This window comes from Rattus norvegicus, chromosome X (assembly GCF_021556685.1).
Source record: "Rattus norvegicus strain SHRSP/BbbUtx chromosome X, alternate assembly SHRSP_T2T, whole genome shotgun sequence".
In the NCBI taxonomy this organism is placed as follows: domain Eukaryota; kingdom Metazoa; phylum Chordata; class Mammalia; order Rodentia; family Muridae; genus Rattus; species Rattus norvegicus.
Genome location: NC_141554.1, coordinates 34600354 through 34672442, shown reverse-complemented (window position 1 = coordinate 34672442; position 72089 = coordinate 34600354). Strand labels below are relative to the sequence as shown.

The 72089-nt window shown below is 40.6% G+C and overlaps 1 long non-coding RNA gene across 5 annotated transcripts; it reads left to right on the top strand.

Moving 5' to 3' along the window:
• Nucleotides 1-14686: 14686 nt before the first annotated feature.
• On the top strand, nt 14687-48456 carry LOC120099363 (uncharacterized). 5 transcript variants are annotated; one of them, XR_015646957.1, is made up of 8 exons: nt 14687-14738; nt 22443-22519; nt 24040-24103; nt 30396-30690; nt 40804-40973; nt 44348-44463; nt 45591-45677; nt 46748-48456. It is a non-coding gene; the product is annotated as an uncharacterized LOC120099363 (long non-coding RNA). The 5 variants fall into 5 exon arrangements; XR_015646958.1 differs by lacking the exons at nt 24040-24103; nt 30396-30690; XR_015646956.1 differs by lacking the exons at nt 14687-14738; nt 24040-24103 and having other exon boundaries at nt 22442-22519.
• Nucleotides 48457-72089: the final 23633 nt, after the last annotated feature.

Below are 72089 nucleotides of genomic sequence, written 5' to 3'. Positions count from 1 at the left end.
CAGAAAACAGAGATAAAAAGATCACAGCAGGTTTGAGGCTAGCTAGCCAGGGCTTTAAAGTAAGATCCTGTCTCAAAACAAACAGCTATGGATAAACAAACATATATCCAAAAAAAAAAAAAAAGACAAAGCAAGTTCCTTAAGATACTCAATTCCTACATCCTGAAAGGGATTTGAGACCAAAATCTGAGGAGTCACTGGAATGGTTTTGTCCCCTATATTCAACCCCAATACTTCACCATAGTTGCTCTGCAATTTTGGTCATGTCTGCATCTATTTCTTCATCCAGAAGCCTATGGAGTAACAGTAAGAAGATCAGTGTTAGGGATTTAAGAGGATTCCTCAAGTAAAGGGCTTTAGATGCTATCTGGTGCGTGATCTGTGTTGAACGAGAACCACTCAGGAAGCTACTGCTGTCCACAAGGAACCCTGCTATTCTCTAGTGACACCAGGTTAATAAATTCACCACCCCAACCCTCAAAGGGTCCCACTAGGAATCCAGTGACCCAGAGAATCTGGTCATATTTCTGTGAACCTGTCTAGACAGACAGGACTCTCATCAAAGAAGCTTAAGAATCTCACTTCCCTGATGTATTGCTGCATCCTGCCTAGCATGGTCCTAGAAACAATGCTGAGGCAACTCAGGAATGGAGGGGGGAAAAGAAGAACTGAGGAAATCATATAGACACACTTATAGAAAAGCTGGTGGGCTGTGCTGGCTCTGATTGAGGACACCTGCTAAGTGACCTGGAGCTGCAGTGAGGCTATTCTGTACAACACAAGGAGGAGGAGTTAGCTGCTCTTAGTAGAAGGCTTCTGTAGAAGAGCAGTCTCACATTGCAGTCGCCTAGGAGATGGAATTTGTGGTTGCTAGTTTCTGCACACACTGTTCAATCATTCCTGGTACTTGGATCACAGGAAGGCTTTGCCAATTCTCTGCCTCTGATCTAGGGGGTCCTATGCCCTTCTCATGAAGCTGTGGTGTTTAGGTCCTTAGTATGGCTGTGCTCATGTTAGCAAGACACACCCCCTCTGGACTTCATCCACTCGTCACACATTTCACTCAGGGTTTCCCCACAGAGAATGATTGTTCGGAACTGACGTATTTGTCCGGAATGTTTACAGAACTTAGACTTACTTTGGGAGGACTGGCTAGGAGTCTGGGTACCAGAGACTCATTTTCTGACAACTTACTTAGGAAACAGCAAATATTTGCTGTGCTTTCGGCACTGTGCAAGGACAGAGGCACATCGAGATGACTTAGATATGGTCTGTACCTACAAGGACTTCTCACAATGGAGGAGACGCATCCTCATCATGGTCCTGCAGAGATTAAGAGAGATGGCAGAGCCATTGAATTCCTCTGACCATTCCTTATAAGAACAGAATCATAAAACTGGAAGTTAATTCAGGCTTCCTCCTCCAAGTTCCCAGCTCAAATGTTACTGACTCTCTCAATAAACCACCCTTAGCATTCAAAAGTTACTATTACTTTATGATTACTATACTATGGTAAGCAATAATGTCCCCACTGTGTTCAAGGAGAAACTAAGGATACACTGGCAAGCATAATCCTCACTTGGAGAATGGAAGTTCCAGAGAGACAGAGCTTGAGATCTCTTTCGAGTTCATGAGAACTGGGTTTTACAACAGGCAATGGATTTTACAGATTCCTATTTGAAATTTAAGTGTGTTTTGCTTTCTGAGTTAGAGTCTCATAGAGTAAGCCTGGCCTCAAACCTGTTTATGGACTGAGGATAGCTTGGAATTTCTGGTTCTCCTGCTTCCACCTCCCAAGTAAAGACATGTATCAGCCTGTTTATATAGTGCTAGGAACTAACTCCAGGGCTTTGTTCATGGCCATCAAGCACTCTATCAACTGAGATATACTCTTACTCATAATCATTTTTTGTTTGCTTGCTTGCTTGTTTGTTTGTTTGTTTGTTTGAGATAGTCTTTCTCTGTAGCCCAGGCTGGCCTTGAACTTACAGGTGCCTCCCAGGTACTAGGATCATTAGGTGTGACTCATCACACTCAACTGACATTTAAGTTTTAAATTCCCTTAGTTATTTCTAACAACTTCCCTGCCCTTAATTTCCACCTTTTGTCCTGTTCAGACGATATGCACATAGGCAAGCTAAATAAGAACAATGTTATTATGAATCCACACACCTATGGTCACTTGATTTTTGACAAAGGAGCCAAAACCATCCAATGGAAAAAAGATAGCATTTTCAGCAAATGGTGCTGGTTCAACTGGAGGGCAACATGTAGAAGAATGCAGATCGATCCATCCTTATCACCCTGTACAAAGCTTAAGTCCAAGTGGATCAAGGACCTCCACATCAAACCAGACACACTCAAACTAATAGAAGAAAAACTAGGGAAGCATCTGGAACACATGGGCACTGGAAAAAATTTCCTAAACAAAACACCAATGGCTTATGCTCTAAGATCAAGAATCGAGAAATGGGATCTCATAAAACTGCAAAGCTTCTGTAAGGCAAAGGACACTGTGGTTAGGACAAAACGGCAACCAACAGATTGGGAAAAGATCTTTACCAATCCTACAACAGATAGAGGCCTTATATCCAAAATATACAAAGAACTAAAGAAGTTAGACCGCAGGGAAACAAATAACCCTATTAAAAAATGGGGTTCAGAGCTAAACAAAGAATTCACAGCTGAGGAATGCCGAATGGCTGAGAAATACCTAAAGAAATGTTCAACATCTTTAGTCATAAGGGAAATGCAAATCAAAACAACCCTGAGATTTCACCTCACACCAGTGAGAATGGCTAAGATCAAAAACTCAGGTGACAGCAGATGCTGGCGAGGATGTGGAGAAAGAGGAACACTCCTCCATTGTTGGTGGGATTGCAGACTGGTAAAACCATTCTGGAAATCAGTCTGGAGGTTCCTCAGAAAATTGGACATTGAACTGCCTGAGGATCCAGCTATACCTCTCTTGGGCATATACCCAAAAGATGCCTCAACATATAAAAGAGACACGTGCTCCACTATGTTCATCGCAGCCTTATTTATAATAGCCAGAAGCTGGAAAGAACCCAGATGCCCTTCAACAGAGGAATGGATACAGAAAATGTGGTACATCTACACAATGGAATATTACTCAGCTATCAAAAACAACGACTTTATGAAATTTGTAGGCAAATGGTTGGAAGTGGAAAATATCATCCTGAGTGAGCTAACCCAATCACAGAAAGACATACATGGTATGCACTCATTGATAAGTGGCTATTAGCCCAAATGCTTGAATTACCCTAGATCCCTAGAACAAACGAAACTCAAGACGGATGATCAAAATGTGAATGCTTCACTCCTTCTTTAAATGAGGAAAAAGAATACCCTTGGCAGGGAAGGGAGAGGCAAAGATTAAAACAGAGACTGAAGGAACACCCATTCAGAGCGTGCCCCACATGTGGCCCATACATATACAGCCACCCAATTAGACAAGATGGATGGAGCAAAGAAGTGCAGGCCGACAGGAGCCGGATGTAGATCGCTCCTGAGAGACACAGCCAGAATACAGCAAATACAGAGGCGAATGCCAGCAGCAAACCACTGAACTGAGATTAGGTCCCCCGTTGAAGGAATCAGAAAAAGAACTGGAAGAGCTTGAAGGGGCTCGAGACCCCAAAAGTACAACAATGTCAAGCAACCAGAGCTTCCAGGAACTAAGCCACTACCTAAAGACTATACATGGACTGACCCTGGACTCTGACCCCATAGGTAGCAATGAATATCCTAGTAAGAGCACCAGTGGAAGGGGAAGCCCTGGGTCCTGCTAAGACTGAACCCCCAGTGAACTAGACTATGGGGGGAGGGCGGCAATGGGGGGAGGGTTGGGAGGGGAACACCCATAAGGAAGGGGAGGGGGGAGGGGGATGTTTGCCCGGAAACCGGGAAAGGGAATAACACTTGAAATGTAATTAAGAAATACTCAAGTTAATAAAAAAAAAGAACAATGTTATTGCTTTAATATTTCACTTTGTCAATAGTTAACATTTACTATTTTTTCTCTTTAATATAGCCTCAAGTGTGCATTTTGAATTTCAATTACTGTACGTGTGTGAAATGTCTCTCTGTGTGAGTGCAGGCTTGCAGATGGGAAGGTCAGAGGAGGACATTTCTCTCCTTCCACGGTGGGTTCCTGCGTTGGAACTCAGACGATCAGGCTTATTCAGCAAGTACTTTTACCCACTTAGGCATTCCGATGCCTTGGAACCTCAAATATCAAAGGGATACAATTAGGCATGGCTCTATCGAATTATATTTTAGAATTCGTATTTTACCTTCTCTACTTTCTGATGGCATTGCTAGAGTGATCTAAAATTAGGTGATATTTATAAAACTATGCCAGAGCATGGCTTTAGGTCTCGCACCCCCCACTGTGTGCAGAAAAACATCTGAGCTATCACTTATTCTTGTGTAGTGAACATTGATTCTAATTGCTTGAGTATTGGATTTTCAGCTTAAATGTCTACACTAGTGGGGAAGCATTTTGCTAATGCTTTGGTAATCAGCCAAAGCTAAAAGAAATCTAGGTCAATCAAATAGAAGCTGAATGTTGATTTTTAGGCTACTGCTTTCCCTTTACAAACAAAATCTATATATCACAAAGACTCTGACTATAAATTCAGAATTGAGTTTCAACCCCCAGGACATTGACTGACTCAAGTCCCTGACCCATGAAAAGCCTTTGTGCCTTTAATCATCCTCTGCTTCTCCATTCCAAACTAAGCAACATCATACTTCAATACCAACACTTACAGATATTTTTAAACACTAAATTATTCTAAAGATAAAATCTTGAAGTTGGACATATTCAATTTCTATATCTAGTTTGTTTCTTAGTTCTCTATAGTTTTTTTTAAAGACAAGACTGAGTTCCTAATCTTCTTGCCTACATCTTCCATGTGCTAGGATTCTAGGCATATGCCAGCAAGGTTGGCTCAGTTTTTATGTCTTTATTTCCCCACCTAACATATGTGTTATCGTCATGGAATGGTGAGCTATACAAAAACAAAATTTTCAAGATTCCGCACTCTGCCTTCTAAGGCCTCTATCTGTATCTACATTTCCCCTTATTCTTGCAAACTGCTTCTGGTCTGCAGCTTCCTCTTCTCCGAGGCCTGAGTAATCACATAATCTATGTTCTTGGAATGATTCATGAAATAAAAGCAATCAAGGTCAAAGTCTGGGGCAGTCCCAGTCTGCTTGGAGAATGTACAAAGTGTTTAATAATCATGTGTGAAGTCTCAAGAACAGATACCACATACCCAAAGAGATGAGCAAAGTAACGAGTCTGGCCATTCTGATATCAGCAAATCATCTGTATCATCCTGAAACTATTTATGCGTCCAAGAACATGGCTCATCTTAGTTGGGTCTGTCATTTCTCAGTTCAGACTGGATGACCTCTTCACCCTTTCCGTGGATGACTCAACCCATCTATGGGTCAGTCTGAGGCTTGACATAAAACCTGACAGCTTCATATGGAAACTGCTTTCTGTCCCCTTGCCTTAAAGCACATCGAAAGACCACACTCCTTCTCAGGAAAGCATACTTTGTAACCCCATACAGGAGGCAGTTTCAGAGTGGGCAAAATGAAGATGCTGATGAATTTGCTGGGGGAGCACACAGAAGACCCTGGGTGTAAGATAAGGCCACACTGCCCACACTTGAGTATGTGTTCAGAGAGAATGGAATGCGATTTCCTTGACACATCCCTTAAAATTCAGATTCAAGACAACCATGGTGGCTCATGCCTGAAGCCCTATCACTTGTAAGGTGGAAGCAGGAAGACTGTTATGAGTTCAGGATCAGTCTGGAATAAAGAGTAAGACTGGAGAGAGAGAGAGAGAGAGAGAGAGAGAGAGAGAGAGAGAGAGAGAGAGAGAGAGAGAGAGAGGAACAGAAAAAGGAAAAGGAAAAGGAAAAGAAAAAAATAGGCTAGGTGTAGCCCTGTTGGTAGAATGTTTGTCCAGCAAAACAAAACCATGTGTTTGGTCTCCAGCAGTTCATGTACTGGTTGTGGTGGTTATGCCTGTCCTAGGACTCTGGAAGTCAAGCAGGATGATTATGCTTTCACGGTCAACATCAGGCTCAAGTTTAGAGGCCAGCCAAAGATATGAGACCCTGTTTCCCCAGTAGAAAATCTCATTCAGAAGACCTAGACTTCATCCGAGAAATCTCACTTCAATTTACACCCAGGGGGATTGTGATGAGGAATTTCTGAGGGTGGATAATGCTTGGCCGAAATCAAATTTTAGAGAGATCAGAGAGTTCATAGGTTACACAGAGCAAATCTATCAAAAGCAGGCCCCTTCGGAAGGAGCAGGGAGGCCTCATTCAAATTCACAGTAGGATTTGTACAAAAGCCAGAGTATCTCACTGCAATGAATGAAAACCATCAATGGCAGAATAAGCAACATGTAAAATGGAATGTTGTAGTCTCTTGTAGCCTCACTTAACAAGAAAATTCTGAGAACAAAGCTAATCATCAGGTTAACTTCCGGACATGAAATAACACCACCCATATCATGCCAGACAAACCAAACTGTGTCTAGAAGAACAATTTGAGCATAAAGGAGGAGAGGCCACTTTCATTAAATTTAAAGTAGAGGATGGCATCTCAAAGGGACAGTGTGTGAGTCACAGAGTGCATCATGTTCTTCCTTTAATTGGGGTTTTGTTTTGCTTTTCTCCTTTTTTTGTTATATAGAAATAGAGACACCTTACTCAGAAAGGGAAAACACTCCTCAGAATAAGAGTGACTCAATTGCTGGGCATGGTGGCACATATCTCTAACGCCAGCACTCAAAGAGCAGATCTCTGAATTCAAGGCCAGCCTAATCTATATTTAGTAAGTTGCAGGCTAGCCAGAGCTACACAATAAGACTCTGTCTTCAAGTTTGGGGTTCGGGAGCAACAATAAACTGTAAAAAGGCATCCACCCACTCCAGAAGCTTTTGTTTTGTTTTGTTTTAGCTGGGATTACACACATGAGTCATCACATCCAGAGGTCGTTATAATATTTGCTTATTTATTTATTCTGTTTGTTTGTTTATTTATTTGAGACAGGGTTTCTCTGTGTAACAGCCATGACTGTAGTGGAACTCACTTTGTAGACCACAGAACTCACAGAGCTCTACTTGCATCTGTCACCTGAATGCTGGGATTAAAGTTGTGGGCCACCACAACCTGGCAATAATTCTTATTCTAGAGATATTTTTTCTTTCACTCATTTGCACTTTACTCACTCATTAGTTGTTTAGAAAGAACATCTTCCCTAATCTTCAGCTTTTAAACTTTACAATTGTTCCTAGTGCTTTTGAGCCGTCTCTTTATTGATGAAAAAAAAAAAAAAAAAAACCAAAGGCTTATTGAAGTACTTCACAAACATGGAGCAAAGCATTAAATAGTAATGGCTTATGCTTTAACTCTAACAATGGCTTTAAAGAAGTCATAATGACATTTATACTTCAAAACTAAGAAAATGTAAGGTGGGATGATTTGGGGAGAAGCAATTCAACAACAAACCCCACAGTTTTTTTTTTTTTTTTACATTTTTTTTTTATTAACTTGAGTATTTCTTATATACATTTTGAGTGTTACTCCCTTTCCCGGTATCCGGGCAAACATCCCCCTCCCCCCTCCCCTTCCTTATGGGTGTTCCCCTCCCAAACCTCCCCCCATTGCCGCCCTCCCCCCATAGTCTAGTTCACTGGGGGTTCAGTCTTAGCAGGACCCAGGGCTTCCCCTTCCACTGGTGCTCTTACTAGGATATTCATTGCTACCCATGAGGTCAGAGTCCAGGGTCAGTCCATGTATAGTCTTTAGGTAGTGGCTTAGTCCCTGGAAGCTCTGGTTGCTTGACATTGTTGTACATATGGGGTCTCGAGCCCCTTCAAGCTCTTCCAGGTCTTTCTCTGATTCCTTCAACGGGGGTCCTATTCTCAGTTCAGTGGTTTGCTACTGGCATTCGCCTCTGTATTTGCTCTGTATTCTGGCTGTGTCTCTCAGGAACGATCTACATCCGGCTCCTGTCGGTCTGCACTTCTTTGCTTCATCCATCTTGTCTAATTGGATGGCTGTATATGCATGGGCCACATGTGGGGCAGGCTCTGAATGGGTGTTCCTTCAGTCTCTGTTTTAATCTTTGCCTCTCTCTTCCCTGCCAAGGGTATTCTTGTTCCCCTTTTAAAGAAGGAGTGAAGCATTCACATCCGTCTTGAGTTTCATTTGTTCTAGGCATCTAGGTTAATTCAAGCATTTGGGCTAATAGCCACTTATCAATGAGTGCATACCATGTATGTCTTTCTGTGATTGGGTTAGCTCACTCAGGATGATATTTTCCACTTCCAACCATTTGCCTACAAATTTCATAAAGTCGTTGTTTTTGATAGCTGAGTAATATTCCATTGTGTAGATGTACCACATTTTCTGTATCCATTCCTCTGTTGAAGGGCATCTGGGTTCTTTCCAGCTTCTGGCTATTATAAATAAGGCTGCAATGAACATAGTGGAGCACGTGTCTTTTTTATATGTTGGGGCATCTTTTGGGTATATGCCCAAGAGAGGTATAGCTGGATCCTCAGGCAGTTCAATGTCCAATTTTCTGAGGATCCTCCAGACTGATTTCCAGAATGGTTTTGCCAGTCTGCAATCCCACCAACAATGGAGGAGTGTTCCTCTTTCTCCACATCCTCGCCAGCATCTGCTGTCACCTGAGTTTTTGATCTTAGCCATTCTCACTGGTGTGAGGTGAAATCTCAGGGTTGTTTTGATTTGCATTTCTCTTATGACTAAAGATGTTGAACATTTCTTTAGGTGTTTCTCAGCCATTCGGCATTCCTCAGCTGTGAATTCTTTGTTTAGCTCTGAACCCCATTTTTTAATAGGGTTATTTGTTTCCCTGTGGTCTAACTTCTTGAGTTCTTTGTATATTTTGGATATAAGGCCTCTATCTGTTGTAGGATTGGTAAAGATCTTTTCCCAATCTGTTGGTTGCCGTTTTGTCCTAACCACAGTGTCCTTTGCCTTACAGAAGCTTTGCAGTTCTATGAGATCCCATTTGTCAATTCTTGATCTTAGAGCGTAAGCCATTGGTGTTTTGTTTAGGAAATTTTTTCCAGTGCCCATGTGTTCCAGATGCTTCCCTAGTTTTTCTTCTATTAGTTTGAGTGTATCTGGTTTGATGTGGAGGTCCTTGATCCACTTGGACTTAAGCTTTGTACAGGGTGATAAGCATGGATCTATCTGCATTCTTCTACATGTTGCCCTCCAGTTGAACCAGCACCATTTACTGAAAACGCTATCTTTTTTTCCATTGGATGGTTTTGGCTCCTTTGTCAAAAATCAAGTGACCATAGGTGTGTGGGTTCATTTCTGGGTCTTCAATTCTATTCCATTGGTCTATCTGTCTGTCTCTGTACCAATACCATGCAGTTTTTATCACTATTGCTCTGTAATACTGCTTGAGTTCAGGGATAGTGATTCCCCCTGAAGTCCTTTTATTGTTGAGGATAGCTTTAGCTATCCTGGGTTTTTTGTTATTCCAGATGAATTTGCAAATTTTTCTGTCTAACTCTTTGAAGAATTGGATTGGTATTTTGATGGGGATTGCATTGAATCTGTAGATTGCTTTTGGTAAAATGGCCATTTTTACTATATTAGTCCTGCCAATCCATGAGCATGGGAGATCTTTCCATCTTCTGAGGTATTCTTCAATTTCCTTCTTCAGTGTCTTGAAGTTCTTATTGTACAGATCTTTTATTTGCTTTGTTAAAGTCACACCGAGGTACTTTATATTATTTGGGTCTATTATGAAGGGTGTCGTTTCCCTAATTTCTTTCTCAGCTTGTTTCTCTTTTGTATAGAGGAAGGCAACTGATTTATTTGAGTTAATTTTATACCCAGCCACTTTGCTGAAGTTGTTTATCAGCTTTAGTAGTTCTCTGGTGGAACTTTTGGGATCACTTAAATATACTATCATATCATCTGCAAATAGTGATATTTTGACTTCTTCTTTTCCGATCTGTATCCCCTTGACCTCCTTTTGTTGTCTGATTGTTCTGGCTAGAACTTCAAGAACTATATTGAATAAGTAGTGAGAGAGTGGGCAGCCTTGTCTAGTCCCTGATTTTAGTGGGATTGCTTCAAGTTTCTCTCCATTTAGTTTAATGTTAGCAACTGGTTTGCTGTATATGGCTTTTACTATGTTCAGGTATGGGCCTTGAATTCCTATTCTTTCCAGGACTTTTATCATGAAGGGGTGTTGAATTTTGTCAAATGCATTCTCAGCGGCTAATGAAATGATCATGTGGTTTTGTTCTTTCAGTTTGTTTATATAATGGATCACGTTGATGGTTTTCCGTATATTAAACCATCCCTGCATGCCTAGGATGAAGCCTACTTGGTCATGGTGGATGATTGTTTTGATGTGCTCTTGGATTCGGTTTGCCAGAATTTTGTTGACTATTTTTGCGTCGATATTCATAAGGGAAATTGGTCTGAAGTTCTCTTTCTTTGTTGTGTCTTTGTGTGGTTTAGATATAAGAGTAATTGTGGCTTTGTAGAAGGTATTCGGTAGTGATCCATCTGTTTCAACTTTGTGGAATAGTTTGGATAATATTGGTATGAGGTCTTCTATGAAGGTTTGATAGAATTCTGCACTAAACCCGTCTGGACCTGGGCTCTTTTTGGTTGGGAGAACTTTAATGACTGCTTCTATTTCCTTAGGAGTTATGGGGTTGTTTAACTGGTTTATCTGTTCCTGATTTAACTTCGGTACCTGGTATCTGTCTAGGAAATTGTCCATTTCCTGAAGATTTTCAAGTTTTGTTGAATATAGGTTTTTATAGTAAGATCTGATGATTTTTTGAATTTCCTCTGAATCTGTTGTTATGTCTCCCTTTTCATTTCTGATTTTGTTAATTTGGAAGCACTCTCTGTGTCCTCTCGTTAGTCTGGCTAAGGGTTTATCTATCTTGTTGATTTTCTCAAAGAACCAACTTTTGGTTCTGTTGATTCTTTCTATGGTCCTTTTTGTTTCTACTTGGTTGATTTCAGCTCTGAGTTTGATTATTTCCTGCCTTCTACTCCTCCTGGGTGTATTTGCTTCTTTTTGTTCTAGAGCTTTTAGGTGTGCTGTCAAGCTGCTGACATATGCTCTTTCCTGTTTCTTTCTGCAGGCACTCAGCGCTATGAGTTTTCCTCTTAGCACAGCTTTCATTGTGTCCCATAAGTTTGGGTAAGTTGTACCTTCATTTTCATTAAATTCTAAAAAGTTTTTAATTTCTTTCTTTATTGCTTCCTTGACCAGGTTATCATTGAGTAGAGCATTGTTCAATTTCCAAGTATATGTGGGCATTCTTCCTTGATTTTTATTGAAGACCAGTTTTAGGCCGTGGTGGTCCGATAGCACGCATGGGATTATTTCTATCTTTCTGTACCTGTTGAGGCCCGTTTTTTGACCAATTATATGGTCAATTTTGGAGAAAGTACCATGAGGAGCTGAAAAGAAGGTATATCCTTTTGCTTTAGGATAGAATGTTCTATAAATATCCGTTAAGTCCATTTGGCTCATGACTTCTCTTAGTCTGTCTACATCTCTGTTCAATTTCTGTTTCCATGATCTGTCCATTGATGAGAGTGGGGTGTTGAAATCTCCCACTATTATTGTGTGAGGTGCAATGTGTGTTTTGAGCTTTAGTAAGGTTTCTTTTACATATGTAGGTGCCCTTGTATTTGGGGCATAGATATTTAGGATTGAGAGTTCATCTTGGTGGATTTTCCTTTGATGAATATGAAGTATCCTTCCTTATCTTTTTTGATGACTTTTAGTTGGAAATTGATTTTATTTGATATTAGAATGGCTACTCCAGCTTGCTTCTTCTGACCATTTGCTTGGAAAGTTGTTTTCCAGCCTTTCACTCTGAGGTAGTGTCTGTCTTTGTCTCTGAGGTGTGTTTCCTGTAGGCAGCAGAATGCAGGGTCCTCGTTGCGTATCCAGTTTGTTATTCTATGTCTTTTTATTGGGGAGTTGAGGCCATTGATATTGAGAGATATTAAGGTATAGTGATTGTTGCTTCCCGTTATATTCATATTTGGATGTGAGGTTATGTTTGTGTGCTTTCATTCTCTTTGTTTTGTTGCCAAGACGATTAGTTTCTTGCTTCTTCTATGGTATAGCTTGCCTCCTTATGTTGGGCTTTACCATTTATTATCCTTTGTAGTGCTGGATTTGTAGAAAGATATTGTGTAAATTTGGTTTTGTCATGGAATATCTTGGTTTCTCCATCTATGTTAATTGAGAGTTTTGCAGGATACAGTAACCTGGGCTGGCATTTGTGTTCTCTTAGGGTCTGTATGACATCAGTCCAGGATCTTCTGGCCTTCATAGTTTCTGGCGAGAAGTCTGGTGTGATTCTGATAGGTCTGCCTTTATATGTTACTTGACCTTTTTCCCTTACTGCTTTTAATATTCTTTCTTTATTTTGTGCGTTTGGTGTTTTGACTATTATGTGACGGGAGGTGTTTCTTTTCTGGTCCAATCTATTTGGAGTTCTGTAGGCTTCTTGTATGCCTATGGGTATCTCTTTTTTTTAGGTTAGGGAAGTTTTCTTCTATGATTTTGTTGAAGATATTTACTCGTCCTTTGAGCTGGGAGTCTTCCCTGTCTTCTATACCTATTATCCTTAGGTTTGATCTTCTCATTGAGTCCTGGATTTCCTGTATGTTTTGGACCAGTAGCTTTTTCCGCTTTACATTATCTTTGACAGTTGAGTCAATGATTTCTATGGAATCTTCTGCTCCTGAGATTCTCTCTTCCATCTCTTGTATTCTGTTGGTGAAGCTTGTATCTACAGCTCCTTGTCTCTTCTTTTGGTTTTCTATGTCCAGGGTTGTTTCCATGTGTTCTTTCTTGATTGCTTCTATTTCTATTTTTAATTCCTTCAACTGTTTGATTGTGTTTTCCTGGAATTCTTTCAGGGATTTTTGTGTCTCCTCTCTATGGGCTTCTACTTGTTTATTTATGTTTTCCTGGAATTCTTTCAGGGATTTTTGTGTCTCCTCTCTATGGGCTTCTACTTGTTTATTTATGTTTTCCTGGAATTCTTTCAGGCATTTTTGTGATTCCTCTCTGTAGGCTTCTACTTGTTCTCTAAGGGAGTTCTTCACGTCTTTCTTGAAGTCCTCCAGCATCACGATCAAATATGATTTTGAAAGTAGATCTTGCGTTTCTGGTGTGTTTGGACATTCCATGTTTGTTTTGGTGGGAGAATTGGGCTCCGATGATGCCATGTAGTCTTGGTTTCTGTTGCTTGGGTTCCTGCGCTTGCCTCTCGCCATCAGATTATCTCTAGTGTTACTTTGTTCTGCTATTTCTGACAGTGGCTAGACTGTCACTATAAGCCTGTGTGTCAGGAGTGCTGTAGACCTGTTTTACTGTTTTCTTTCAGCCAGTTATGGGGACAGAGTTTTCTCCTTTCGTGTGTGTAGTTTTTCCTCTGTACAGGTCTTCAGCTGTTCCTGTGGGCCTGTGTCTTGAGTTCACCAGGCAGGTCACTTGCAGCATACAAGTTGGTCTTACCTGTGGTCCCAAGGCTCAAGTTCGCTCGCGGGGTGCTGCCCACGGGCTCTCTGCAGCGGCAGCAACCAGGAAGACCTGTGCCGCCCCTTCCGGGATCTTCAGTGCACCAGGGTTCCAGATGGCCTTTGGTGTTTTCCTCTGGTGTCCGAGATGTATGTACAGAGAGCAGTCTCTTCTGGTTTCCCAGGCTTGTCTGCCTCTCTGAAGGTTTAGCTCTCCCTCCCACGGGATTTGGGTGCAGAGAACTGTTTATCCGGTCTGTTTCCTTCAGGTTCCTGTGGTGTCTCAGGCAGGGGTCCTGCCGCTCCTGGTTCCTCCCCCATGGGAGCCCAGAGGCCTTATACACTTTCCTCTTGGGCCAGGGATGAAACCCCACATTTTTAAATTAGACTTCAAGAGAGCTAGTTATTTCTAAGAGTTTATACAAGTAAACATGCCCACAAGCCAACCTGATCTAGACAATCCATCACTGGACTCTCCCTCTAGGTGACTGTAGGATGTGTCAAGTTGACAATGAAAACTAATGATCACAAAAGTGTTTATACAAATAAGGAGGGGATCTGGGATGAATGTAACTATCAGGAAGCAACCCATGAAAATATTACAGATAAAATAGGATACTATACTACCATTAATTAAGGCAATATATTGGTAATAACACACATGGATGCTCACAATATTGTATTCGGCTAAAAAAAAAAGATAAAATGTGATGTTTAGTATGGTCCTATGAAGAAAGAAAGTAAAAGGAGCCAGTTATAGCAGCATACTCTTGTTATACTAAATCTTGGGGTGCTAAGGCAAGAGAATCACAAGTTGGAAGCCAGCCTGGGCTATACAGAAAGACCTTGTCTCATAAGGAAAACAAAAAACATAAACTAAAACTATACATCAGTTGGTATAAACTCCTACTCAGAGTGACTGGGGAAGAAAGCCAATGCCAGTGACATTTTGAATATACCAGAACGATTCTGAAAACTTATATCATGTTAACTTTGCTCTAAAAAATCAAACCAACAGTGTATAGACCATGATCTTCTGTCCTGAGTCCACATTATGTTTATTAGGAAAATGCTGTGACTGTAGGAAACCCTGCTGTAAGTCTGTGGACTACCTAGGTAAGTCTTCTGAATGAGTAAATATTGGTCATAATTGGAGTGGGATATAGATTATGCAGATTTTGAGCAACACCAATTTGCAAGGCATTATAATTTTGAACTTATGGGACTAAGTTATATCCTCTTGATTTTTATGATATTTTACAGTTATCTAGGTAATTGCTATGGTGAATGCTAATAGCTAAAGATCATGAATGTGTCTCAATTCCTTTTGTTGGCGAACTAAAATGGAATTAAAGTTCAAGTGAGAATGTGAATCCCAGTCCATTTGAAGTCTAAAGTGAGTGAACTGGTGATTCAGAGAGAGTTCAGTACTAAACACTGATAGAATATATTTGACTAGTAATCATTTATTTTAAATCATTAAACGAATAGATAATTTTTTCAATAGTCACCTCTAAAAATATTCTATATAATTATGCAAAAGCTTTCTAGACAGACAGAATGGTACCTCTCAGGAGGACTGAAAATGGAAGCCAAACTATACTATATAGCAAAGCCCTGTTTCGAACAAACAAAATATCCAATGACTTTAATGCAGACAAATCTTTTATTTTTTGTTTTTGTTGCTTTCGTTTGTTTGTATCAGGGTCTCATGTATTTCAGCTTGACTTCTCTCTGTACCTGAAGATGATTTTGAACTTCTGATCCCCCTGAGTTCTGGTATTACAAAGATATAAGTACCATTTCCACCTTACTTGGCACTGAAGTTCAAACTCAGGGCTTAAAGCATGCCACCAACTTAGCTACAACTGCAGACCTAGAAAATCTTACCTAAAACATCGTTGGAGGCCCGTTGGTGACTGCCTATATCCATACCTGGTTGATATATACTTTACAAAATATGAGTATAGTAATGACGGCAAATATATCATCTCCAGGTTTCAAAGTTAGCTAGCCCTCTCCTTGTAGTACTGAGATTGTATGCCTTCACCTGATGTCATTATGGACTTAAATTTCCCCTTTGAGGTCATTTGTGTGATGTCCTGGACAAAAGATCTGGTCTGTGAGGTTTACAGACCTTTCTATCCAACCTATCAGAGTAGACAACTACCTATACAAGAACAAAACAATCCCAGGAAAACATTTCCTTATATCAAAATCAGAGGACATAAATTACAGAACTGCCATTAGAAATTTCTTATTCTGTAGATACCTATTCTTGCATATCTTTCAAATTTAAAAAATCAGACAACATAGCTGATTTGGTTATATCCAATATGGTTCATAAAGGAACATTTTAAGGTTATCTGAGCCTAATGTCTCACATCCAAAAGAGATTTCCAAGAACTTTGTCTTCTTCAAGAATCTAATTGGAATGGCTACAGAGGTTGCCTGGTTGTTAAGAGCATAACATCCTTTCATAGAAGAATCTGGATTCAGTTCTCAGCACTCCTATGAATGTTCGCAACTATTTGAAACTCCAATTTCATGGGATCTGATGCCTTCTTCTGGCTTCCTCGGGCACTTTGCAGGCATGTAGTACATAGACATTTAGGAAAAACATTCATACATAAAAAATAAAATAAATCTATTTTTTCAAAGATCTAATTTAAATTGTGGCAGGAGACCAAACAATTCCTGTCTATAATGGCCACATGGGTCTTGGCTCAAAGCTCAATTTTTTCAGCTATTCTGTGAATGACCTTCCCAGAATTCTGTATTGAAGATGTAATACAGATAGACTGTAATCCTCTAACTTGGCACAGCAGGCCCAACTCCCCCCCCAAAAAAAAACTAATATTGTTGGATTTATTTGGAAGACTTACCAATCATATCAAAGTCAAAGTTGTGAACACATGTTGCAAAGACAGAGAAGTCTAAGTGCAGACTTAGCTTCAGAGTTGGACAATAGTAAGTAAATGCCATAATTTAAAAACAGTTTGGGTCAGGTTGAGGATGTAGCCCAGTTGGAAGAGTATTTGCTTAGTATGCAGGAAAATTTGAGTTTGATCCCCAGCATCACATAAAACTGGGCACGGTGATAAATTCCTGTAATCTTAGCACTTTGAAGATAGAAACAGGAGGATCAGAAATGTAAGTCCAGCCTCCACTAAATAGACTGTTCAAGACCAGTTTAGCCTACACGAGACTCTGTCTCAAATAAACAGAAAGAAGTAGGGGTGGGTGGGTGGACCGGAAAAATGTCTCAGTGGTTAGGAGTGCACACTGCTCTTACAAAGCGGTTGGGTTCTGTTTCCAGTACCTACAGTAGTTCATAATTGCTCATAACTCAAATTCTAGATGACCCATGAACTTATTGGACACCTGCATGAACTTATAGGCCCACACACACATACATTTACATATACATATGCATATACATACACATAAATAAAATAAAGAAAGAAGAAATTAAGGAAGAAAAGAGTGTAGGCTATGTTTATTGATGAAAAAGGGTAGGGCATGTGGGGAAGATTACAGCACCCTAAGAAGCACCATTTCATTTTCTTTTTTTTTTTTACCATTTCATTTTCTAATGAGGTAAATGAGAAGAATGTTGATATCACAATATAAAACTATGAATTGAAAAATCGGGATAGACAGTTACCTATCTTTTTACCAAACTGCTGCTCCGCTATGCTCATGTGTAGCTGGTTACAACTTTAAAAAATGTTCTAGTGTTACAAATCTTTCCTAATTTCTCCATAATGACTTACTTGGGCCAAGAAAGTCAAAATTAAGAATGCTTAATTGAATTTTCAGCAAGAATCTCAATAGCATAACAATAACAGCAAAGTAACAGCAGCAGGGAGCATGGAGAAGAATGTAGTGGAAAGGGTCCCTTGACCTTTCAGCATCACAATAAAGCAAGCAAAGGCATTTGGGGCTGCCCTGGCTCTGGCAAACAGCCGCAGTTTTGTCTTTGAAGCCCTCAGTGATATTATTGAAATACATCTTCAAAAACAGGAAACTGTAATTTTGATTCTCTGACAACCTCTCCCTTTCTTGTGAACTGCCAAGCTAACCATGAGCTATTAACTTTGATTCACTTTGATAAGACAAAGGCAGTCACAAAACTATTTCCTTTTCACTTAAAACTCCAGATTTTCTGCAGTCATGAAGTGATGTCCCTTCTGCTCGTTAATGTGCCCATAAACATCCCTGACACAAAAGCCTATACAAAAGACAGAAGAGGGTTCACTTTAGTTTAGTTTGCAGCTAGAGTGGCAAGAAACATTTATCTTGATGAGAACAGAGTTGACTGCCCCTGTATTAGAATAAATAGCCCTTCAAAACAGCAGTGAGAATGGGTCTATTAGCAGGCCCAGGAGGCACTTCTATTTTATCAGAACCGGAAAGCAAATGGCTAGAAAAATTAAATGAAGTATCAGGAGTTGTTTGGTTTGGCTAGGTATGGTTAGGTTTAGTTTGGTTTGGTTTTCTCCAAATGTCCAGAGAGAATTGACCTAGAAATTGATTAACTAAGTCTCCTTACAGGGTCTAAGAATCAACATTTTTTTACTTTGCTGTTGCTTTTACTCAACTCCCCTCTGTCTTTAAAGGTAGTCCCATAAAAATCTATCATCAAGTAAATATGACTGTGTGCCAATAAAATTTTATTTACAAATATGGGTGGAAATCCAGTTTTAGCCCCCGACCCCTTTGACTTTAAGAACATTATTTTAACATACAGAAGAGGAAAACAACAACAAAATCAGTGGCGTGTCCCTTCACTCTCTGATCACTATATTCTTTCCTTCAACTTCCACTCCAGGAAGTGCTGGCCCTCTAGAAAAGAAATCTGCCTTTGCTCTGCTGCTTGTTTGCCTTCTGTCTACAACATCCCAGTCTCCCCATACATACCACCTCAAAAGTAGTTCCACAAAGACCCCTGAAGACATCCTGGTTCTCAAAGCTCAGAGTGGATATCCTATGCTTAACTTCCTGATCTTCAGAAATCTTCCAATGTCCTAAGCATTCTCTAAGTATAGAAACTGTCACTTTTTCGAGTCTATAAACTCAGTTTACCAGTTTGTCTTCCCATGCATCTCAGTATGCTACAGGCTCCTTTACTTTCACTTTTCTCCAGGGTTAACTTGATCCTTTCCGGTTCTAATCTTTAGGAGGCCCATCAACCATTGTCTCTCACATTCTTTCCTTGGGGTGATCTAGATAATCATAACTTCATATTATATGATCTCTGAGCTAAAACCTTAATCATCTTTCACCCGTAGAAGCTTCAATGACTACTTTCTCTCCCTGCGTCAGTCCCCTGTCATCAAATAGATACAAAATACCCACAGATATCAGCTTCCCTCCAAATGCAGAGCCAGAGTTTAGATGATCACTAAACTCTCTTAAAAAAAAACAAAACTAAAATCCTGGGCTGGAAAGATGGTTCCATGTTTGAGAGCACTTGTTCTTTCAGAGTACCTGGGTTTGATTCCCAGCATCCACATGGCAGTTCACAATTATTCATAGCTCCAGCTCCAGGATGTATGCACTACACAGACATACCTGTGAGCAAAGCAGTCATATACATTGAAGAAAACAAAACAATCAAAAGAAGAAAAAAAGATCTCTCTCTCTCTCTCTCTCTCTCTCTCTCTCTCTGTGTGTGTGTGTGTGTGTGTGTGTGTGTGTGTGTGTGTGTGTTCAAGACCTGAAAGTTCAAGGCTTGAGACCTGGAAAGAAAAGGAAGTTAAGGAGAAAGAAAGAGGAGGGGAGGGAGGGAGGGAAGGATGGAGGAAGGAAGGAAGGAAGGAAGGAAGGAAGGAAGGAAGGAAGGAGAGAACAAAGTAATAAGAAAATGCAGAAAATGCAGCCCCAGAAGTTTTTTGGTGCCTTTCTCTCTATGGAGTCCCAACAAATGCAGATCAAGTACACAATGTAAGGTGGACTAATACATGCATGTTATCAGCGAAGAATCCTTCATCCTATGCCCTTCCATGTGTTTGTTTTAACAGAACATCCCTTTACCTGTGTCCACTTCAGCTAAACATCCCTTCCCATGTTTGACTCAGCAAAACACCAGCCATTCCACTTTCCAAAGAACCCTAAAGTTTCCACTTTAGAGGGAGGGGAATATTATGAGCCATCAGCTCTATGTATTAACAAAAAACTTTATCCTATACTTTCTTGCTGACAAAAAAACTGCTTTTAAAATTTTCTAAGCTAAGCATGGTGGCAAATGTCTTTAATCCTGCACTCTGGATGCAAAGGCAGGTGGATATATGTGAGTTTCAGGACAGCCAGGGCTACAAAGCAAATCCCTGTCTCAAGAAAAAGAATCTAATCATTAAATATTTTTATTTGAACTCTTATATTCTTTCTAGAAGAAAATGTAATATTTCCTCACAAGAAAAGAAATGCCAATGTGCATATGAAAACCATGCGTGGGCATGCCTCAATGATGAAATGAAAGGCAGCTGCAAACCTTTTCAGCTGCTGTTACAGAACCTATCAATTGCAAATGCAAACACTGGATTTGCCTTCTAAAGATCACGTCCATTCGTTGCATCTTGCTATGCTTCCTTTACTCCTTTGATCAGCCCTGTTTATCAAGCAACAAGCCTTATGCCAAGAACTGGGCTGGATCAACAACATTCTCTATCAGCACCTTCCTTTTTTAACTGCGACATTTAATTCTGTATTAATAGATCTGTCATTAGTCCTTTCCAGAGTTGCCATTCACACACAGGTGCTTCAGTTATGTATAACAACAAAGATATACCATGGTTCTTATATTATAAAGTAATTGATGCTTCTCCTTAGAAAGGATTTAATGGATTCTTGCTGAGCTGGGAAAAGAGAATCGGCATGATTTGTGAATGATCATGCTTGTAAGGGACATCAGTTTCACATTGAGAGAAGAAAAGATGGACTTCAGTTTCTCAAATGAGGGGGATATTACCAATTGCATGTTAAACAACACAAATTTATCAGGGATCTGAGGCAAACTGTCTTCAAAATAAAACTAAGGTCACCAAACCCAGTCACTATTGTTGATGCCAAGAAATGCTTGCTGACAGGAGCCTGATATGGATGTCTCCTGAGAGGCTCTGCCAGAGCCCTACTGATACAAATGAGGACGCTTGCAGCTAACCATCAAACTGAGCATGGAGACCCCTATGGAGGAGTTAGAGAAAGGACTGAAGGAGCTGAAGTGGTTTGCAACCCCACAGGAAGAAAACAATATCAACCGCCCAGACCCTCCAAAGCTCCTAGGGACTAAACCACTAACCAAAGAGTACATATGGAGGGACCCATGGCTCCAACTGCATATGTAGCAGAGGATGGCATTGTCTGGGATCCATAGGAGAAGTTCTCGGTTCTGTGAAGGCTCCTTTCCCCAGTGTAGGAGAATGCTAGGGTGTTGAGGTGGGAGTGGGAACATTTTCATAGAAGCAGGGGGAGGGGGCATGGGAAAGAGGGGAAAGGGGATAACATCTGAAATGTAAATACATAAAATATCCAATAGAAAAATTTCCTATTGGAAAAAACAAAACAAAACTAAGGCCTCAAACTCTTAATTAAACATGGAATCTATATAGTGAATACAGCTTTCAAGTTTAGAATCTCTAAGTTCTCCAGATTGTTATAAAGAACATTATTCCCTGTATATAAAATTCCTAGTGCAAAGAAAGCACCCGTTAAGTGTCATTTTCTGAAGTCAGTTCAACCTACAACAGTTGACTCACATGTACTCTGGAATACATATATAGCTGTTTATATGAGTTCTGAGCATATGTATCAAGTGTTTGGGGAAATTGAAACAAATGGGTTATTTTAATTAAGAAGCCGTAAACTCATCTTTGTCTGTTAGCATGTTTATGGAGGTGTTAGACAGCAAACCCAGTATGCTGTGCATGGTAGGCAAGAAGTCTACTACTAAATTTCATGTCCAGCCCTTAGAAAATCTAGGTAATCTGACAGCTATAATAGAATCAGGTGCCTCAATCTGAGCACTTTGGATACTTGAAGTTGGATTTCTTATTTATTTATTTATTTATTTATTTATTTATTTATTTATTGGTTTGTTTGTTTGTGTTTACATAGGGTCTCATGTATCCTAGGTTGGCTTTGGACTATGTTCTAGAGAATGACCTTTAACCTCTGAGTTCCTTTCCTCTAGCTTCCAAGTCCTAGAATTACAGGTGTGTACCTCTAGGCTTGTTTTATGCATTGCTTTGAGTCAGACCCAGGGCTTTGATCATACTAGGTAAGCACTTTACTAAATGAGTTACAACCTCAGGCATGGTCTGCCTTTGTGTGGGAAGATGGGCTTGTGGTGTTCTGTGTACTGTAGGATTTTAGGCATCATTTAGAATCCTTGACCTCAACCCACTGGGTGCCACTTCCAGGTGTGACAACCAAAAGTATTTCTAGGTATGTCAATTGTCTCCTGAGAGGCAAAAATAGCTGCCAGTAGAGAACAGACTTACATGATAATTTTGTGCACTGGAAATATAGTATATCAGTGGTTCTCAACCTGTGGGTCGTGCTCCTCTGCTTTGGAGTCAGAAATTTACATTATGACACAATAGTAGCAACATTGCAGTTATAAAGTCGCAACAAAAATAATTTTATGGTTGTGGGGGTTACCATAACATGAGGAACTATATTAAATGGTGGCAGCACTAGGTAAGTTGAGAACCCCTTTAGTAGATGGTCTTGAGAATCAAATGAAAGGCAAGTAGAAACAAAACTGAGGACGCGTAAAGTCTTAACTCAGGTGTTCTTGGTGTTTTTAATACCCAGGAGATTTTACCATCCTGCCACAAAACAATAGTCCATCAGGAGCTCAGTGAGGAGGAAAGGGGCATTGGAGACACTCGGTGAGTCCAGCAAATGCAATGTTAAAGAGAGGTTCCCGCTCTAAAGTGCCATTTCATCCTCAGTATTTGGTGCTTAACTTTGCCATATGCTGACGTGGGAAACCACAGAAGCCTTGAATTTGTAAAGAGTGAAGTCCTGAGGGAAGGTGGGTTGTTGACATGGCCACTGTCATGTCAAGGTCTAGCGCTTCAAACCCGTGGAAAAAGCCTTCCTTGGGTCTAAGTTCAAATGTTGACAGTGTGTGCAAGTACTGATGTTTATAAAAGATTGACCAATGTGTGCAAAAATCTAGCAACTGAAGCATCCATCTCCCCCTCCCCCTTTCAGGATGTTTCTAGCCTTAGAGGCTGGCCTACAGACACCTCCCACTGAGGGTAACTAACCCTGCCCTCATCCTGTTCATAATAAATGCACTGAGGGTCAGGGTTGTGAGGTAGTTGGTGCCATTCAATCAGAGCATGTGCAGTCTACCTGAACCCAGCTTTTCTGTTTATGTGTCTGTGTCACTGCCCTTCCTTCATTCCCTTGTTGCCTCTAGTCAGGTTTCCAAGCACTAAGCCATGTAGTGCAGTCTTGGAAATACTGTAGGCCCTGGACCTATGTCTCTACAAGTAAATACATCAAATCCATACTTAGACAAGGAAGCATTTTCCAAGTGGCTCACTGCATCCTGAATGACAAAATCAGCTAAGAATTTGCTCCTATGCTAAGGGTATTGTAATCTAGTCTGGGGGACTTCTCACAAGGACTCCTCCATAGGAAGAGTCCTGCTCCAGTTTCCACAGAAATCAGAGTAGTAAATCAGGGTAGTCTTTGCGAAAGACATAGAGTACTCTTCCTTTCTTTTTTCTGTCTTTGTATCCCAAGAGAGCCTTGAACTCACTGATCCTCCAGGCTTCACCTCTAGAGAGCTAAATTACAGGCAGGTACCATCCTGTCTGCTAACTGGTTTTTTTTTTCCTTAAGTAACCAGAGCTGCTATATTCCAGAGAAAAAATGGTTTACTTTTTATTTTTATGTTTTTCCCAGCTTAAAAAAAATTGCTAAAAAAGAACCTCAGGATTGTGGAGAACATCAAAATGTAAATGAGTGAAAAGCATTTAAGCATCTGGGAGATTATTGGCAGACACTTTATCACATGGACCATGGGCCACCTGCATAAACTCAGCGCCATGATTGGCTATTGAAGCTTAAGTCATTAATTCAAACAACTGGGTGTGACTTTTTTTGCCTCTGATTTTTTCTGACATTTTATTATTATAAATTGCAAACATTTATCAAAATCAAAAGACTTCTCTAGAGGATACTCAGGGTCTCCTATATTCTACCAGTAATATTTGGCTATGCAGGTTAAATGTCCTTTATGAAAAAATGATTGGAACCAAAAGTGGTTTAAGCTTGGGATCTTTTTCTTCTGATTTTGAAATGGTTGCATATATACAAGAGTATATCTTGGGGTTGAAACCTAAGTCTAAACATGAAATTTATTTCTGTTTCTTTTATGCCCATATACGTGGAGGCTGAAGACGGTTTTATACGGTAATTTAGTGTTCCTTCATTTTGACTGAGATGGATCCCATTAGGTGAGATGTGAATATTTGTGTGTGTGTGTGTGTGTGTGTGTGTGTGTGTGTGTGTGTGGTATCATAATAGTTCTCAAAAAATTCTTAGATTTTGAACAATCTCAGATGTTGAATTTTCAGATTAAGGATGATCAACATGTATTTACTTATTACATACTCATTCAACTTTCTGTCCCTCAGTCTTTTTGTAAATCAAAATAAACATGGAAAAATTAACTTAAAAATGGTCTCCCTCTTGCCCTTGTTGGTAGAAATCATTAATGTCAGTTGGTGAGTTTACATAGCAGGGTTGAGTTGGTTGTTGAGGATGTGAGTGGATCAGACTTACTGTTGTTAGCAACTGACTCTCTAGATTACTATACTGATCCTGGTCACTCTTAAGAAATAGCATTGAAATTTGCTAGAACATTTCCTGTGGGCTTTGTAGATAACCTCTAGTGAGAGAAAAAAAGAAAAACTTACAGAGCCCATGCTCACTCTGATCACTTTGGTTAGCTCGCAAAGCCCATGTGAAAAAAAAATGCATTTTCCAGTCTCTGTGCTTCCTCCCCCATAGTAACTTCAGCCAGACTTCCTCATTATTGGAGGCTTGAAGATTTGTATCTGGAAGGGCAAAGTTGCCTCTTTCTGAGAGAGCTGAAGAATTCTCCCCCTAGGAAAGGAGATCAGTTGCCTCATCTGAAAATTTAGAAAGTCTTGGATTGGGGTTAGGGGTGGGAGGCTATTGTAACTCAGTGTCTTGTTCCTACTGAACAATGCTGAATCCATTTCTTGCTGCTTACATCAAGGAAATCACTTTGCAATTCTCATTTCTCTCCACCTGACATCAAATCCCACTTTGATGGGGAATTGTTCCTTAGCGTGTCATTCATTCAGAGAGAGTGAGAGAAGTGGGGTGAGGGAGAGGGAGATAGAGACACAGAGACAGAGACAGATACACACAAAAAAAAAACAACAAAAAAGGCACCATTCACTTCTTAGCAGAATACCATTGAGTGTGTGTGTGTGTGTGTGTGTGTGTTTGTGTGTGTGTGTGTGTGTGTGTGTTTTCTGTTGCAGGCAGAGGCAGAGCCCGGAATGATAGTGGAATAATAAGCTGAAATCCTTGATGAAGCATTAGTAAATTGTATGAACCCAGATGGGGTATAAAGCAGCTAGAATCGCTGTACAGAGGCTTCAGCAAAATTTGCCCTTTTTTCTTAGCATATCTGAAGCTCAAAATAGAAGGAAATCTGAGGCAAGGATGGCTTCTAATTGCCCAAGATATTTCATTGGCTAACTTGAGTACCAAAAAGACTGTGGGGAAATGGGGACTGCTGCTGCTGCTGCTGCTTGTTGTAAGAAATTAAAAGATTTCCTGCTAGTTTCTGAGAAGGGGATGTGAGGGGTGCGGGGGTAGCTATAAAGTGCATTGCCTTATGAAGGGGTGAGAGTGCCCCCACCCACCCACCCACCCAGGGGAAAACCCTGATATCCAGCATCCTGGCTAATTTCACCAGTCTGTCATAGTTGCTTTAGTACAGAATGTTAGGGAGGGCAGCATGAAGAAAAGAGTGTGGATGAAGGAGCTAGTCACACTACACTCATGTATCAGAGACAGGATGCAGAGACACATATGAATGCTAGTGCTTGGCTTACTTCCTCCCTTGATGTAGTCTGAGGTCTTAGCTGAAGGACTCAGGCTGCCACCATTCAGCGTGGATATTCCCTCATAGACACACGCCAGGGTAAGAGTCTCCTAGGTGATTGTAAATCCTGTTGGGCTGGCAAATGAAAATGAACTCTCATGGATGCTAGGATTGAGTCGTAGCTTATGTAGTACTTTCCAAGGTAGAGCTGTGCATGTACCCGAGACAAGAACCAGTGTTGAAGTAGGAGGAGAATTGAGAAACACAGGGACTAAGACTGTCAAAGTAGCCCAAGTGGAAGAAGCAAGGAGAGAAACAGTTTGGTGTGACCCAGAAATGGAGAAAGAACTGTATGCATGATCATTTCTGTTCTCTGGAGCTAGGATGTACACACTTCTGAGCAAAACCCACTAGTCCTGTACATTTAAGGTCTGGGTTGTTTCAAATACCTTCTATTCTTTGATATTCTAGAAGGGAAAATAGGGGTTTTAAGCCATTTCCTAGCAGAGGAAAGGGCCTGTGTGCTTAGCTAAAAGGATTCTGGTTGCTTATTTTTCTCTTCATGGTATAAGCACCTGAATCCTGTTGGATGCCATAGACACTTGGTTCTATGCTCTTGGACTCCAGGATTTTTCTGGAGGCCAGACAATTGAAAGTGTGGGCACTGGGATCAGCCCTTGTGTAAAAGGAAGCAAGGCATTTAAAGAATGTGTACTTTTGATGCCCCTGAACATGGCTTCTGCCTCTTTGTGTTTTCATGAAGCAATACAGTTTACATGATGGCCAATTCAGTGCTAGGGAGAAGCATGTCCTAGTTGCAGAAAGCCTTAGGGTACTCCTTACAGATTATTCTGTTTAGCTTAGGTCCGTGCCATAAATTTTTGTTGGGCAGCTCTTTCACTCTGAAGGATCACTACAGAGTCATGTATGGTCTGATACCAGCGAATGGAGGAGGACAAGAGTGAAATACACTTGGTTCCAGGGAACTATGGTCCAAACAATGACTGCTGAATCATTTTTTAAATTATGTATGTGTATAGGGTGTGTCTGTGTCCACCTGTGTGTGTGCTCATGGAGACTAGAGCCATATCTGATCGTTATGAATTTGGAGTTACTCAGTTCCTTTGCAAAAGAAGCACATACTCTTAATTTCTGAGTTATCTCTCCAGCCTCATAGGCACTCTTTTTGAGACAGGTCCCTAGGCTGGCTTTGCGCTCACTATGTATCTTGCCTTAAACTCCTGATCCTGAAGCCTCCACATCCCAGATGCTAGGATTGCAGGCATGCCTCACCACTTCTAAAAGTGGAGAATTAATATGCCATTAAGATAGTTTAAAATAACTAGCCCATTTTGTTTGGTTTCAGACCCAGGACAAGGGATTGAGGTGCATATTTTACATATCAAATCAGTCCTGGCCTCCAGGTTCTATCAGCATCCCTCAGTCCCTACTTGGCATACCCTGCTCCTAACCCCTGAGATTTCCAGTCCAGGGGCTGGGTTGCCCTTCCCCCAGAGGTCTCTCTCTGTCTCTCTCGGTCTGTCTCTCTCAGTGTCTCTGTGTCTCTGTCTCTCTGTGTCTCTGTCTCTCTGTGTCTGTCTCTCTCTCTGTCTCTGTCTTTCTCTCTCTGTCTCTCTCTCTCTCACTCTCTCTGCCTCTCTCTCTGTCTCTCTCTCTTTCAGCATGTGCTTTTTCTACTCCAACACCTTTCCGCTGGCCTCAATCCTTGGGGCTAGTGAACTGTCCTAACAGCCGCTTCCCAATAAAACTGCCTTTAATCTAATCTAATCTGGTTTGGCTTGAATTGGCTCATTTCACCGGTGGAGAAATAACCTATCACCTTTATTGGGTGATTATTGTAATTCAATGAACATATTTGGTCCTTATAATACTTTGACCTGCATGTTTAGAGAATTTGAGACATCAGAAATTATTGTCTATACCATCTATGGGGAGTAAATCAATCCAGTGTGAAGCATGAAAACACTCTGAAGAGCAAACTTGAGCTCAGAAAGGGCGAGGATTGTAGGTGTAGTGGCTCGCGTCTGTAATCCCAGCACAAAGGACGCTGAAGCATTGTTGGATGTTCTTGCTAGCTTGGGCTGCATAGGAAGACCCTGCTCAAAGAGCCACAGTGAAGACAAATGAGAGACCAAAATAAAAGGGAACGGGGAATCACAGAAAATGTTGAAAGTATTAAAAGAGGCTGGGACTATGGCTCAGGGGTAGAGTATGTGCTTAGGCACTGGATTCCATCCCCAACTCAATATAATATAATATAATATAAATAAAAGTATTTGGGACTGGGAATGGAACTCGGTCGGTAGGATATTTGCCTGAAATGCACAAGTGCTGAATTCTAACCCTAGCAATGCATGGACTGGGTGTGGTAACACATAGCCTGTGGTTCCATATCATGCCTAGCATTTAAGCACTCAAAAGATTGAGGCAAGAGGAAGAGAACAGGACAGCCCCCGCTACAGAACAAGTTGGGGGCCAGCCTGAACTATCCAAGACCCTTATATGTAAACATTTAAAACGTGTGGAAAACTACTGAGTCAGGGTAACAAGATGTAATTATAACAAATGGATTCCTTCCTCCAGCAATCTTTGTGCAGACTAAGAGGCAAGCACAAGTCCAAGTGTTACAGAATAAGAGAGACCTGGTCTCTGGAACACTAAAAAAGACTGTGCTGTGCCAAGTGTGGCGCTTCGGCACATGTGGCGTTTTCAACTGAAGTCACTGCAAGGGCCTGCCTCCAGAGCAAAGTCCCTCTGTGTCCTTCTGCTCTTCTCTCCCACCTCCCTTATCCTTCATCTGGACAGCAGAGAAGAGAATCTGGAACTTCTTTCCTCCCCCTCCTCCCCCTCCTCCCCCTCCTCCCCCTCCTCCCCCTCCTCCACCTCCTCTCCTTTCCCCTCCTCCCCCTCGTCCCCCTCCTCCTCTTTCCCCTCCTCCTCCAAGTGGATGATAGTAATGAAAAGCTCTATTTCCTAAAGCTAGTGTTCAATACTAGCTAAACATCTGGCCCTAAAGAAATTCTCTGAACTACCTTGCAGCACAGTAGGTCATAATATCCTCATTACAAAAGAGAGCCTACCCTACTCTGGGGAGGCAGGGATGCTACTCAGAGAGATGGAGAACTTACTGGGCTTCCCTGCTTCCAGGTATTCTATTAGATCATATTGTCTATTTGGAATTAAATGTAACTATAAAAATAGATGGCTTTCCTGTAGTTTATCATGTCATATGAAACTTGTTACAAGAGGCTGGAGAGATGGTTCAGTGGTTAGGAGCATGTGCTTTTCTTGCAGAGGACATGGGTTCTACGTAACCACATGGCAGCTCACAATTGTCCATAACTCCAGTTCCAGGAGTTCCGATATCTTTGCCTTTCCCTAGTCAGACACCAGACCCAAATGTGATACACATACATGCATGCAGACAAGCATTCAAATGCACAAATAAAAAGTAATAAATATTCTACCGGCAACTTTGAGTAAATAAGTACTAAAATGATTAGGGAAATGTTGCTTGTGACCTTTAAGCTAGTCAAGGGGAGGTCTCGCCCCTTTTAGTTCTGACAACAATTCACCTCTGAGGTAACACAGAGTGTAGGAAGAATCACCTGATTACTCTTGACAAACAAGCTTCCATCTCTAGATGAAATTTGAAGCTCCTGAATTTAATGGCATTTTAACCACTAAGAAAAAAAAATCATTAAGACTTTTCATAAGAGATCGGATGAGATGACTCAGTGGATAAAGGGGATTGATGCCAAGCCAGAAAGCAATGAGTTCAAACCCCAGGACCCATGTGGTAGAAGGAGAGAATCCATTGCTGAAACTTTCCTCTGACCCCCACCCCCACCCCCACTCCACATGCATGCACACCTGCATCCACACTAAATGAATAAAGCATAATATATTCTTAATTAAAAATATTTTCATAATGCTAGGCATGGCAGCATAGGCATGCAATCCAGTACTTGGGAGCACGAGTTCAATGTTGGCTTAGGCCACATAACCAGACCCTGTCTCAAAGGAAAAAGAAAATTCACAAAGGGCAGCCACAATATTGTACTGATCTCATTCTGAGGCAGCTGAATAAAGAAAGACTCCATATGCTAGAACAGTTTCTTTGATCACTGAAAGCTAATAGCTTTATTACCTAGAGTTTCCTTCTTGCTTCCCAATTCCTTCTGTTTGGAAATTGTCCCTTTTCAAGTGCACATGTTTAATATGGACATTAAAAGAAGAGTCTGTCCCTTACTCTGTCAGTTTATAATTTGAGTAATAATATGCAGTAACCCATCTTTGCATTTTGAATGTCAGCTATGATGAGTTTAAGAGCTCTTGATTTCACCCAATTCAGTATGTGCTAGTTTTCTTAAGTTACTGGGGTGGGTGTCTTTTTTTCTTTCATAAATAAAAATGGGCTCCTTTTCTAGGAGTTCTTGGGGCTCATTCATTTAGCTCTATGTTTCTCTTGAGGGTCCTAATCTTTTCTTTGGCTCACCTTCTGTCGCCCTCCCTTTGGTCTCCCGAGGGAGATTAGTTTCCTTTGAATGTCATTAACACTTTATAATTAGCCAGGAAGTCAACAAGAACACCAAATGTCCTTTTCCCATCACTGACGAACAGTTTTGTTTTGTGTTCTGCAGCCCAGGCAGGAACTGGTTGGGATATGACGCCCTCCATCAGAAGAGAGTGATTGATTCCACAGAAGCTCCTGACACGCCCTGCCAGGCTCAGAACTGAACAAGCCTTTCTTTCCAGTCACGTGGTTAATGCTTTTGTGCTGCACAGCTTATTCCCTCCACAGCTTCCTCCTAAGACACAACAGGAGAGAACCAATAATGTTTCTGAAAGGCAGAATGCAAAAAGTCCCCAGATTCACAGTCTGGCAGACCCAAAAGCAAGACGGAACTCAGCTAACATACTTGCCTTCTTCATCAGGTTGTAACGTATAATTTGCATATAGTAACTTTCACCTGCAAGCCTGGTATTTGGAATTATATTTTCTATAATCTGTAATGGAAATTACATTCTATTTAAAGCCAGGAAGTGGGGATTGTAAGCCTCCCCTCAGTCCCCCACCCTTGTCACAGTGTCTCTGAACGTTGTGTGATCTGTAGAATGCGAGCATGTAAGAGCATGTTTGGCCTGGTGGTGTAAACTTGTAATCTCAGCTACTCTGGAGGCTGAGGTAGGAGAATTTCAACTTCATGGCCTGCCTGGGTAATCTAATGAGACTCTGTTTAAAAAAAAAAAAACAAGACTGGAAGATAGCTTTGTGGTTCAGTATTTCCTAGGCATGCGCAGGGACCTAGGTTCAATTCCCAGTACTAGGAAAAAATAATGAAGAACCTAAAAAAAATCCTTTCTGTGATACTCATCTACAGTTTAATGGGTCAGCAGCAAATTCGATTGCCTGCTACCATGCCAGATGACCTGAATTCAAGTCCAGTGGCCTACCTGGTGGAAGGAGATGCATAAACACACACACACACACACACACACACACACACACACACACACACACACGGTGGGGGGGAAGATGGAAGGAGGGAGGGGGAGGGAGAGGGAGAGGAAGGGAGAGGGAAAGAGGGAGAGAGAGGAGGGGGGCACACACAGACAGAAACAGACAGAGACAGGGAGACAGAGACAGACAGAAAAAAAGAATAGGTAGTAAATAAAACAAACTAATCTGAAGCAAATGTCTTCTTGAAAGACACTTGAGAACTTTGTGGTGGAAGTTTCCTGTCTAAAGGAGAAAACTCTACAGCTCAAAGTTCTTTGACAGTTGCTGCTGGAAGAATCTCAAAGCATAGGAATGAGCGGTTCGCAGCCCTGTTCCTAAGCTAAACTATGCCTCATGCCTCACTGCTTTTGCCAGCCCTGTCTTTGATTTGGCTCAAACACTGGGAACAGGGAGTCAGGCTTCTCAGCAAGTCCAGGCCTTCTTGGATAGGGGCCAGATCACTGTGAGTAAAGACTGGGCAGGCAAACAAGCTTCCGTTCTTAACAGAAACAATCTCCTTCCGCTCTTCTTTCAACCTGATGTCAGCTGAAAGACACCAAGAAGAAAATGTCCACCATTCTTCAGTTATAGATTTGGGGGAAGGGGGCTCTGTTTCATCAGCATCGAAAGAAGTGTCTGAGCATAGTGAAATGAACTTCTAGTTCATTCTGCTTTTGTTGTCTCTCCTTCCCTAAAAGGACTCAATGAGTGCTTGGAAGGAATGGAGTGCATACACCTCCCTGGCTAGTCTATGGCTGAAACTGGTACAGGCCATCAGGATGAGGCACTGATCTTTAAGTATTTGGAAATTGTTATCCCAGTGTAAACTCCTGGCTTGATAGCCACAGTGGCGGGAGGAGACTTAGCCTGTGGCCCTTCTCCTCCAGGTGGGCACAAAGCCTAATTGATAGACGTGAGAAAAGGAAGGGGATTTCCAGGCAAAGGATGACCTCATTCCTTAAGTTCTGGCTATTCATGGCAGCTTTGGTTTTCTTTTAATTTTTTTGAAAGTGGATTTCCATGAGACCCTTAGGAATTTGAGAAAAACACATCAAAGTCTAGATCACTCCAGTTTGTATGAGCCGGTCAGACTCAGAGCTCCCCCATTAAGATGACATCAGGTAGTGACTGACACATTTCTCTGTTTCTGAATCTTACATAGCACATTCTAACATGCCACCTTTATTTTTATGGTGCTTGCTGTCTGTTTTCTCTCCTTCAAATGCAAGAGCATGGGAGATAGGACTCATACAAAACAATGAAGAATTTGTAATATTATCACCCGTGTGTTCACCAATCTTCCCGTGGCCTCTTCTGTGTTTATTGCTACATCATATATGTCACCTATGACAGTGCCACGGGTGCATATAGAACATCAAAACTCATCCAAGCACATAGTTAAAAAAGGCCACTTGTTGTATGTCATTAATACCTCAATGGAGCTGAAAATAAACATTTAAAACAGTCTCTTCTAATGCCTCCATCAAAAACTATCATGAGAGCCTAATGGTCAGTTTAACTGGTTATTTTGGGTCTCATTTTTCGTTTTTCTATGACAGCATCAGGATTTTACCACAAGTCATCAAGACTGCATATGTTATCTTGGTGCTAACAAAGTATTGTTATGCTTCTCATGGTCACATTTTAAGATTTTATTTCAGGAACTATGTTGGTTGGTGCTCCTATTGTGACAAAAATACCCAACAAAAGCAACTTAGGGAAGAGAGATTTTAGTTTAGCTCACAGCTTGAGAATACAGTCCATCAGAGCCAGAAACCCTGGGAACAGAAGTGTTAGGCAGCTAGGCATACTGTATCCACAATCAAAAAGGGGAGCGAGATGAATGTTGGTGCTTAGCTTGTTTTTCCCTTATTTAATTCAGGTCCTCAGTCCAGAGAGACACCGCCCACATTTAGAGTGGGTCTACATGCCTCAACTAACCTAATCTGGAAAAATCATCACAAACATTCCAAAGGTTCATTTCCATAGTAACTATCACTCCCACGAAGTTATTAATCACAATTAGCCATCAAGAACCGGAAAAGACCATAAACATGTCTGGCAGACGTTTGTAATTTGCTTCTCTTTTCCATTTTTGCTGCATTTTGTCTAGCTTAGAGTCAGAGTCTCCTGTAACTGAGGGTGAGTGTAAACTTTCCCTCTTTCTTTCTCTGTCTCCTTAGTGCTGGGATCATAGGCATGGATCATCATACTCTAATTCTGTTCTATTCATGGAAGCCAGGGCTTTATGCATACTAGACAAGCACACCACCATCTGAGCTACACACCAAGCACTTGACTTGATTTTTGATACCAGGTGTCATGTATCTCAGGCTGGCCTGGAGCTCCCTAAATAGCCCAGAAAGACTTTGGACTTCTAATCCTACTGCTTCAGTCTTCTAAGGCAGTGGTTCTCAACCTTCCTAATGCCACAGCACTTTAATACAGTTCTTCATGTTTTGGTGGCCCCAAACCATAACATTATTTTGTTGCCACTTCATATCTTTCATTTTGCTATTATTAGGAATTGTGATGTATAGCCCAAAGTGGTGGTGACCCACAAATTGAGAACCACTGTTCTCAGTGCTGGAATTACGGACATGTACCACTGTGCCCAGTTTATATGGATTTGAGGATTGAACAAAGAGTTTTGTGTATGCTGAACATGTACTCTACCAACAAAACTACACCCCTAGCCCTTGTTACACTGCTGTTCTTTTTAGACAAATCCTTTTCAATTTCCTTTGATCTTTTCTCAATTCTGGTACTGTCTTCCGGTTTCTTGGCATTTTTTTTTCTTTAGGTTCCCCACCCCAGCCCACAGAGGGTATAGTCAACTATGTTTGGGACATTTTCATGTACATTGGGGTTTATTAGTTCATGTTCATTCATACCTTGGCCCATTCATGAACTGGAATGCTAGTAAACTCTCTCTCTCTCTCTCTCTCTCTCTCTCTCTCTCTCTCTCTCTCTCTCGTGCGTGCACGTCACACACACACACACACACACACACACACACACACACACACACACTCACACACGATCATGCTTGGGTCATGTTTTTATCCTCTTTCTTCTCCCTTACCTTTCTTTTCTTGGCACATAGTCTTGAACTTGAAAGTAGCGGAGAGAGAGAGTAGCCTTAAATTTCTGACCCTCTTTCCTCTCCTATCAAGTGCTGAAGTTATAGGCTTGTGTCATCAGCCTTGTTTTTCTGTGATGCTGAGGATTAGCCTAGGGATTTCTGCATGGTATGCAGATGTTCTGCCAACTGAGCTACGTCCTATCCTTACTTTCAAAAAATTATATGTAAAATCATCTTTACCTCCTGAGCCCAGAGACTGTTAAGGGGAAAATATAATCTTTATACACTAAAGGCCTAGATAGTGGGTGTGAGTTCTGACTTTGCCTTCTTTTAAACATCAGGATTACTGATTGCTCTTGGAACACCAGTTAAATGGTGCTAATATAATACCAATCTACATTATGAAAGCATGGCAAACTATATTTTACTAAAATCACAAATGACTTGTGCTTTACCTTCGGCAATGGTTCCTTGAAAACTCCATGGTAACATGAGATCGACTCTTTGCCTTTGGGAAGATCTTGGTTCTATTTTATTTTGACTGTATTTTCTGTAGCCTGCAACTTATTTTCAATATTTCAGTGTTTCAAATGAACCCAGAGCTTTGTGCATGCTAAGCAAATGTTTTATCATTGAACTACATACACTCTTATGCGAGCATAGGTTTTTAATTGCATCTGCAGGTTTTGTTTTGTTTTGGTTTTGTTGTTGTTGTTGTTGTTGTTGTTGTTGTTGTTGTTGTTTTCTTTTCTTTTCTTTGTAATCTGGGGATGGTCTTTTTTTGGGGGGGGCCTTGAGTTTTATACCTTCCTCGTTTCCACTTGGATATGTTACTAAATCTATGGGGTTGGTTGGAGACAGATAGATAGTCCTGATACTATCCTGCAGATAATATTCTAGACAGCTATCTATCTAATTAGCCCCAAGTATCACTGGGTCATCTTAGACAATACATTAATTGTGCTTTATCTAAGCAATGTGGAAGTCTGGTGGTTTACGTGGAAATACCCAAGTTTCCATATTTAGGTCATGGATTTTTTACAGCTTTCTTACAGAGAAGTAAACCTGTTTCCAAATGATGGAAAGAGTTGTATTTAAGTTAGATTTTTGTATCCCTGTAGTCACTTACTAACCATCTAAACAGTACTTTTCAACTGGGAAAACAGCAGCCCTCACTGAATTTACTTTGTAGAAAATACAGCTTTCTTCATTACTTTTGTATTAGAATACTTCTTCCTCGGCTCCTTCTTTTCCTAGAATTCTCCACAATCATGATCTGCAGAAGATTGCGAGATCAAGTGATATCTACTGTACAACTCTTTGTGCATCTTTTCATTTATTGTATTTGTTTTTGAAACAGGGTCTCCTGCATCCCACGCTGGCCTCATACTCACTCTGTAGTATGCATACTCAAGTTATTTGGTCCATGACATGGCATCCCAAGGCTTCCATTGTGTTAAGCAAGCACTGTATCAGCTGGGCTGCATCCCTAGCCTTCTCTTCATTGTGAGAAAGAAAATTCTGAAAGAAGCTAAAATGAAACGGTGGAGGCAACTGTTTTCTGCCAACCCAGGCTCTTCCGTAAAGACTGTGAAAACCATCTTTTCCCTGGTTGCCGGCTTGTGGGAGGAATTCTCTTTTATATGCCATAACTAATCGCTCATGTTTTTTGTGGGATAGCCTTTAATTCTCCCTTGTAAGGGAGAAAATGAGAGTGAATTGGATGTAATGTGAAAAGATCAACGAGAGAGAGAGAGAGAGAGAGAGAGAGAGAGAGAGAGAGAGAGAGAGAGAGAGAGAATTCTCTCTCTAAAAATACTATAAAGGGCAACATAGGTCTCTTAAAATAGTATCCTTCATTGAAATGTCAAATCTCTTCATCCCCTTGTTTTTGCTTTTGTTGTGGTGGTTTTTTTCCCAATGCTGTTTGTGTTTTCCAAGTGCTGAGAATTAAATCCAGTACCTTGTGTTTGCTAGGCAAGCACTTCACACTGAACTGAACTATTAACTTCTACAGATGCAATGGGAAATAGAGAAAGTGTTGGCTTTGTAAAAACTAATACTCCCAAACTGGGTGGATTTTAGATTGTCTTTTGCTCAGTGACTCATAAAGACCCATAGGGCATTATAAAGCACTTCCTATCATGGAGGGAGTTCACACTTTCTCTTGTAAGGGAACTGCTGGGCCATTCTTCATCAGTGATGGGAGAGGAAATTGCTTGACATGAAGCACTCCAGACTCTTCTTTCCTCTCATAATTTGGAATTCTGAGCTTTCAGACTAGCTGAGTAGGAGCTCCAGGCAGGAAGGTCAGCATTGAGGAGACCGCTGAGCAACCAGGAAGAAGGCGGAGGAGTCTCAAATGCTAGGGGGCTGAGTATAAACTGAAATTCCTAGAAGAAAGCCACACCTACTTGGCTAAAGAATCTGCAAAGCCAAGGAACTGATCAAAACTTTGTGGAGAATTGGAATGTTGCTCATCTAGAAGCAAATTGCTTTGGATTAACTTTAGCTTCCCTAATAGCCAATCATTCGCAACCTCTGTGTTTAGCCTAACATCCATTCTTGTGACTATTGGGCAAACTATGGATATATTAAGAGATGACTAGCTTCTACCAATTCAATGAATAAGGATAGCACCAGATAACATTCAAGATCTATAGAATAGACATTTTTGAGATTATAATTTCATTATTTCCCCTTTCCCTTTCCTCCCCCACAAATCCTCTCACATAGCCCTCTCCTTGCTCTCTTTCACATTCATGCCTTCCATGATCAATCTGTCCAATGTTATTTTTGTGCATAATTTGGTATTAGATAACAGGTTGGTGTGCTCTTCTCTGAGGAAGACTATTTCCACTGTTGGAATTCCTTAGCTGCCTGTAGTCCTTTGTGCACAGCGGACACCTCATGGGCTTTCTCCTTTCCACTTTGGCACGTCTGTTGTTGTCCTTGTTTGCTTCATGTCAAGGCCATCATGCTCAGAAGACTTTGTGGCTGTAGCTTCTGAGAGTACTAGGAGACACAATCTCACAGCAAACTCTCTTAATTTATGCCTCTTATCATCTTTCTGCCTCCTCTTCTGGAATGTTCTGTGAGCTTCATGCTTAGGAGGTGTGTTTTAGATGTGTCTGCTGGGACTGGGCTTTACAACTTTGCATTTTTATTGGTTATGGTTTTCTATAGTGGTCTCCATCTGTTGCAAACAGAAGTTTCCCTGAAGAGGGGTGATGACTACATTTGTCTGAGGGTATAAGGACAAATGTTTAGAGTGTAGTTTAGGATTATAATGGTTTTAATAAAGTGGTTATTGTAGTATTTACTCCAAGGTCCAGCACTTCATTAGCCCAGAGCAGAGATTTCTTTACTTTGCTATAACCCATTAACCTAATATTCCCCCAAATGTATTTGAAAGGTGCCTTGATTTATAATTTTCTTTGGTTTTGTAACTCTAAACCAAATTCAAGAAATTTATGTTGAAACAGGTATTTGGGGAAAGCCTTACGCTTGTTCTAGAGTCAAGATCACTCTTATTTGACTCTAGAGTAAGGTATAGTTCCCACGCCTACTTCTGTATCTCATGTCTCCTAGGTTGGCCTCAAATTTGATATGTAGTTGTGGATGTCCTGGACCTTCTGATCCTCCTGCCTCCATCTTCTGAGTTCTCGGTTTACAGGCACAGGACACTAAGATTGGCTAGCTTTTATGTAGTGTTAGGGATCTAATTCTGGACTTCACCAATACTAGGCAAGCAAGCACTGTACCAAGGAAGCCACATACCCAGTCGCAAAAGTTCTCTTTTCCTTTTGAGGTGAAGGAGGAGTGTGTTTTTCCGTGGGCAGCTGCTTGAGGCTCTGTCTACACAACAAAATAACTAGCTGAGAAGGCTATATATTCAATTAGGAGTCAATGACTGTGTTTACTTGACACCAAATCCTGTTTTCCCTGATTTCCTTTCCCTTCTATTGAGCCGTTATTTGACTGAACTGACCCCTTGGGAAAGTAGTGAATATTTCTAGCAAATCTGCTTACAGGCATCTCCAACTGAAAGCCTAAGAATATAGCCCACCACTATAAGATTTCTTTGCCTTTTTTATCTTTTCTTCTCTCTTTTCTTTCTTTTGAAACTATTCTAGGGTACCCAAGCATGAACTTTGTAGAGAACATCTGACGGCTGTGATAGCAAAAGGTTGAACACACCTGAAAGCAGATCCCGGAAACGTTGAAGACAGGCGTAGGAGCTCCAGGGCTGATGACTCCAGTTCTATTTAGGTCCTAGAGATCTTGTCTAGGTCCAAAGGTAGACTGATCTCATTAGTTTAGAATCCATGGGCAGGGGCCAGTTTGGTTCCAAAGAATTTTCCATTTCAGGTAAACAAGCTGTTGTTCTCTCAGGGAGTTTCCTTTAAAAACTACTCTTCTCATTCTTTGGTAGCCAAAGGGCAAAGCAGAGGTGACAGGGGTCAGGGAATCAGACTGTATTGCCAAGACGTAAGTCCAGGCCTGCTCTCAGTATCTTCTTTGGAGACAATATCCTGGCTTCTCCTCAGTGCCAGGGGTCTCAGTATATGTTGGGTGGTGTCTTGGAGGTTCTTAAATCCTGGAACAAGAAACTGGAAAGAGATAAGTGAATGGAAGTAGGGAGCAGAGACAATTTATTTAGGAAAAAAAGACACTTTCAAGAGGGAAAATGAGTCAGAGCTGGGAAGAAATTTAGAAGCTCAGTGGTCCCTTGTGTCCTTTAATGGATGACATAGTACTGCCACCACCCCTCCGGTCTTGTACTGGCATAGCATAGTTCTCTTGAGCATACTCTTTCTGTTACATGTCTGATACATATTGGCCTAGGCCAAGGGGATTTCATACTTACCTCTCTGTCAACTGGTTTCTTTCACGTGCTAATTTTGTACCTTTTTGAACATCACTCCCCTACACTAGTGTCCTGTCCCACTTTCCCTCCCTTGCTCATCCATCACCTCTACCTGTTCCTGGGGCCTGTCTCTCTGGCTAGACCATCAGTCTGAGGGCTCTTACCTAATCCTGTTAGAAGAGCCATAGTTCACAACAGTTAACAATCTTGGTTAAATGATGTTATTATAAATAATCAGATGCTTCCCTCTCCTCCGTTCAACCCTTTCATCAGTGACCTGTGTTATAAGAACAAAAGCCCAACAGTATGAACCAGACTGAGTAGTCTTCCCCATGACCACCCAGGGGTTTCCTGCAACACAGGAAGCCACCTTTCCACTCTCAGGGCCACTGCACTTGCTGCTCTTTAGTCTGGAACACTATGTTCTTCTTATGGCCCCCTGTCTCTTGTCATCCTTGTCCCATATTTATCTTTCTTACTCTGCAGCAGGGCTTCCCAAGGCCATCAAAGACAAATGTGTATTCATGCTCTCTGCAGCACTTAACCACAACAGCAAACAGGTTTTCTTCATTCCTTGGTTGACTTACTATTGTTCTACCAAAGAGCAAGGACCTTGCCTGATTTCCTCAAATTTTATATGTGGACTGAATAAATGTCAGCACATCAGAGTTCACTACCTTGGTCTGACTCCCTATCCTACTCAGGTGGCAGTTTACAGATCTTCGGTATCTAGAAACTTCCACCTCACTCCTATGCCTCAGTCTGTCACCCTTCACTCCTTTCCACTGTTCCACTACCTGGGACTTATAGACGTATCTGAATAAACAATTACCACATGATACTGCAGTTTCTCTTCAGATCCTCTGTGCAGCTCCAGGGTGTGGACTGCCTTACTCATAATGTTGATCCGTAACATATGCTCAACCCGTATGGTTTATAAATACTTATTGAATGTTTAAATAAATGAACTTATTAGTACAGCTGCTGGACTGGAGGCATTTTTTTTTGCCCAAAAGAATGTTTGAATTATTACTCATTTTATAAGTCAATCTTATACCTAAGTGTAATTAAAACAGCACCTGTAAATGATCATGACTGTCTTTACAAAATAATAGATATCATAGACGAGAAACAAACATAGCATTTAGAGACAAAGTTGGACTGTCTTTATAAAGCTTCATCCTGAAGCTTTTAGGATATTTAAAAGACATTTTTTCAACTATGCATTTTTATAATGCACATTCTTACTACTGAATAATTTAGTGACATCAAAGAAATGCTATGTACAATGATTATTTTATGCAGCTTCTCTGCACATTTTTCCAGGAAAATAATACATAGATGAGAGAAGAGACAAGTTTGTATTTTGAGTTTATATCAAAGCATTTCAACCCATGCCTAGAACAAAACAGACACATTTACAGTGAAGTGGAATAAATTTCATTCAACTGATTATTACCTTATGATTATTAATTTGTTCCATTTTTGGAAAATTTTTCCAACTAATGTGTATTAGATATAAATTATTAGTCCTTTTTGAATTTTTTTGAATTATGTATATATCTTTGTGTAAATTTGTGCATGTGAGTACAGTGCTTGTGGTGAACAGAAGAGGACATTGGAACCCCTGGAGCTGGAGTCGAAGGCGGTTGTGAGCTTCCTGATATGGGTGCTAGGAACCCTGGATCTTCTGTAAGAACAGCACTGTCTCTTTACCTCTGAGCTATTTCTCCAGACTCCCAAATTATTGAAATCCTTTAATGGTAAGTTCCATTCCTAGGGAATAATTTTTATATAGTGCCTCACAGAAGCATACATTTTATAGAAATACATTCACTATAACATGACAAATATTCCGTCATTCAAAATATTCTTCAGATATATCATCTTAATAGAGACTTCTTATCCTATTTTTTGTAGTATCTGATTAATGTTCTTTATTTGGGTATGGTTTATTCAAAATTTTGTTACTATGATTGGATACTGTGAGAATTGTTGTGAGCAATCCTTGTGCAAAATAGCTTACACAAAGAAGGAAAAATGATGACTTGTTTATCTTTAAGCAGAAAACACACAACGTCAGCAGAGAAGAGACATGGCACAATTAGTGAGTTAATTAAAACTCTATTGCTCACTATGTGGTAGCTTCAGATAACAGGGAAGGTAACCCCAGGGCACTGACAGCCACTCATAATGAATAAGGGAATCATCCAAGGATTGGTTAAGAGTCACTCTTGTTTATCTGTCAAAAGCTGATTCTGTAGTGATTTATGGAGAAAAAAAAATGTGTCCCCCTAGCTCTGGTTTTTGAAACACTGCAGGGAGAAGGACATATGAAGAAAGGAACCTCATATAAAATGTAATGGGAAAAGGGGCGATACTTGTGCTATTTGTCACCCACCTCCCAACATGAAGACTCTAATGAGCTGAATGAAACAGAAGGCATGTTGTCGTAAGCCTCTATTTTATGAGACTTAAGCCACTCATTGAGAAAGATGAAGAATACTAGAAGACCTTTACACATGGATATGGTCAACATTATTTTTTTTGATAAAAAATTAAACCAAAAACTTATGAAATTGATATTTATGCATTGGATGGGCTTGTTTTTGTCTCTATGTTTTTAATTTTCTCCTCTTCCTCCTCCTTCTTTTCCTCCTCCTTCCCCCCACCTCCTCCTTCTACAGAGACTTTTAGTGTAGCCCAAGCCAGAGCTCATGTTGCCCTAGGCTTCATGTCACTCTATAGCTTTGGGTGACTTCAACCTCTCAAACCTCTTGCCTCTGCCTCTTAAATTGTGGGAACATAGGTGTACAGCACCACACCTAGCGTGTGTGTGTGTGTGTGTGTGTGTGTGTGTGTGTGTGTGTGTGTATGTGTGTGTTACCAAAATTTATCTCTATCAGATTTGAAAAAAAAACTAGAGAAACTAGTAGAAACAGCTTTTAAACACAAGGTCATTCTTTATTTCAGTCATAAAAATAAGAATTTAAACAGGATCTGATTAGCAGAAAGTGTTATGCTGTGCGGGTGGCTTCAAGATAGTGAGTTTCTCCTTCCTTTTCTCTATTTGTTTGGTTGTCATGGGAGTCGGTGTTTACGGGAAATTCTGAATATATTTCCTACAAGAAGTTGTCTCTATTTCTTAGACCAATGTTCTTCTGAATTAAAAATAGCTAGGATTTACTGAATGGGAATTAGATCAATCCTGAAGATGTCTGTTGGAGACTGAAAAATTGTTTCAGGCATCAGAAGGAATATTTTAATTCTATTCAAACGGGGCTTATAATTTGGGAGTCTACCCGAAACCTTATAATTTTGGAAAGCATGCAAAGAATGATTTCCTGACACACCCAGTGAGGTTTAGGAGAGATGAAAATATGTGTGAAACTTGTCATCCCTGGCCTGAGACATACCAGAGTGTCAGGTTTTTTGAGAAAATTAAGCACGCTTTTTGAGTCTAGGCAATGGCAAAACAAGTATACCTAAGCCCCTGCAGGATGGCAGAAAGGCGTATGCATAGCATTTTGGAATGGAAAGAGTGTGCCATCTGGTCCAGCCTTCTCTCCAAAGTTATGGGAAGAACCATTACTTCTTTCCTGATGCAAAAATTAGGACCTGACTCAATGGATAGAAAGTTGGGAGTCAGGTATTTCTAGAAGGCCTGGTTGTGATTTTTTTTTTCTGGGAACTTGAAAGACTATAGAGTATTATTTCACAGTTGCCTGGACTGTAATGAAGATACAGCACTATGAATGATCTAACAAGAGGACTGTTGAATTGTACCATGAGATCACATATGAGATGAACCCCCACCTCGACCCTAGGTTTAATCTAGACTGTAGAAGACCGAAATAATATGCCACTAAGTGAATCAATAAGGTGAACTTCCCCTCAAGAAATAGATTTTCTAAGCCTTCAACATGAATTTTATTCAGAAGCAATAACGACCCAAGTAGACAGATGCCATGAGACTTGTCACCATGGAGCCTCTGGCTGGGCCCTGCAAGCCATCTCAACAGGGGAGGAGCTTGCCTTCTTTACCCTTTCCACATTTGATGCTCAAACTTGAGAAAATTGGGGCTCTCCTCACTTCCCTGCAAAAGGAATTTGGTAGCTGAACTTCGTGGCATACCATGAAGGAAGAAATATTATGGGACTTACTGACCTCTGAAGAGTGCTGCAGACTTTGTAACCAAGCAAACCTGCGATGAAAGGGAACAAAACAGGTCTGTTCTCTTTTTTGTCTTTTTGCACTTCCTTGTACACTGTGTCCCATCAAGAAAAAAAAATAGTAGACTTGTGCTTTCACTTCCAATGTGTTCAGTGGGCTGGATACAAAGGACACAACACTGAGATAAAACGGAAGTGTAGGAGAAGAGTCCAGGCAGCAGTCCTCACAGTGATTGGCCATACTTCAGATTGTTGTGATAGCCACAGAGCACACCCCCTTATAGCCTGACTATTGAATCCATGCAAAAGTCTGCATAAGTTGTCAGTAGTGACAGTCTTGCAATATGAACTTGAGAGATATTCTTGAGAATATGAATAAGATTTTTTTATGACTGAAATAATGAATGAGCTTGTGTTTAAAAGTTCTTCCTAATAGTCTCTCTAGATTTCTTCTAAACTGATACAGAGATTTTGGTAACACACACACACACACACACACACACACACACACACACACACACACACTAATCCCTACCCCAAAATACTTAGGATCTGATAGAAAGAAATGTAATCAAATATCAGAAATTAGGTAATGACCAGGCAAAGAGTAGAAGAACAACACAGGCATTTGCATCAAAAAAAGTGGTACCCTAATATTTGACATGACACAATGGTTAGTTATATGATACAGAGGTGTGAAAATCTGAGAGTTGTTTTCTGTTTTTTTTCTTCTCTATCTTTTGAGAAAGGGTCTTCTATAGTCTTATCTGGCCTTGATCTTGCAGTATTCCTAAAGATGATCTTGAACTCCCGATCTTTCTACCAGAGTGCTATGATTAGAGATGTGTGTGTACCACCATCAAAGGCTCAAATCTACATTTTCCAAGTTCAAAGTTGAGTAGGTTGGCTAAGCTTTGCTGTGTTTCTGCAGTAAATTTTAAATAAAAATTAAACCCAATTCTAGGGAAGGAGATGAAAATTCCTGAAGACCAAGGATGCTGGCAAAGAAGTCTCTGAAAAGAATCTCATAAGGATAGAGAAGATAAAAATTGGTGGAGACAGAAGAGCCTTGAATGTCAGGTGCAAATTATATCATACATGTGGGTGAGAGGAGTTCCTGGACTTCCAAGCTTTGCCTTCCATTCTTGGCTGCTGATTTGAGTTCTTATTCCGCTGCCAGGAATTGGCATCCGTTCTATTTAATCAAACATTAATGGAACATTTTATGTCGCCAGGTGCAATTTACATGGTTCATTTATTGCCTCTCTTAATTCTTCAAAGGATAATACAAATTATTCCTGCTTTCTCCATTTATAATGAGGAAACAGAAGCACAAAGCTATTAATTAATACATTGAAGGTCATACAGAGCAGCCAGAGAGCGAGGACTGTAAGAATTGGTGTCAGCTCAGGGCCCCAAGGCCAAGTTCTCAGTACAAAGGAGATTTATTTGCTTCAGAGGGACAGGCGAGAGGGATTAGGGACAAAGACAGGAGATAGGGGAAAAGGGATAAGAGAAGGGAACAAGGGAGGAGGGCCACAGATAAAATAGTAGGAAGACAGGCCAAAGGACTGCCTCTGGGTAGAGAGGAGACAGACATGGCCCATAGACAAATGGCCATTATAAAGCTAAAAAGGGAACCTCCATGTTCGGACGAGGCATTTAATTTTAGCTGGCCATGTTAATTAAGTGAGCCAAACGGGGCATTTCATTGGTGCACTTCAACACCTTGATAGCTGGACCCTGGTAGTCAACCTCAGGAGGAAGTGACCACATAAGGGAATAGACCTTGCTGGCTAGCTTTAGGAATGGGAGCTAATGGGTTTAGCTTTTTTTTTTTTTTATCAAGGCAGAGAGAATGAGGGAGAGGGGCAACGCCTGCCAGAGCCATGTTTGCTACGCTCAGGAGTTCCTTCACCTCTGTTCATTAACCTGAAGGATTCCTTTGTTAACGACATCTGCATCTTTTTGAACATTGCTCCAAAGATGTAGCCTAAAAGTGTCTTCTAGTATACCTGTCAGGCCAGCCATCCCATCTTTCATTCTCAAAAGGATCCAAGTGGGTTATCAAGCTCCCCCATCACACTGAAAACTCAATTTCTTGGCTGATCTTCTGTGGAAATCTGTCTCAAAACACTTTTCAGGGCATTTGTAGCAAAGTTCTCTGATGAGAAAGACACGAACCTAATACATTTTTTTTTGTTCAGGAATTACATTGGCTTTTTGAGCTTCTGGCTGTGAAGCCACGGCTAATGCAAGTGTGTGGAGATCTAATAGCCAAGGGGACTTGTCTGGTGAGTGCTTAGCCCCATAAGCTGTTTTAAGATCCACAAAGGCAAAGAATCTGCATGCAAATAAAGGGCGATGCTCATAGCCAACGACTTCATTCTTAAAATTAAAAGAGCAAGTTTTATCATTGGCTGCAAGAGTGGAGGTCCCACATCTATTTCACTACTCAGGCAAGCTGTGCAATATGGAGGAACCAAGAGTGGCTTCCTCATTACTGCAGTCCCCTTCCCCCACAGAGCTGTTATGAAACAGCCTCGAGCTTCACAACAGGAAGCACAATCCAGGGCTGGTAAATAAAGCCTTCCTTCCCTTTAGTAGGTCTCAGAACTTCCTTCTCCTAGGTTCCAAATCCTTTTACAGATGTTTACTTAAGAATTGGGATTTTTTTTCACTCCTTCTCTTAGTGCCATTTGCTTTAAGTTTTATATTCCAAGAAAGCTACAACATCCCTGTCATTGCCAGGAAAGCCTCAGAATCCCAGGGAAATAAAGCCCTTTCCTTCTCTTCTAAATATTTTGCATTGAGTTCTATCAACACGATTTTGCCATTGGGTTGGAATTTCCCTTTTCAGGTCCCTGGTGTAACCTGCCCAACACAGAAGCCGCCAGCCTAGTGTTTTGTATACGAATCTCCCCAAAGATAAAAGAAAGTGTAAATTGAGCTCTGTAAACAGCTGCCTGAGATGGGCGCACACAAACCAGGTGAAACAAATCAGGGAGACAGGACCCCCTTCTATGATTATGCATGTCTAAGAGGGGACCCCAGAGAGCTCCTGAAAAGCTGCAGCTTAGAAAAATTTCATCTTATATCCAAGAACATGTCATTGTTTCAGAATTGTAATGGGCAATTGTATTCACTTTTCTATTTCTGCATGAACAAATTACCACATATCAACTGGCTTAAAGCAACCCAGTTTTGATTTGCTTGTTTCGTGTGTGTGTGTGTGTGTGTGTGTGTGTGTGTGTGTGTTTCTGTGCGCGCGCGCGTGCGTGCTCGAGTGTGTGTTCAGGCTTGTGCTAAAGTAGATGTGTCCAAGGACAGCTTTCAGGAGTACATTTTCTCCTTCCATGAACAGCACCAGGGATCCAACTCAGAGCACCAGGCTTGTTCAACAAACACTTTAACTCCTGAGCCAACTTGTGTGGTTCATAACACACACTTTCTATCTTGCAATTCTGTGAATAAGAAGTCAGGCAAGCATCTGAGTGGACTAAAAGCAAAATCTCCTAAGGAGTGTATTCCTTCTGTAGTCTCATGGTGAGGATCCCCTGCTTTGCCTCTTCCAGCTTCAACCTTCGAGTCTTCCGCAGCCAGCGAAGTAAGGCTGGTCCTTTCTATTGTTCCCAGCCTTCTGCATCTCCTTTCCGTAGTCACATCTTCTGTATCGACTTTCAAGGACTCTTTCAATGTCATTGAACTCATGCCAATCCACTTGGATAGCTGTCCTATTCTGAGACTATCGGTTTAATACACTGCATTCATCAATAACTTAAGTTCCAAGTATCCATATGCGATGGCTAGTCTTCACTGTCTACTTGGTTTGGACACACCTAGGAAACATACCTCTGGGAATCTATGTGAGGGCAGTTTTCAGATTTCACTGGAGACAATAACAACTCAGAATGTTGGCAGCACCATCCCATGGTCTATGGTCCTGGATTGAATGAAAAGGAGAAAGGGAACTGAACGTTCACTGATCTCGTTGATTCCTGACCCAGTGTGACTACGTGCTTCATATCTCTGCCACTGTGTCTTCCCTTCCACAATAGACTGTCTCTCCTAAAACTGCGAGCTAAAGCAAACTTTTAAGATCTTTTTTTAAATCACAGCGATGAGAAAAATAACTAATATAGCATCTAACATAATCAAGTTCATATGTTCTGGAGTTTAGCATGAGAATATGTCGTAAATCATGAAGTCATTATTCTGTCTACTGCAGCAGGAAAATGTCTCTACTTTTTTCCAGTAATGTGAGGTGTGTTCTCTTCTCTACCCCAATATTGCAAGAAATTCAAATGCAGAAAAGCATTCACTTGCAGTACACAAAGCAATACGAACAATGATTACTCTTCATCAACTATCGCTATGCCGGGCAATGTATTTTGAGTTATTTACTTTTTAAACTCATGCTCCTCAAGCTAGGTGGGGCAGGAGATGATATTGCCTTCTACAGATGGAAGAAGTTAGAAGCTCAAAAGGATTGAGATCCACTCAGCTATTGAAGCCATATTGGCTTTTCCTCAGCCGTGAACATCACAGTACCTCTTACCTCTAAAGCATAGCCATGGAGAGAAGCCTCCAGGAGTCTTACTGTCTTCTCTTTTCTTTGCTCCTCATCTAGTGAGCTCTTGAACTAGAATCTGGAGTTACATCGAGCCTTTCTCTAGTCAGGTTTGCCTGTCCCCAGTGCCTATGTGCCACACCACCTCTGTTTTCATAGTCTGAGTTTGTTGGTGAGTGAATAGTCATGAAGAATTTGGTAGAAGATTAAAGGGAAGAGAATCCACCCTACTTTTGGCAAAGTTAGCATCAGCCCTGGTTGGAAAACTGAAGCATAGGATTGAATGGGAAAGCAAAACTGACGACGAACATTCTTGATGAACACTACCTAGAATCCTACAAATCAACGTTGCGATTTTTTTTCTCACATTGATAGTCATCTGCTCTTGCTGTATACAGTTGGTATACACTATTTTCCACAATGCTGTGACTTTCTTTGCTAGTGTATCCCATGTTCTTTTCCTGAGATTGCACTGTGCCTGAGTAAAGTCACACTGCCCAACTTCCCCCACAGCTTCTTGGTTTTCATTCGGAAAGAGACTATTATTCCAAAACTGCAACGTGTTCTACACTACATATCTGCAGTGCTTGCTAGGGTAGAAAAAGTACAAAGATGCTCAAAACCAGCAAAAAATTAATAAACAATAAGTGAAATTAATGATTTTCTATCTGAGGTCTGCCATGGGACATGGGTTGGTTTGACGCTTGGTTTTGGAGGTGTTTGCTATAAAATTGGGTAGTTCATCTCTCTGCCACAAAGGAAAAGAAATATGATTTGGGTTTCTTCCCCATGATCTCAAATTGAACCCCACAATGATTCCCAACTGAACTACTAGTTGTGTGAAGTTTTCCTGGGGATATATCCAAATACCTGTTCACCTCAGACTTGACACAAAAACAGAACAAAGGAACATTTCAGCCAAGTTCAGCTTGGTGAACTGGTATGCTTAGTATCAGCACAGGTGATAGATTACATACAAATTATTTACAGGTAAGCGTGCAATTTACAAGTACTTGAGAAGCTATACCACTCAAGAAAATGTCTTTTTCTCCAGGCCACTTTAACTTCCTCCTATATACCTTCAGGGAGCATGGGGGAGGACATAGGAATCCCCTCTTCTCCACAGTAAATCTGTTTAAGACATCAGCTACCTTAGTTCCAGGAGAGTTAGAATAAAGGATACTCCTCAATACAATATAGTACCTTGGACTGGTTCCTAAAAGCACATTAATGGGAAAAAATAATGGTGAAATTAGGATAAATTCTAGAGTTCAGAATACTGCACCAACGTTAGTTTTGAAAAACACACAGTGGAAATGTAAAGGCATAGCCTTGGTAAAAGCTTGGAGAGTATATGGGAATTCCCCATACTGTCTTGGCAACTTTCCTGCAGAGTTGAAATGATTTTCTTCTCTGCCATTCTCTGTTCTGCTACTCCTCCATTCGGGGATTAGTTTGTTCCAGAGAACCACAAATGATCCCACTTGTAACACATCTGGAAGCATGGACTTTTACAGGTGCCAATGTTGGGAGGCTTGGGAAATGACTCAGTTTGATCCGTTGCTCTGCAAGCGTGAGGATCTGAATTTAAATCTCTAGCACCTACATAAAAAGAATAAATAAAGCTAGGTGTGGCCACCCAGCACAGTGGTAGCAGGAGAATGGGGCTCAATAGTTGTCTTTCTGACACCAGGTTTGGTGAGGGGCCCTGTCTCATAAGGTAAAAACTGACAGGCATCCTCCTTTGACTTCTGAACAGGCATTCTTAGATGTACCCATATACTACACAAACTCACATAAACACATACAATGGGGAAAAAAACCAAAATGGCGATTTAAAACTCTTAGATGTTTTAGCTACATCTAAAGTGGCAAGGCGAGGGATCATTGGAATGAAAAATGAAAACCCCCTAATTTTGTTTTAAATGTTGTTTGTCCTGACTTTATATTCAGTGCTGTTTGTCATGCAATGATCAAAAGAGTCTTGGGCCAGTTCCCCTGGCACTACCTAGCCCTCATCTCTACTGAAGTCATACCCATGTTACCAGAAGCACTAGATTCATGGGAAGCTTCTCCTTCATACACTACAGCAGAAGGCTGGGATTTGGCATAGACAGGAAGACTTGCCTCCCCCTTCTCCTTCCCCTTCCCCAAGGCTGCCGAGCTGTTATCAGACCTGAGCTGATAATAGCCCAGGGAACTAATCTTTGTTTGTCTCTCATGGCTTCTTTGCCTTGTGGGAAATGTTTCTAGTAACTGATTAAAGAGTTCCTCCCACCTCTGTTTGCCATTTCTCTGGCTCAGCTTTGAACAAAAGAAAGCAGCAGAAGTTTCCAGGTGAAAATAAAACAACCTTCTGGGTCATTGATGGGTGGTTTAGGACATTCCATATGTCTCCCTGAGAATAGCAAGGAGAATACAACTGTGCCAAGGTGAACTGGTATTTAGTGAAAGGTCTTTACTGTAGAAAGAGTACCTTGAAAGTCTAAGAGTTCCTCAAGTCTATCTCCCAAGTGGTCAGACTGAATCCCCACCCATCCTACAAAGGCTCAAATTGCAACAAAGTTCCATTAGCTCCAGTCCTTGGTCCTGACAGCAGTGGTTTGACCTCCACAAGAGATAGGAGAACTGTAAGCTTTCTTCTAAGAAGAAACAGTTTCCTAAATGGTGTGGAGAACCCAGTGACCCCCAAGGTCAGTCAGAGCACCATAGGAGGATTGTCTTCCCTCCTGAGCTGAATCCCCAGAACATACATCCACAAAGCCCCATGACGAACAAAGCTGTTACCAGCTGAGTTGTGTCAAGCTACCCAGTGTGCAGAATGCAAAAAGCATGAGAAGGAATGCTTACAAAGAGTAGCTACATGGGTCTGCTTTCTGCAAACGGCATTCTCTAACCTATCCCTCGCATTCACAGCAACTCCTGCTCTTAGGAGATGGTTAAGGGGGCAGTGGCTGTCTCTTACCCTAGAGAAGTCTTGATATGGCACACACTGTTTCCTATTTTTATTTCACAGCCAAGGGCCTTTCATTTGCAGACATGGGCTGAGTCACCCTTGCAGCTAAGATTAGCAAGCAAGAGTCTCAGTCTGCAATCTGTTGGGGGGAGAAAAGCTTTCAAAATTATTTGTGGAGTAGTAAATAATCCTTGTCCACTTCACTTCTCACCTCCTCAGGTTTCAGACACCAGTACCGGTCTTCACTCCAGCATACTCCACGTGGTCTTCAATCTAGGAAACTGATCTTTCCAGCTCAGGGCCTGGCTAAAGTAACCCCTGTCTGAGACATCTGCATTGGCCCAGATAATTATGTGCCTAATATTGTAATTCAGATTTGGTTTCATAACATTTTCTTTTTTTTTTTAACGTTGAATTCTTCCACAGGAGGGAAAGTAGGCAATTCCATGGAAATGAAGAAAGAAAAGGCAAGCTTTGACACTGGGGTTTCTTTCTTGGTTGTACCAGAAAGAGCTGAGCAGAAGCACTCTATATAGTCCAAGGGTTGTCTATGAACCAGGAAACTAAAAAAAAAAAAAAAAAAAAAAAGCAGAATTCCCATCCCCACTCAAACATGAAAACCTGTGTTTTAACAGAACTCCCCCCCCCGGTGCCTCGTATTATATGTTTGTGTTGAAAATGGATGCCTTTCTTCCTGAATTAGTCAGCACCGAGGAGCAGTGAGGATGCTTACTGACTGCGCAGTTGACTGAGTCAACTCTGCACAACTCTTTACATCACCAGCTAAACCCTTTCTAAAACTTAGTTACCATGACTGCCTGCAGAGGCCGGGAAGAAATGCTGATAGACGATTCATTTTTCATTTATCAAAGAGTCATAAGAACTCTACCACAAAGGGAAGAAATGATAGGCTTCAAGATCCAGCTGCTGCACTTCTTTCCCCAGTGTGGGCATGCGCAGAGAAAACATTCCGATCTTTAGTCATGAGAGTTGGTCTTTATTTCTGGTGGATCACTAGCTAGCTGAAGGAGTTGAGGCTACTCAGTGCATTCCTTACACTCCTGGATACTCCATCAGTGAAAAGGAAGAAGACTAGACACAGTGATGTTTAGAACCATAACCTACAAGCCAGGCATGGCCGGTCACTCAGGAAGCTGAGGCAGAAAGAGCAATGCCTAGGCTACTTAGTGAGACCATTATCTCTAAAACAAAAATCATGACCTTCATAAACTTTCATAACATGCCACTCACACATGTTTTCTCTGATTCTGTACTATTTTTATTTTCTCCAAGGTGTTTCTCACACACACACACACACACACACACACACACACACACACACACACCCTCAGTGGAATACAAGTTCCAAGAGGACAAAGACTCTGTATTTTAATCAAGGTCACTGTGTATCTCTAAGACTTGGAATACCTCTGTCCGTGGCAGAGGACTAATCTTTCTCCGTGTCTAAAATTTCACCTGAGAACCATTGAATGTTTTTTGAAATGGTTTCCAGAATTTCTAAAAGCAAAAGAAAAGCCCATGTTACTTTCGATTTCGATTTCTTTTCTGATTCTCTAGCTGTATCCCACTCCTCTCCTCATCTCCAACACTTTCTTTCTGAGGTCTCTCTTCCCCTAAGTGCTTTCACAAAAGTTTATACGCTGCATTTTCTTTAGCTCCTTTCATGATGACTTCAGATTCTAGGGGCAGAAGAGTCTCTTTCCTTATTTATCATTCTCTGAGAAAGAAATACTCTTCAGCATGGGTCCAATATATAAATGGAGTATTTTTCTTCTATTTCCCAGAAATCCAAGGAAAGTATGATAAAATATTCACCGCAGATAAGTGAGGATTTCTTTCAAAAATAAAAGAAAGGAAAAAAAGAAAAGAAAGAAGAAAGAAACGGATACAAAAGCTATGGGCCTACAGGCTGTTGACTCTTAAAGATTCTTCACTTTTATATAATGTAAAAAAAAACCAGAATAGTTTGAGTCAAATGATTACAACTGTGGAAATTCAGGAATTGCCAAAAAAGGGAAAATTCCACTGTACTATAGTCATATGTTTCCCTCGTCAGTCCCTCCTCCTGTCTAAGTCCTTGGCACATCTCTGGATCTTCTCTTTATACCCCCGAGCTACATTTTTGATGTCCCTGATTCCCTGACGGAGCTTTGTCTTTCATTTAAAGAAATAAAACCTTCTAGAAAAAAATCATCCAGATGATCACTTGCCTGGAATGGTCTCTGCTAGTCATGGCTCACACGGAAGTGACAATTGCAAACACGGGATATGTAGGCAACATGCTCAGACTCCCTCAGCCTTGGAGGAGGCCATATGAAGCAACAGTGGGGCTTCCATGTTCACTCCTAGCCTCATGCTGTCATGCACTCCAGTTCACCAGTCCATTGGACTGTGTCCTAAATGCCGTTTTACTAATACAACTAGCTGCCTCTGAAAGTCTTTGAGAGCTGGGGATCAAAGCTGGATCATGCACATGCTAAGCATGCACCCTACCACTGAGCTACACCCCCTCCCCCACTTTCCAGCCCTGTTTTGGAAAGTCTTTAAGATTAGGAGCCAATCTCTGCTTCCAGGGACTCAGTAAACACATATATCCTATTCGTTAAACTGAAATATGTAGATGTAGCAATGTTAGAGCTAGAAGAGTTGGCCAACGGCCTACATACACTCATATGCTACCACCTTCCTTTCTCTTTCTGTCTCTGTCTGTCCACTGCACCACTTCTCTCTTTCACATAGAGTCACATATTGTTCTTCATGACTTCTGATGTTCCTGCCTGTGTTGAGATTACAGGCAAGAACCACCAGGCCTTGTACATGCCTGGCAAGCATTCTATCAGCTGAGCTACAACCTAAGCCTCCCTCTCTAAGTCCCCCTCTCTTTCCTCCTTTCCCTTAGTTTTTTTTTTTTTTTTTTTTTTTTTTTTTTTTTTTTTTTTGGCAGCTGGACTTTGAACAGCATTCCGCTTTGCTCAGAAAGAGAGTTGCCAACAAAAAGGGGGTGCCCATTGCTCATCCAACCTGGGGCTTTCTTTTTGTAGGCTTCTTCTACCCACTCACTGTTTCATATGAAAAGACGTTTAAATTCAAACCTCACGAAGTCAGAACTGAAACAACGTGTGTTTCACTTCTCCCTATCCATTTGTTCTTCTTTAAAAATGAGGCAGGGAGTCAGATTTGCAGCTATGTGTGCATGACAAACACGGGGAGAACGTCTCTAGGGTGCTGGGCTGGAAGCCACGATGACAGAGCTGGCCATTTCATTAGAGACCTTTGGAAAGAGAAAAGATCAGGAGAGGCCTGGAAAGAACCTAACACAATTATGTCATTTTACAAATGACAAAATGGAAGCCAGACAGAGTGACCGGAGCAAAATTAACAAGGGTTGCTAGAAGCCAAGGATTTCTATGATCTTGGTTATATTTGGGCACAGTTCCAACTGCGTTCCTAAACTTGTACCTAGAACTTCCCCCCAAAGTCAGAGATCCATGAAATAAAAGTGCCAGGAACTGGTGGGTGGGAATCCCCCATATCATCACTGACTTTGCTCTGAGGCTCAGTCTCCTGTAGCTCAGCCTGGCCTTGTAGTTTGTGTGTAGTCAGTGGTGGCCTTGAACTTCTGATCTTCCTGCCTCCGTCTCTCCTCTCAAGTACAAGCACACCACCATGCCTGGATTGTACAATCCTTGCTATTGAACCTGGTAGTTTGGACATGCTTATCAAGCATTCTACCAACTGAGCTGCACCCATAGCATAACTGCACTGTTTTTTGAAAAGAGCAAGTTTTAGTCCCAAGATAGAATTCTTGATAGTCCTCTCATGAAAAAAAACAAAAAACAAAAAACAAAAACAAAACTCAAAACAAAAATACAACAAAACAAAAGACAAAATTAGTTGCAATTTCCCAAATGAGTTTACTAAGGACACTGAAGGGGACTTGCACTCAGTATCTGCCAGCCTAATGAATTGAAGCAGTCATTCTATTTTGGAGGTGAATTCCTTGAGAATTTTTTACTCTAGAGGGAAGGTTCTAAGGCTGTCATCATTTAAACAAAGTCACTTCTAAAAAGGTAGGGAGGAATTGAATGATGTCATTCGATGAAGGTGCTGTGATAGTCAAGGCAAGTTTGCACTCTCCACATGTGAGCCCCAAAAAACAATCCAGGTGCCAAGAACTAATAGATCCTTTTCAATAAGGTTAAGAATAACTTGTTGACAAGGTGATTGTAAGAACGAGGATGAAAAAACATTAGGGGGAAAAAAACTATTGGCAAACAATATGGAAATAGAGGCATTAAAGGGGGTTAACAAGGCCGTCTTCCCTCCTAATATACCTCCTTCTGATACTGAACTATTGGGTGTCTTGGAGAATAACAGAGTTTCTCTCAGAAAGCAACTGTCCTAGAAACATGAGCAATCTTGAAGCCATGCTAAGCCAGTGGCTTTCAGGTTTTATCTTAAGAATTCAAAAAATGAAATTCATTGACCACAGAGGGTGAATTTTAAGGAGAAGTTTATTCTTTACTCATATGTGGGAGCTTAAGAGGGAGAGAGAGAAACATGCCATTTGAGTTAGTCATGGGGGTTGGCCATTTTTCGTGAATAAACAACTGCATGGCAAAAAAAGAGGTGGGGCTTCAGAGAAAGAGTAAGAAAGACCATAGTACCAGAAAAAAGTATATATAGGCTTTGTCCAGCACCTAATAGAAATAGAAGAAAAGAAGGAGGGGAAACTGGAACAGACCCAATAGAACCTTAGAGTGTCTTGTGATAGCTATATGGGAGGGGGGATTCAAGGAAGCAAAAGTATATTATCTCCTTAAATAAATAATTATTTCTCCTATCTCTTTAGCATGGCTTATATCTTACTAGAAGTAACTTCACCTTCTTGAGGTACATTATTGGTATGTTTAACTGGATTAACTATTTTATGTTTTTGCTACCTTGGCATACTAAGCCTCTACCGAAGCCAGATAAATAGCTTTCTCTAATGGGCCTCCACAGAGTGCCTCTCAAGGAAGGCTACTGTAACTCTCCCAATAGCCAGTGATCAGGCCTAATGCCTTATCCATCCAGCCAACTGGACTTGATGTTCCCTTTCGAAGAGAATGGACATGTCACAGGGACTGGAGAAGTGAAGCTGGTTATAATGGCATGGGCCTGTAATCCAAATACTTGGAATTCAAAGAAATTCTTGGTAACATAACAAGTTTGAGGTCAGCTTGGGCTACATGGGACTATGTCTCAAACTCAAAAACAAAATAAAACGAGAGAGAGAGAGAGAGAGAGAGAGAGAGAGAGAGAGAGAGAGAGAGAGAGAGAGAACTAACTTAAGGACCCTGGAAAACCAAGCAAGCAAGCAGAATGAGTTCTCAAAGGATATCTTCATGTGTTTGATCAGATTTGTAGGGGATGGAGGCAAGATTTCACTAAAATATACGACAAGTTGTACTCCCTACCATCGTTGCTTGTAAGGTCAGTACAGGGCCATTAAAAATGTGTCAGTGAGTGAAGGACTCTTGATCAGAGGTCTATCCCTGAAACCTACATGGTGGAAAGGGGAGAAGAAACAACCCCTTCAAGTTGTCCTCTTACCTCCATACATGGATACCTGCCTACACACACAAACACATAAATAAATAAATAAATAAATAAATAAATAAATAAATACATACATACATACATACATACATACATACATACATAAATACATACATAAATGAACAAATAAATAAATAAATGTAGGGATTGTTTGTTTGCTGCTGTTAGCTGGCTGGTTTTAGACAGTGCAAGATCACTTCCCAGGCAAGGAAAAAAAAAGTCAATCAAAAGAAATAAGCACTAAGCAATGAGAAAGGGTGGCCTAATACCCACCATCTAAAGGAGGACCTGCAATCAGAAGACAATGCAAGAAAACATTCAAATCTCTGGGTGATCTGAGCCTCCTAAGAAGAGCCTTTCTTCTGCGTATCTCAGAGTCCTGTAGGCTGACAGAGTATCAAAATGTATTTCTCTGGTCACAAGGATGTGGTACATCAGTGCAAAATGTTTCCCTTTCGAATACAGCTTCTATTGTTCTCTAAGCCCTTGTTCCTGACCTTGTTTGCATGAGGGGTATGGCAAGCTTGTAGACGACCTTGGGTGCTGGTCCTCCCATCTCCTTTGTGTGAAAGAAGTCTCCCTGCTCTTCCCTGGGCATGATGACTCCAGAGCTTTCAGTCACTTTCCTGTCTTCAGTGCCCATTTTGCCTAGTTGCTCGGGAATATCAGACATATACTACCACATCTAGCTTATGTGACTTCTCCTTCTGACACAGCAAACACCTTATCCAATGAGCCATCTAGCTCCTTGACCCCCTAAATTAGGTCAGTTAAACAATGGAGGTTTAATTAGGAGAGCAAGGTAATAAAGCTGAGGTCTGAAGTGAGAAACATTAATATCTATGCACAGACTGCTTGCGAAACACAAGGGAGAAGAAGCTCTAATATTCTCTATTGTAGTATACAAATAGTTCAGATAGAAAAAATATTGTTACAGTTTTTGGAGGGCCTTCATTTTTCAAGTATTAAAATGAAGAAAATTATACCGCTTTCATCCCAGGCAGCAGAAGGACAACTTATTTGAATTAATTCTCACATTTTGGGAGGCTCTTTGACATGTTTAGTTGTGAAAGACCATAGACATGCAAATGATTAACAGGAAGGAAGAGAGCTATGGCTGCTTGTCCACCACAGATAAAAGGGAGATTTTTCTCAATACATTGCTAGATTCATAAGGCAGAGAAGAGAAGACAGACCCTCAAACTAGACAATTGTTATTGATTCTACCTTCATCTTTGTGGTGTCAGTGGGAGCATGGAACCAAATCTAACTTTATCCTAAACAAATGATGCATGGATTCAGAATTAGCATTGTCACCTGCACTCATCTGGACACAAAGGGGAATAAAAATCTCCCACAGAACTTAGACTTGGCTTAAATCTAAAAATCTTTAAAGTAGTGAAGGAATGAAGGAATGTGAGCTCTTAAAAGTTAGAATAAAAAGAAGCCCCAAACCACATGTATTTTATTTTCGGGGACAGGATCCCACTATGTAGGCCTGGCTGTCCTGTAACTTGCTATATAAACTGGGTTGGACTCAAACTCACAGAGAGTCACGTGCCTCTGCCTGAGTGCTAGGATTACAAGTGCTAGCCGCCATGCCTGGTTTATACTTTTTGTTTTAAGGAAGTGGTCTCATGTATCCCAGGCTGTCCTCAAATTCAGTATGAGGTCAAGGATGGCCTTGAACTTCTAGTCCTCTTGCTCCTACCACTGCAGTGATGAAATGATAGGCATGTGCCATAATGACATGGGACCCAGAGCTTTATACATTCCTGGCCATAACTCTATCAATTGAGTTATATCCCCAGTCCATAGGTGACATATTGTCAATCACTCTAGTTTATCTTTAAAAAAAATCACTTGCAGTATGAGTACAAAAATCCCTGTAATTAGTAGTGTGTGCATTCCTTTAAAGAATTAAACTAAATTGACTTAAATTGGTGGCATTTGAACTGAAGTCCAGAACTTTGACATGGTTGTCTTGCTCTCTGGAGTTTTTGGTTTTCATTTGCATGTATTTCTGTCTAGCTTGTCACCACCTCTGCTACTGCTGGTTGAGTCAGGAAGAAGAATCAACCGCATGGCCCCAGAGCCCTCTCTCTCTCCCTCCTTCCCTCTGTAGTTGAGAAATGGCTGAGTCGGCTCTGAGGACCAGTTCATGCTTCTAGAATAGAGTGGGCTGGCCAAGCCTGTGATCACAGCAACCATGGGGCTGCTATTGATTGCCAAGTTCAGTGCTGCTCTTCTGTTTTCATTTCCTACGCAAAGAACTCAAACAGGTACATTTCTTGCCTGCTTAGGCCTTTCTTAGCAAATCTTTAGGGAATGTATGGGCAGGTACTTTTGCTTTGTCTGGGATAAAATAACAACTAAATCCACCAGAACATCATATAAGTGCAGGGAAGGTTTCACTTCCTTTCTAACCTTTACAGAGCAGAAAAGTACAATTTAAAAACATGCTGTCTCTGGGGGAGTAGAGTCACTTCCTGGCTGCTTTTGTCAAGAGAGCCCCTGCTGTCTGACATGTCTTCAAATAGAATCAAGAAGTGCAGTTTATTCCACCTTTCATGGCAACATTTAAATAATGTAGGATTTTATTTAAAATCATTTCCCCAACATTTCAGGGACTCTAGTAGCCAAAATGATGTAGCCTTGGCTAAAATAGACCTCTTTGCAAGGTATTCAGAGAGGTTTTAAGGACTCTACTCATGAGCAAACTGCTTAAGTGGCCCTAGCATTCAGAAATCAAAAACCAGGCAGAAAACCATGGTACATACCTGCTATCCCAGCACTTGGGAGACTGAATCAAGAAGATCAGGAGTTCAAGGCCGTCCTTGGTTACATAGTGAATTTGAGGCCAGCTTGTGCTAACCCGAGCCCATGTCTCAAAACAACAGCAAAAACAAAGAAATAGAAAACTAAATTTTCATTGCTCTCTTGGGTGTGGAATGTATCACAGCTGGTACAGATGTTTTACATTGGTTTTCCCTTCAACGGCAAGTTGGACACATCGCTGTAGTGAGTTATTTGGGCTGCCATAATGTCCTAGACTAGGAAAGACAAGCATATGTAGGCTTCCTCCCTGGAGAGGCTGCTTAGCATGCCACTTCTGCAGTTAAAGATTCACTTCCTAGTAGTTTTCCTGATAAGAACTGAAAAACTCTTTGGTGTTCTGCCTGAAGGTTTGGTCAGCAGATATAATCTTTGGTTCAGTTGGAACCCTAATGTAAGAAATGGAGGAAATGAGCCAGTCCTTGTTGAGAGCAGACACAATAGACTTCAGGAACTTCAACAAAATCACCAGTTTTAGTCTATGGGGGGAGGGCGGCAATGGGGGGAGGGTTGGGAGGGGAACACCCATAAGGAAGGGGAGGGGGGAGGGGGATGTTTGCCCGGAAACCGGGAAAGGGAATAACACTCGAAATGTATATAAGAAATACTCAAGTTAATAAAAAAAAATGAAAAAAAAATCACCAGTTTTGGATAGAGTGTCTCTACAAAATCTATGAATGTGTTCTCTTGAACCTGGCACCGAGGCACAAAGAACATCGTGGGAAATGAGTTAAGAGCATAAAACCACTTCAGGAATTCGTGAAACCCTGTGTCTTCTGGCAGGAAACCCCTCACATCTTCTTGAAGACACTGGAATTCTCCGTAATATTATAAGGTGACCCTAGCTTCTACTACTAGCGCTGAAAAGAAATTAGTCTTTCTAAATTTCTCCATTCGTTTCTCCTGTGCCTTCATGGGAAGTGACTTTCATTTTTCTCCAAATAGCACTTTATATAGTTGTTTTAATAAAAAGTTTATTTGGAGTGCATCTGATGGCATAATTCTTTTTTGTTCACATAAAATAAAAAGATAAATGCTACAGATGGACTTGAGGAGACAGGTCAATTGATAGAAGTACTCTCCTTACAAAGACAAGGACACATTCAATGCCACTACAAATAAATAGGAAAGAAAAGACTATGTGTAGAGGTTCGTGGTTGTAATCCCAGTCCTGGAGAGGTAGAAACAAATCTGTTATACTCACTGGCCAGCCACCATAGAAATACCCGGCAAGTTCCAGGAAACTGAGAGGTAATATCTTACCAAATAAAAGGAGCAGAGGCTGTTAAGATAACTTGGATGGTAAAGGAATCCGCCACCGTTGGCTGGCATCCTGAGTTGGAGCCCCAGAACCTGCTTCCGGAATGTTGTCCTCTGACCTCCTGACACAGAGTGTGGCATGCACGTGTATACTCCCATAAACAAGCAAGCAGACAGACAGACAGACAGAAATAAATGTTTCTTAGAAGGCAGATAGTGCCTGATGGTTAATATATAACATTGTTTCTTGACTCACACTCGCACTCACACACTCGCACGAGCATATGCACACACACACACACACACACACACACACACACAGACACACACACACACTGCAACAAATATTTAAGAGATGGAAGGAGAAAATGTGTTCTTTAAAATAAAGTAATAGTCATCAAATGTGAGAAAAGTTGATAAGACAAGTTATCAGTTCCCAGATCTTCTGAGCATAATTTGCAGTATATAAAGTGAAACCCTATTTGTGTCTGTCCACTGCCTCTCTATTTCTGATAAATCTACTGACCTCCTCAATTTTTTAAGGTATACCTTGGCTGTAATGCTGAGCATTAGAGAGTAAGGCATTTTTTAAATTCTATTTTGTCACTGATGGTTAGAAACAAAGGAATCAAATGGAGGGCGAGAAGCCAGCAGCCTAACACTGGCCAAGCAGAGCACCATGCCGGAAGTATGTAGGTGAAACTAAAACTTGGGTTCAGAGATGCAAACTGCATCTAGCTAGCTGCTCTCAATGTTGCCTTCCTGAGAACAGTTAGGCTGTTTGTTCTCACCACCAACAGACACAGAAATGCGTCATGCAGTGAGCTCACCTGTTCTTCAGAGAAGCCCTTGCTTTGACTCTTGATGAACTAGAAAGTGATCTAACTACATTTGTGGATGGACCGAACAGAGGAATTGTATCTTGTTCCAGAATTAGTCAACCTACCCAGTATTTTGAACTAGTTTTTCTGAAACATGAAAGACGAGTATGGCTATCAGTACAGCTCTGAGCAACATATGCTCCAAGAGATAGAGCTAATAACGTCTCAATAAGGCCAGGGCCAATCTCTGATTCACTTGGATGTCTTTCATACTGTCCTAGTCCATGCTTCATCAGTGTGTTTTGAATGAATGAGGGCAACCTATGGCCTGTCCATGTTTCCTTGAGTAAGAAAGAAAATAAATACATATAAAGGAATGGTTAAACAATTAAAAATAAAGATACACAATGAACCCATGTAAAACCTACCCATCTCTCCCCTCTCCCCTCTCCCCTCTCTCCCCTCTCCCCTCTCCCCTCTCTCCCCTCTCCCCTCCCCCCTCCCCTCTCCCCTCTCTCCCCTCTCCCCTCCCCCCCCTCTCTCTCTCTTTAGTGTAGGACTGGAAATAAGGAAAACTTATTTACAGGGATTGCAAGCTAAGGTAAGACACGATCCACTACCTTAGAGTCTCTTGCTTCTCACTGACATCTAAGAACTCTGAAAATTTCAAATAAAATTTAGCAAGATCTGGATGTCATTTTGATCAGTTTGATAATGCTGTATGTGATAGAGAAACTGAGAATGTTGTTATCTGTTCATGCCATTAGCTTGCTTCATTGATCTCTCTTCTCTCTCCCTCCCTCTCTGCCTCCTCCCCTCCAAAGTCTCTGTCATCCCACAGTCTTAGAATCTTTTGGAATCACTATGACAGAAACTTCCCCAAAATCCCTTTTCAGGAATTCTAGGGAGACTTAGTCACCAGAGCTCGAGTGCAGCCCCTGTTCCCAGGAATTTTCCTTTCCCACCCTCCCCAGACACCACCCACAGTCACAACCACACCAGTCACTCAAAACAGGCTCTCTCAGCAGTCAGGCGCTCTACCCAACACCGGGCAAGAAGCCCTTCTAGGGGAATATGATAACAATAGACAGAAGACAAATCCTGCTCTGTACCAGCATTTCTGTCAGCCCCATTGTTTTGAGAACAAGGCCAACTTGGAGCTACGCATTCTCTGCATATCAGGAAGTCTGCAGCCAGAGTTCTGGAATTGTTTCTTTCTTTCATTTTACAAGGACATGAACAAGTTTAGAGTGATTTTTTTTTCCTTTGGTGAGGAGGGAGGTTTCTTGTTTGGGTTTGTTCTTGTTTCTTCTCCCCTTTTTAGAAGAGCTACGGCAAACTTTCACCTCAAATCTAAGTGGAGAGGACCAATATTTCAGTGCAGCAACTACAGGTCCTGGATTTTATATTTGTATTTCTCCACTTAACATCTCATCCAGATCTTTGCCAGGTGTTCTTACACGTTGACTTTCTCTATGAGTTTCATATTAACAGACCTTATCTGACAGTGGGGAACAAGGGACGGGCCACATGAGTAAACAGAATGTTTGTCATGGTAAAACAATTTGTGGGTAACATTAAAGGAAGGATCATTTGGCTAAAGAACTGTTTTGTCTTTAAGAGAAAGATAATCAAGTAATTGAGTAACTCAATTACTCAAAGACTCCTGTTCAGATGAATTCAACTAATGCTTACTGAAGGTAAAGGTGCTTTTTCCAGATAGGACCTGATCTTGTGTTAAAGCACTGTTTAGTGCATTAACTTGTTCTTAAACATCAACAGAGTGTGTAAAAGAAAAACCCTAGAGTTATTTACATTCTAATTTCTCACTCTGTGCTAGCCACTTTTTTGAAACCTCTGAAGATGTTTTATATTATTTTTCTATTGTGTAAAAAATGCCTATATACATACAGATGGCAATTCAATAACCATAACTGGTATCTATTTGCCATTTGCTACTTAGCAATGCCGTACATTTCACAAACATAGCCTTGTTTAAGGTGCCAGAGATAGATTTCTAGAATAATGACAGAATGACTTGATAATTCGCAGTCTGGAGGCACTGCAAAAGTGAAGTTACTTATATTGTCAGACAGAAAATGTGAGAGCTAAGACCAACCTTAATCACCAATTGATTCTTTATTTGTACATGGCATAGTAGCCCAAATCCCAAAATGGTACCTGTGGTAGCTAACCCTCCCTCTGTAACTTTAGTGGAATTGGAATCACCTAGAAGACGCACCTCTGGGTGTGCCTGGGAGGGTGTGTTAAGAAAGAGTTAATTGAAGGGGGAAGGGAAATACCTTTCCTTGTACTAGGGCTCTGGGCTGAATAAGAGAAAACTAACCTAAACACGAGTACTCATCTCTCTGCACCTTGTCTATGGGTACAATGCAGCCAGTCACAGAGAGAATACAAAACCAATCCTTTTAGCTTCAAGTTGCTTCTTATCAGAAATTTCATCACAGCACTGAGAAAAGTAACTAAAATTAGGCCTACAATCTAAATATCCTGGTCATGACTAGGTAATGCTTTCATAATGATACATCTTATACCAAGGATAAAAAAAAATTCTGTGGACGCAACTGAAGTCCAAAATTAGTTCACTTCAAGTAATCATATGTGGATATCCTTTAAAAGAGGGCTTAGGTTTGCTATATAGGCATGGTGGCATATGAAATCATTACCTAATCATGACATAATGCTTAATATTTCAGTGCTGGGAAGGCTGAGGCAGAAATATCATGAGTTTAAGGTCAGCATGGGCTAGTCCTTAGAAGAGGACTGACTTCAGTCTTACTAATTAGAATGTAGTCTCGGATGACTTCTTAGCTGCACTCATATGCGACCCTGACACAAGGATCCTGCTAAGACATTTCTAAACCATATTGAATAAAAACTTTGAGATCATGTGTATGCTATTTCGATTCATTCATCTGTGGTCATGGTGATTAAATAATATATAATTTTATATAACTGAGACAAAAAAGGACCTCAACCAATAGTTTATAAAGGAATATCTAGAAATGAAAGTGGGGGAGGGAACAAACCTGGTTGACACCAATAGCTACCAGGGAAAAGCAAGCTAGGACACAACACTATTCTGCTCCCGGACTTGTCTGCCAGAAGAACTGAAATAAAAAGGCCTGACAATATGAAGTACTGGGGAGGATATAGAGCAAACAGGCAGTTTCTTTAGAACTTACACATTCAGCCATCCTGTCATACACCAATGACAATTCTAGAAATTTATTCAAGAGGAAAAGAAATAAAATACTTGTTATTTTCTTGTTTGTTTATTTGTTTGTTTGAGACAGGGTCTAACTCTGTAGCCCAGGCTGGCCTAAAATGCCCTGGGATCCATCTGCCTTGCCCTCTAAAATGCTAGGATTATAGTTATAAGCTTTTATCATCACATTTCTAAGGGGTCATTAATTGAATGATTCAGGGCTGGAAAGATGGCTCAGCGATTAAGAACACTTGCTGCTCTTGCAGAGGACCTGCATTTTGGCTCTCAGAACTCACATGGTAGTTCAGAGCCATCTGTAATTCCAGACTCAGGGGATCCAATGCCCTCTTACCTGGGTGAGCACCAGGTACACATATTATAGTTCATCTACAGACAAGACACATACATATAAAATAAAACAAATATTTTTACATTTAAAATGAGAAAGATGCAGATTGGTGAGAGGTAGTGAGTGAAGGCACTTGCCACCAAACCATTCTATGCCTGTGGGCAAAAAGGGACCTTAAACCAGTGTTTCTCATTCTATCACTGGGCGACCCTTTAGTTGTGGTGATCGCCCAAGCATAAAATTATTTTTGTTGCTACTTTATAACTGTAATTTTGCTACTGTTATGAATCATAATGTAAACATTGAGAACTGCTGCCTTAAGCCTTTTTATGGGACTACAAAAATCTGCTTATTTTGATAGAGTAGATATCCAAAAATTAACCTTATTGTTTCTTACTCTGTCTAGAATCAAAGCTAGATGTCTGTTTCATACTGGTCAGTCTGCAAGGGTTCAATGATCACCTACTGGCCACCCACTCTGCTTTCACAAAGAGAATCAAGCTAATCTGTAAAGAGCACACTCCGACAGTTCAGAAAACATGTTTTCGAACTTTATGTTCAGTTCTTCAAAACTTCCCTGTCATGCAGAGTTTAGGCTTTGATCATTGGGGTTTTTATTCTTTGGTTGGTTGATTTTGTTTTAAGTTTCTCCCCAGATTTTTCTTTATCCCATGTAAGCAAAATGCTCTGTTAGAAATTGCATCATACAACAAACTGAATTTAGCTGGTTCTGTGTTAGTTCACTGTTGCTATTTCCACATACATACATGTTTCTTGTTACACATCTGTTCTCCTGGAAATACCTTTGTGTAATTAGAAGGCAGCAATCATTTTTCTGGAATGAAAAAGTGAATATCTTTTCCTTTTTTTTGTTTTTTGTTTTTTGTTGTTTTTTTTTTCTTTGCTTTATTTGTTAGTTTGTTGTGGATGGGGTTTCTCTGTGTAGCCACTGGCTATCCTGGAACTCACTCTGTAGACCAGGCTGGCCTGGAACTCAGAGATCTGCCTGCCTCTGTCTCCCAAGTGCTGGGATTCATGACAGTGAATATCTAATGCTTTGTGGATCATTTGGTCTCTGCTATAGCTGCTCCATTCTGCTAGTCTAACGTGAAAGATGACATAAGAAACCTTAAAGTGATTGCTTCTGTGTGCTGATAAAACATGACTTATAGATGAAAAATTAGAACTTCAGGAAATTTCAACCTGCCAAGAAAAAGCACTATCTTTAAAATTTGTTGTCTAATTAGTTTAAAATGCAAATACTGGGGCAGGAGAGATGGCTCAATGGTTAAGAGCACTGGCAACTTGTTCAGAGGACACAGGTTCAATTCATAGTATCTAAATGGCAGTTCCCAACCACCTGTAACTCCTGTCCTGGGATCTATGGCTTCTTCCTGGCCTTCATGTATGTACAAGGTAATCAGATATGCACAAATTCAAAATATCCATACACATAAAATAATGTTTCCTTTTTTGCTATTTTTTGAGAGAGCCTCTCACTTTGTACCTCTGGCTGATCTGGAATTTGCAATATAAACCAGACTGGCCTTGAACTTCACCTCCGTCTGCCTCCCAGGTTCTGGAATTAAAGGCAAGTACCACCCCAGACCAATAAATACATTTTTTAAAAATGTAAATAGTATTCTTACAAAAGATGTTATCTGAGTCATAAACTTTTTTTTTTTTGCTTTGGAACAAAAATTTTGGTGGATAAAAGAATACAAGTAGGAATGTAGCCATACATTAAATTAACAAAGGGTGTACTTACAGCAATCCGATCAAAAACCCAGGCCATATTTTCAAAGAGAAGATCAATCTGAAGCTTTCCTGTGAAACTGGTTCTGTGTGCATTTTTCTTTTTAATACAATACATCCAATCTACAATGTGCTTTATTGTTTTTACCAAAGAAGACCTAAATGATACCTTAATGTTACTACAGAGTCCTTTCATTATTTGACTTACCAATTAGTTATTAAAAATATTAGAACCCTTAGTTTTGGTGAGCACCAATTAGCCAAGAATATTGAATCAGAGGTGACTTAGGCACACTCAGATCTCTGTCAACTTAAGTTAGTAGTGGAAAAACTCAAATGGCTGATTTTCCTGTATTCAAACATTGATTTGAACATGGATCATTCTTTAATGTAGCTGGCCATTGTATTACTGTGTTAAAAAAGCAATCAAATCTAAATGACATTAACGACAATAATGCTTGCTTATTCTTAAACAACATCAACAAAAAAATCTCTTTGACTAATGGAAACGTAAGTGGCAACCTCATTTTTTGCAACCCAGCAAGCAGTCACTAAACATAGTAATTTAGTATAATCATCACGCAAATAGCAATGTAGGATTTTGCCATTTGTAAAAGAAAAACATCAAAAGGTTCATGATTGTTCTCGAACTAGACCAAAAAATGTTTTCATTATTGTTCATTGTCCTAAGGAGCTGTCAGAGGATTAACTGGTGCTTGCAGCCACCATTTTTTTCGCCACTGTAGCTATCAAGGTGAAATATGTTGATGACTAATGAAGAATTAAGGGTGTCCACTTGGGCGGTCTGGCAAGATTCAGTTTAAAATAAATATGAGCTCTCTCAAGATATCTGCTGTGAGGAATGTTCTTTTTAAAGCTTACTGTTTATTTAATTTAATGAAGGGGAGATAAAAACTGAGGAGTAGGGACTGGAAGGAGAAAGTACAAATATTAAGACAGGCAAATGGAAGAAGAAAGACAGAGACTCAGCCTTCAAGGTGTCTTGGCAAAAATGTCATTTAAATGGATGAATTCTCACCTAACCATAACATCTAAGTTTAACCAAGACTCTGCAAGAAATCAATTAGTATATATCCTTATTAGATAGAATAGAAAAACACATTTTTCCATTTGTCGCTTTTTTATTCTTCTTTATATTAAAGTGCTATCTCTGCATGTGGGCATAAAGGATTTCTATATGTGTATATGATATGTGTATATGGATCATATGTACACACACTTGGAAGTGAAAGTGTTAAAATATGTAAAAAGGGGCTGGGGAATCACTCTGCTGGTAAACCGTTTGATGTACAAATATAAGGACATGAATTTGATCTGTAACATCTGCATTTTTAAAAAGCTAGGCAAAATGGGTGACTACAATTCTAGTTCTGGAGAGGTGGGAAGATCCCTGGGAGTTGATAGCTAACCAGCCTGGACTCCATATGTACTTGTATACACATAAATTCTCTCTCTCTCTCTCTCTCTCTCTCTCTCTCTCTCTCTCTCTCTCTCTCACACACACACACACACACACACACACAAGATTAAATAATTGAAATACAAATCCACTGTTTGTGGTAACCAATGACTTCTGTTTTAAAGAAGTCTTGTTAAGGAGTATTATTTTCATTATTACAATAAACACTCCTACATTTTCTATTGAGATACTCAAATAAGTTTAATAACTCAATTATCTAAGGGGCAAGATTTAGAAATTCTAGTCTAGAAAGGTCTTGGAAGATCCTAGATTACCTACAATCTCACATTTGCAATCAGTATTAGAAATCAGACTTCCGACTCATAAAACATAGTATATGTTTTGTCCTAGCACCCAAATGGCAGTTCTCAACTGCCTGTAACTCCAGTCCCAGGGGATGTTAATACCTTCTTTTGGACTCCATGGATACCAGACATGCACTTGGTGAACAAACATATGCAAAGATATACACAGATCACAACCATGATCAAGAAATATTTGTTATTGACAGCCACTTTCAGAACATTGGCTTCCTTGCAAATGAGACTTCGACAGTGAAAAGAGTTCATGCCCATTAAGTTTTGTACCTGTCTAATTATTGCGAGCAATTTCAGACTTACTCCCCAGAGCATCTGACATCAGTAGTTTAATTACAGCCATTCTTTACTTTTGCTAGTCAAATGAAAGTTTTAATTATAGTCAAGTTGCTCTTCATACCAAAGGACGGTACCGCTGGCTAACATTCAACAGAACAAGTGCTTTCAATCATTTTCCAGGACACGGTGAGTGTTTATTCACACTGATTCAAACATTCAGACATCCATTATATATGAATGCGAAGTTTCTCTAGACAAAGGTGGAATTGAGATTATCACTACAGAATGAAACAGAATTCACAAACTGACATCAAAAACATAACCTTGCTTTTAGCTGCATTAAGCCCTGAAGAGCAGCCTGTCACGTTACATTCCCTGTAGAACACAGTATGAAAAGTATGTCTGTACCATAAAAGGATATGAGGAGTATTGAATTTGGAAACCAAATCTATGCTGTATATACTTGGCATCTAACTAAAGATAGTGTCTTTTGTTGTCGTTTAGTTTTCTTAAATGAATATTTACAGAATGGTTGTAAAGAATGGTTGGTACTTCATTCATTCATTCATTCATCTCCTACCCAACCTTCCCCACTCTTATATCAAGGTGGTGTGCGCTCCACAACTGATAAACAACAGTAGTATATGATTATTAACAAGCCTCAAGGATTTATGCAAATTTTATCACTGTTTCTGCAAGATTACTTCTGGCTTGGTTAGGGTTTTACTGCTGTGAACAAAGGCAACTCTTATAAAGACGACATTTCATTGGGGCTGGCTTACAGGTTCAGAGGTTCAGTCCATTATCATCAATGTGGGAGCAGGGCAGCATCCAGATAAGCATGGTGCAGTGGGAGCTGAGTTTTACATCTTCATGTGAAAGCTGCTAGAAGAATACTGGCTTCCAGGAAGCTAGGATGAGGGTTTTAAAACCCATACCCACAGTGACACACCTACTTCAACAGGGTCACACCTTCTAATCGTGCCACTCCCAGGGCAGAGCATATACAACCCATCAAAAACTCCCATTCCAGAATTGCTAGGATGCCACATCGCACACAGTCATCCTTCGGCTTAGTCTCCTCTGGTCTGTGACAGTTCTATTTTACTTTGTTGTTGTTGTTATTGTTGTTGTTGTTGTTGTTGTTGTTTGTCTTTCTGTCTTTTTCGTGACCAGGTGAATTATCGGAATAGTGGTCAGTATTTTTTATAAACAGCCTGTCAATTTAGCCTGTGTAAATGGTTTTCTCTTCCTCCTCCTCCGAGTCTTCTTCTTCCTCCTCCTTGTTATGTAAGCATTCAAGTAATCTGCAGATGATCAATTTGGCAGAACTGGCTGGCCAGCAAGTCCCAGGAATCTCTACCACTCCACCACTGGGATTTCGGGTGTGTGCCAGTGTGCCTGTTTTGTTTGTTTGTTTGTTTGTTTGTTTGTATTTTTGTCTTTTTTAACCTTCATCTTAGAGATCCGAACTTGCGGGCTTATGCTTTCATTCCATGCACTTTACCAGCTGAGCCATTTCCTGGTTTTCATCGAACTGAAGAGATAGGCATTGGAAAAAATGAATAGGCCTTCTTGTCAAAACTCATCAAAGGCTACCTAACATCTCCATATCCCTAGTATTGGTGCCTTTAATCATTTAGTTAAGGAGGTATATCCTAAGTTTCTCTACCATAAGTTTATTATTTTCCCATTCAGTTTCCATAGCTCATTCTCTGGAAGTGAGATACCAAATGCAGTCCACTGGAGTATATGCCAAGGAATGAGTCCTTCCATCCTCAGTAGAGAATGTTGATATACATTATTTGTCTGCCTCAGAGAGGACATTTTTTCAGGGTGAGAAAGACAAGTCTTGCCTACTGGAGCATTTCTATAAGAAAAGAAAAATAATTTCATATTCATGAGCAATGGCTAATTTTTACCTAGGCAATGCTATTCATTAGAATGATAATTTTCAATAAATTGGAAAAAATGTGTTACTATTTTGTTGTGTTTTTTAAACATCATCAAGACATAATTTGGGGTGGGGGATGGAAGTTTATATTTTTGTTTCAATAGAAATGTGAAGTTCTCAGAAAGAATTTGGAAGTGGTGATCAGCAGTCACCATTTTATAGCATTTTCATCATATAAAGCAAATAGTTGTGAAAGCAATGGCAAGAGCATAAAAAGAGGTAAAAAGCAATGAAATGATTTAGACACTGGTGTGTTTGGTGTATCTATTACCTTCATTTTCCATATAATGTATTCTGTATTTTTTTCTTTCTTTTTTTTTAAGATAAGGTCTCACAGCCCAGACTGGCCCCAACCCTGTCTTGGAACTGAGAATGACCTTGAATTTCTGATTTCTCCACTTCAGTGCTGGGAGAAGAGACATGCACCACAGTGCCCATTTTATGTGGTGCTAGAGACTGAACCCAAGGCTTTGTTTATGCTAAGCAAGCATTCTACCAACTGAGCTTCCCTCCCAGAAACCATACAATACGTTTCATTATAAGCATATAGAACTTAAGTTTTTAGCAATGACTCACCTTTATTAACTAGTGCTTACATTTCTAAAAAAAAAAAAGTTCTCAGTGGTTCTTGCTACTAACATGCTTATTAGAAAGCATCTTGATTCACAGAAAACAATTTGCAGTAGCTGCGACTGGGAAATGTTTTGAAGGTTAACACTTTTCCCTTTTCCTATAGCTTATTCTATAGTGGTGGGTTTATTGTAAATAAACAAACATGAATTATTCTTAAAATGAAAATTTTAAAGTTTAAAAATTACAAACTGTCAATGGCATGAGGAATATATATGTATACATGTATATATGTTTCTGCATTTATTAAAGGCTAAACAAGAGAGTAAAAAATGTGTTCCCCAGGGAAATCAAAGAATGCCAATAAAATGAGAAGTTCATAGCACTTTGCTTTTCAAGACATTACCAAGCAAAGGGAAATCTGCTCAGCTTGCAATGTGTCAATCACTGGGACAGTTAAGTTTCACACAAAAGAAAGAATTGATCCATGAAGAGTTGATTTATTAGAGTTTATCCTGATGGTAGGGTTTGCAGGTGATTATGGGATAAAGAAATAGAGTGTTCTGAGTTGTAGGGCATGGACGTGAGGCTGGGGAAAGTGAAGTCATTGGTGGTCTGCCCGTGTGTAGTAAGAAGCCACATGTGCAGAAAATGGAGCTGGTGGTATGACCTGAGGGTGTACTTTTTAGCTCCCTGCCCTCCAAAGGTC